This window comes from Mustela lutreola, chromosome 2 (genome assembly GCF_030435805.1).
Source record: "Mustela lutreola isolate mMusLut2 chromosome 2, mMusLut2.pri, whole genome shotgun sequence".
In the NCBI taxonomy this organism is placed as follows: Eukaryota; Metazoa; Chordata; class Mammalia; order Carnivora; family Mustelidae; genus Mustela; species Mustela lutreola.
The window spans coordinates 12,584,739-12,635,239 of record NC_081291.1 but is presented as its reverse complement, the minus strand read 5'-3'; the positions used below and the strand labels follow the sequence as shown (position 1 = coordinate 12,635,239).

Sequence of the window (50,501 nt, the reverse complement as noted above, 5' to 3'; positions counted from 1 at the left end):
CTCGGGGCCCCACTCTTCAATGCGCCTTCAGAGAAAAGTGCTCAATCACTCCCATCTCCCTAGCCTCTGGCTGCTCTCTGAGCTCACCAAGCCTGTGACCAAGCATCTCTGTCTCTGGCACACAGCCCCACCTGGAGTCTCCAAACCCAGCAGAACCCTGTGCTCTTCCGGGGCGGACGGGGGGGGGGGGTGTCTTCCTGGATTGTGAGGGGTCCCTGCTCAAAGACCAGTGGTCTGACTGTGCCATGGATCACAGTTTAAGGTAACCCCAAGTTGAGAGCTCACTCCTCAGCTCTGTCTCTGCAGCAAGCTTCCCCCCTCTAATACCTGTGAGCTCTGTGACACAGACACCCCTGATCCTTCTGTGACCCCACAGTACCTGAGACCACGCTGTCCCTGCATGGGCTCTACACTGGCTTAGCGTCCGAGCAATGTTTCTCAGTGGAGAAGACTTTTAAAAGTTCTGATTTTGTGCTCCGATGCTCCGCCACTTGCCGGGAGCTGGCCCCTCCCCCCTCCTGGTCTATCTTCCCATCGCTTTGGATTTACTTCTCTGCAGGTCCTACCTTTCAGAAAGTGTTCAATTTCTTCTTTCTAGAAATGCTGCTCTTCTTCTCTTTGATCTCCTGTTGGATTTGTAGGTGTTCCGAATGGTTTGATAAACTATCGAGCTGACCTTCTGCTACCTGATGTCATCTCAGTCTGCTACTCTTCCGCCATCTTGACTACTCCCCCTGCTTGTGCCACTTTTGTATATACATCCAGAAGTGGCATGCCTGAGGCATAGGTTGTTCTATTTCTAATTTTTAATTTATGGATGGAAAACCATTCATACTGTTTTCCATAGCTGTTGCACGACTGTGCTATCCCACCAACAATGCAGAGAGTTCCACTTTCTCTACCTCCAGCACAACTGAGTGCCATTTAGACATTCCCAGTGTTGGGCCATCAATATCTCTATTTAGGGCCAAGATATTTCCCAATCCCTGAAGGAGATCTACAACCCATTAAAAGTCTATCCCCCATTCCATCCTCCACCCGGTCCCTGTGAACCGCTAATCTGCTTTCTGTCTTGATGCATTTACCTATCCTGCATATTTCAAATAAATGAACTCATACAATATGTGGTCTTTGCGGCTGGCTTCTTTCACTCAGCATATTGTCTCAGCATGTTGTAATGTGTGTCAGTACTTCATGTTTTTGTATGCCACAAAGATACTCCATCATATGGATATACCACTTTTTGTTTATACATTTTGTCGATCCACTTTTTGTTGATCCATTCTGTATTGTTAAAAAGGTGTTGCATTTTTGCATCACATCTGTTGGTGGCAGAGAGAGAGGAAGAGAGAGGGACATAAAGACAGAGAAGTAACCCTGGATGGAGCAGATGCTTGGAAGGAGAGTTGTCCTCACAGGGAGCTGGGGCAGATGTGAGTCTGTTGCCTCTTGGAGAAGGGTATGAGAGAACCCACAGCTGCCAGCCTTATTTGCTCCACGAAGCAGGCGTTTGGGGATAGGAGAGTGGGTAGGGCTTGAGGAGATGGAAGGAGATTCAGTGAATTGCACTGGTACCTGACCAGAGATAGAGTGCTCAGCAGGGATGGGAGAATGTGATCTGGTGATGCTGGTCAGTGCCACATCCTTGTGGGCGACTCACACAAGTAGGACCACACAACAACAATAGTACCTAAGAGCTGAATGTGCACACCTCACCTTAGTGTCGGTGCAGCCCTGTGGAATGAGGAATATTATTCCACATTCCCAGGGAGCCAGTAAGGGGTAATGCTGACAATTAAACAGAGCCTACATCCTTTCCATGCCACCTGGGAGAGGTGCCCTCCAGCTGAAGATAGCAACTGGGGAGTAGTTTGCACTTACAGATTAGGACGGATTTTGAATCACAGAGTTGGAGAGAAGGAGTGGCTAGCATGCTCCAAGGCAGGAAAGCCAGGTGGTTGTGCATGTAGACAATAATAGTAATAGCAGTAGTTGTAATTATTATTATCAGTATTATTTTTTCATTGCATTCTTACTATGCTCCAGGGCCCTCCCTATGTACTTGAGGCTCATGATCTTCCATGAACCCCATGCAACTCCCAGGTACTCTGACAGTCATTATAAGCATCAGGTGGCAGAGGGACTGCTCATGTTCTGCAGGGTGACAGCTCCTTGCCCCTGCCCCCTGAGATCCTCTTGGGCCAGGCTCAGCTTGGACCAGAGCTCCTGCCCACCAAGGCTGCCTTCACTCTATCCCCACCCAGGTTGGCTGCCACTCTGGGTCTAAACCACAGCTCCATTTCCGAATTCATCCTCGAGGGCTTCTCCACCTTCCCACCTTATCTCCTACCCATCTTCTTCCTACTATTTCTGCTCGTGTACCTGTTCACACTGCTGGGGAACTTGCTCATCATGACCACTGTCTAGAGTGAGTGCAGCCTGCACATGCCCATGTACCTCTTCCTATGTGCACTGTCCATCTCTGAGATCCTCTACACCTTGACCATCACCCTGCACCTGCTTGCCGACCTGCTCTCCTTCCTTTGCACCATCGCCTTTGCATCCTGTGCCAACCAGATGTTCTACCTCTTCACATGTGGCTTCACCCACTCCTTCCTGCTCATAGTCATGGGCTATGACTGCTAAGTGACCATGTGCCACCTCTTGTGCTGCAACGTGCTCATGAGCCCCCGTGGCTACACCTACCTGGTGGCCTAGTCTGGGCTGGTGGATTGGTCCAAGGGATGGTAGTAACCACAGAAATCTTCCATCTCACCTTTTGTGGACCCAACAAAATCCAGCATTTTGGATGTACCAACAGTGACCCTGTGTGGGGGCTGATGTGCATCACTGTATTATTGGGCTGCTTTCTCCTCATCCTCCTCTCCTACACCTTAATCGTAGCTGCCATCTTGAAGATCCCCTCTGCTGAGGGCAGGCACAAAGCCTTTTCCACCTGTGCTTCCCACCTTATTGTGGTCATTGTGCACTATGGCTTTGCCTCTATCATCTACCTCAAGCCCAAGGGTCTTCACTCCCAGGAAAGTAAGACCCTGATGGCCATCACCTACACGGTCCTCACGCCCTTCCTCAGTCCCATCATCTTCAGTCTCTGGAACAAGGAGCTGAAGACTGCCATGAGGAAGACCTTCCTCAGCAAACTCTATTCCTCCAGCATCTAAGTGGCCAGTGTGAAGGTGGTGGTAGAGGAAGGTAGAAGGATGACCATATCCCCATCTGTACAATGGGGTTAACAGTGACTGCCTCATATGATTGGTAAAGTTGTGTGACAACACCCATGACATAGCAGGTGCTCAATAAATGTGATCCTTTCTTCTTTCTCCGTTGTTTTGTGTCTTGGGTATTAGTTTTATTTGTAATCAAACAGTTTTCTTAAGATATAATACACACACCATAGAATTCACCCATTTAAAGTACACAGTTTAGTTGGTCTTTAGCATATTCAGAGTTATGTGGTCATCACCACCATCAATCTGAAACACTTTTGTCACCCCAAAAGGAAAGCCCTACATATTCAGTTTCCAATTCTCAGCAAGTTACTATAACCCCTAGCTCTAGGAAACCACTTATTGAGAAAATATTGTTTAAAAATTTTTTAATTGAAGTATAGTTGCCATACAATGCTACCTTAGTTTCTTTTTTTTTTTTTTGATGCAGTGTTCCATTATTGATTGTTTGCATATAACACTCAATGCTCATTGCAAAACGTGCCTTCCTTACTACCCACCACTTAGCTAACCCACTGCCCTATCGCTGTCTTCTCAGAAACCCTTAATTTCCTGGTGTCCATAGTGTCCCATGGTTCATCTCCCCCTCTGATTTCTACCCCTTCATTCTTCCCTTCTTTCTGCTAATGTCCTCCATGCTATTCCTTATTTTCCACATATAAGTGAAATCATAGAATAATTGTCTTTTTCTGAATTATGCTAAGTTACATTAGTTCCAATTGTACAACATAGTGATCTGACACCACACAATGCTGTTAGAATACCATTGCCTACATTCCCTATGCTGTACCTTTCATCCCCATGACTTACTCATTCCACTTTGCCTGTTCTGAACATTCATATAAATGGAATTACATTAGGTGGTCTTTTTTTTTTTTTTTCAGCGTAACAGTATTCATTGTTTTTGCACCACCCCCAGTGCTCCATGCAATACGTGCCCTCCCTAATACCCACCACCTGGTTCCCCCAAGCTCCCACCCCCGCCTTCAAAACCCTCAGATTGTTTTTCAGAGTCCATAGTCTCTCATGGTTCACCTCCCATTCCAATTTCCCTCAACTCCCTTCTCCTCTCCATCTCCCCTTGTCCTCATTGCTATTTGCTATGCTCCACAAATAAGTGAAACCATATGATAATTGACTCTCTCTGCTTGATGTATCTCACTCAGCATAATCTCTTCCAGTCCCATCCATGTTGCTACAAAAGTTGGGTATTCATCCTTTCTGATGGAGGCATAATACTCCATAGTGTATATGGACCACATCTTCCTTATTCATTTGTCCGTTGAAGGGCATCTTGGTTCTTTCCACAGTTTGGTGATTGTGGCCATTGCTGCTATAAACTTTGGGGTACAGATGACCCTTCTTTTCACTCCATCTGTATCTTTGGGGTAAATACCCAGTAATGCAATGGCAGGGTCATTGGGAAGCTCTATTTTTAATTTCTTGAGGAATTGCCACACTGTTTTCCAAAGTGGCTGCACCTACTTGCATTCCCACCAACAGTGGAAGACGGCATCCCTTTCTCCACATCCTCTCCAACACATGTTGTTTCCTGTCTTGCTAATTTTGGCCTTTCTAACTGGTGTAATGTCAATGTCAATGTGGTTTTAATTTGAATCTCCCTGATGGCTAGTGATGATGAACATTTTTTCATGTGTCTGATAGCCATTTGTATGTCTTCATTGGAGAAGTGTCTGTTCATATCTTCTGCCCATTTTTTAATATGATTGTCTGTTTTGTGTGTGTTGAGTTTGAGGAGTTCTTTATAGATCCTGGATATCAACCTTTTGTCTGCACTGTCATTTGCAAATATCTTCTCCCATTCTGTGGGTTGCCTCTTTGTTTTCTTTTCTTTTTTTTTTTTTTTTTGTGGTTTTAAAATTTTTTATTTTTTATAAACATATATTTTTATCCCCAGGGGTACAGGTCTGTGAATCACCAGGTTTACACACTTCACAGCACTCACCAAATCACATACCCTCCCCAATGTCCATAATCCCACCCCCTTCTCCCAAACCCCCTCCCCCCGGCAACCCTCAGTTTGTTTTGTGAGATTAAGAGTCACTTATGGTTTGTCTCCCTCCCAATCCCATCTTGTTTCATTTATTCTTCTTCTACCCACTTAAGCCTCCATGTTGTATCACCACTTCCTCATATCAGGGAGATCATATGATAGTTGTCTTTCTCTGCTTGACTTATTTCGCTAAGCATGATACGCTCTAGTTCCATCCATGTTGTTGCAAATGGCAAGATTTCATTTCTTTTGATGGCTGCATAGTATTCCATTGTGTATATATACCACATCTTCTTGATCCATTCATCTGTTGATGGACATCTAGGTTCTTTCCATAGTTTGGCTATTGTGGACATTGCTGCTATAAACATTCGGGTGCATGTGCCCCTTTGGATCACTACATTTGTATCTTTAGGGTAAATACCCAATAGTGCAATTGCTGGGTCATAGGGCAGTTCTATTTTCAACATTTTGAGGAACCTCCATGCTGTTTTCCAGAGTGGCTGCACCAGCTTGCATTCCCACCAACAGTGTAGGAGGGTTCCCCTTTCTCCGCATCCTCGCCAGCATCTGTCATTTCCTGACTTGTTGATTTTAGCCATTCTGACTGGTGTGAGGTGATATCTCATTGTGGTTTTGATTTGTATTTCCCTGATGCCGAGTGATATGGAGCACTTTTTCATGTGTCTGTTCGCCATCTGGATGTCTTCTTTGCAGAAATGTCTGTTCATGTCCTCTGCCCATTTCTTGATTGGATTATTTGTTCTTTGGGTGTTGAGTTTGCTAAGTTCTTTATAGATTCTGGACACTAGTCCTTTATCTGATATGTCGTTTGCAAATATCTTCTCCCATTCTGTCAGTTGTCTTTTGATTTTGTTAACTGTTTCCTTTGCTGTGCAAAAGCTTTTGATCTTGATGAAATCCCAGTAGTTCATTTTTGCCCTTGCTTCCCTTGCCTTTGGCGTTGTTCCTAGGAAGATGTTGCTGCGGCAGAGGTCGAAGAGGTTGCTGCCCGTGTTCTCCTCAAGGATTTTGATGGATTCCTTTCGTACATTGAGGTCCTTCATCCATTTTGAGTCTATTTTTGTGTGTGGTGTAAGGGAATGGTCCAATTTCATTTTTCTGCATGTGGCTGTCCAATTTTCCCAGCACCATTTATTGAAAAGGCTGTCTTTTTTCCATTGGATATTCTTTCCTGCTTTGTCGAAGATTAGTTGACCATAGAGTTGAGGGTCTATTTCTGGGCTCTCTATTCTGTTCCATTGATCTATGTGTCTGTTTTTGTGCCAGTACCATGCTGTCTTGATGATGACAGCTTTGTAATAGAGCTTGAAGTCCGGAATTGTGATGCCACCAACGTTGGCTTTCTTTTTCAATATCCCTTTGGCTATTCGAGGTCTTTTCTGGTTCCATATAAATTTTAGAATTATTTGTTCCATTTCTTTGAAAAAGATGGATGGTACTTTGATAGGAATTGCATTAAATGTGTAGATTGCTTTAGGTAGCATAGACATTTTCACAATATTTATTCTTCCAATCCAGGAGCATGGAACATTTTTCCATTTCTTGGTGTCTTCCTCAATTTCTTTCATGAGTACTTTATAGTTTTCTGAGTATAGATTCTGTGTCTCTTTGGTTAGGTTTATTCCTAGGTATCTTATGGTTTTGGATGCAATTGTAAATGGGATTGACTCCTTAATATCTCTTTCTTCTGTCTTGCTGTTGGTGTAGAGAAATGCAACTGATTTCTGTGCATTGATTTTATATCCTGACACTTTACTGAATTCCTGTATAAGTTTTAGCAGTTTTGGAGTGGAGTCTTTTGGGTTTTCCACATATAGTATCATATCATCTGCGAAGAGTGATAATTTGACTTCTTCTTTGCCGATTTGGATGCCTTTAATTTCCTTTTGTTGTCTGATTGCTGAGGATAGGACCTCTAGTACTATGTTGAATAGCAGTGGTGATAATGGACATCCCTGCCGTGTTCCTGACCTTAGCAGAAAAGCTTTCAGTTTTTCTCCATTGAGAATGATATTTGCGGTGGGTTTTTCATAGATGGCTTTGATGATATTGAGGTATGTGCCCTCTATCCCTACACTTTGAAGAGTTTTGATCAGGAAGGGATGTTGTACTTTGTCAAATGCTTTTTCAGCATCTATTGAGAGTATCATATGGTTCTTGTTCTTTCTTTTATTGATGTGTTGTATCACATTGACTGATTTGCGGATGTTGAACCAACCTTGCAGCCCTGGAATAAATCCCACTTGGTCGTGGTGAATAATCCTTTTAATGTACTGTTGAATCCTATTGGCTAGTATTTTGTTGAGTATTTTCGCATCTGTGTTCATCAAGGATATTGGTCTATAGCTCTCTTTTTTGGTGGGATCCTTGTCTGGTTTTGGGATCAAGGTGATGCTGGCCTCATAAAATGAGTTTGGAAGTTTTCCTTCCATTTCTATTTTTTGGAACAGTTTCAGGAGAATAGGAATTAGTTCTTCTTTAAATGTTTGGTAGAATTCCCCCGGGAAGCCGTCTGGCCCTGGGCTTTTGTTTGTTTGGAGATTTTTAATGACTGTTTCAATCTCCTTACTGGTTATGGGTCTGTTCAGGCTTTCATGAGGTGCAATCAAAAATGGAGGCTCTAACTGCTAGGATAAATGAGGCAGAAGAAAGAATTAGTGATATAGAAGACCAAATGACAGAGAATAAAGAAGCTGAGCAAAAGAGGGACAAACAGCTACTGGACCACGAGGGGAGAATTCGAGAGATAAGTGACACCATAAGACGAAACAACATTAGAATAATTGGGATTCCAGAAGAAGAAGAAAGTGAGAGGGGAGCAGAAGGTATACTGGAGAGAATTATTGGGGAGAATTTCCCCAATATGGCAAAGGGAACGAGCATCAAAATTCAGGAGGTTCAGAGAATGCCCCTCAAAATCAATAAGAATAGGCCCACACCCCGTCACCTAATAGTAAAATTAACAAGTCTCAATGACAAAGAGAAAATCCTGAAAGCAGCCCGGGAAAAGAAGTCTGTAACATACAATGGTAAAAATATTAGATTGGCAGCTGACTTATCCACAGAGACCTGGCAGGCCAGAAAGAGCTGGCATGATATTTTCAGAGCACTAAACGAGAAAAACATGCAGCCAAGAATACTATATCCAGCTAGGCTATCATTGAGAATAGAAGGAGAGATTAAAAGCTTCCAGGACAAACAACAACTGAAAGAATTTGCAAATACCAAACCAGCTCTACAGGAAATATTGAAAGGGGTCCTCTAAGCAAAGAGAGAGCCTACAAGTGATAGATCAGAAAGGAACAGAGACCATATACAGTAACAGTCACCTTACAGGCAATACAATGGCACTAAATTCATATCTCTCAATAATTACCCTGAATGTGAATGGGCTAAATGCCCCTGTCAAAAGACACAGGGTATCAGAATGGATAAAAAAACAAAACCCATCTATATGTTGCCTCCAAGAAACACATTTTAAGCCTGAAGACACCTCCAGATTTAAAGTGAGGGGGTGGAAAAGAATTTACCATGCTAATGGACATCAGAAGAAAGCAGGAGTGGCAATCCTTATATCAGATCAATTAGATTTTAAGCCAAAGACTATAATAAGAGATGAGGAAGGACACTATATCATACTCAAAGGGTCTGTCCAACAAGAAGATTTAACAATTTTAAATATCTATGCCCCCAATGTGGGAGCAGCCAACTATATAAACCAATTAATAACAAAATCAAAGAAACACATCAACAATAATACAATAATAGTAGGGGACTTTAACACTCCCCTCACTGAAATGGACAGGTCATCCAAGCAAAAAATCAGCAAGGAAATAAAGGCCTTAAACGACACACTGGACCAGATGGACATCACAGATATATTCAGAATATTTCATCCCAAAGCAACAGAATACACATTCTTCTCTAGTGCACATGGAACATTCTCCAGAATAGATCACATCCTTGGTCCTAAATCAGGACTCAACCGGTATCAAAAGATTGGGATCATTCCCTGCATATTTTCAGACCACAATGCTCTAAAGCTAGAACTCAACCACAAAAGGAAGTTTGGAAAGAACCCAAATACATGGAGACTAAACAGTATCCTTCTAAAGAATGAATGGGTCAACCAGGAAATTAAAGAAGAATTGAAAAAAATCATGGAAACAAATGATAATGAAAATACAATGGTTCAAAATCTGTGGGACACAACAAAAGCAGTCCTGAGAGGAAAATATATAGCGGTACAAGCCTTTCTCAAGAAACAAGAAAGGTCTCAGGTACACAACCTAACCCTACACCTAAAGGAGCTGGAGAAAGAACAAGAAAGAAACCCTAAGCCCAGCAGGAGAAGAGAAATCATAAAGATCAGAGCAGAAATCAATGAAATAGAAACCAAAAAAACAATAGAACAAATCAACGAAACTAGGAGCTGGTTCTTTGAAAGAATTAATAAAATTGATAAACCCCTGGCCCGACTTATCAAAAAGAAAAGAGAAAGGACCCAAATAAATAAAATCATGAATGAAAGAGGAGAGATCACAACTAACACCAAAGAAATACAAACTATTATAAGAACATACTATGAGCAACTCTACGGCAATAAATTTGACAATCTGGAAGAAATGGATGCATTCCTAGAAACATATAAACTACCACAACTGAGCCAGGAAGAAATAGAAAGCCTCTTTGTTTTCTTAACTGTTTCCTTTGCTGTGCAGAAGCTTTTGATTTTGAGGAAGTCCCAAAAGTTTATTTTCGCTTTTGTTTCCTTTGCCTTTGGAGACATATCTTGAAAGAAGTTGCTGTGGCTGATATCAAAGAGGTTACTGCCTATATTCTCCTCTAGGGTTCTGATGGATTCCTGTCTCACGTTGAGTTCTTTTATCCATTTTGAGTTTATCTTTGTGCACAGTGTAAGAGAATGGTCGAGTTTCATTCTTCTACATATAGCTGTCCAGTTTTCCCAGCTAGGTGGTTTTTTTGACTGAGTTTTTTCATTTAGTAAAATGTGTTCAAGGTTCCTTCATGTTGTAGATGTATGGGACCTTCTTTCCTTTTTGTTGCCAAATACTATTCTATTGTATGGATATATGGTATTTCCTTTCTTTCTTTTCTTTAATATAAACTTTAGTTAGTTAGCATACAGTGAAATATTTGTTTCTGGAGTAGAATTCAGTGGTTCTTCTCTTCCATACAATACCCAGTGCTCATCACAAGGCCCTCCTTAATATTCCTCACCCACCTCCCTCCATCAGCCCTCAGTTTGTTCTCCATCACTATGAGTCTCTTATGCCTTGTTTCCCTCTCTCCTTCCCTCCCTCACCCCTGATCCCATATTTTCATGTTTTTTTTAATCTAAAATTCCCTATATGAGTGAATCATATGGTATTTGTCTTTTTCTGACTTATTTTGCTTAGTGTAATACCCTCTAGCTCCATCCATGTTGTTGCAAATGGCAAGATTCCATATTTCTGATTACTGAGTAATATTCCTGTGTGTAAATACACACCACATCCTCCTTATCAATTTATTACTCAATAGACATTGGGGCTCTCTGCATAGTTTGGCTATTGTTTATAATGGGGTATTCTGTATTTCATTCTGTCTCTTTACCACTTGTTGAACTTCTCAGTATTTCTACTTTTTGCTATTTTGAGTAATACCACTAGGAACATTTGTATACCCTTTTTTCTTGATTATATGGTTTCATACTGCTGGATGTATACTAAGGAGTGGATTTTTTTGATCCAATGGTAACCCTATGTTTAATATTTTAAACAAAGTACCAGACTGTTTCCCAAAGTGGCTGCACACATCTATATTTCCCCCAGCAATGTAGTAGGAGTCAAATTTCTCCACATCTTTGCCAGCATTTGTTATTACCTGTCCTGTTAGTTATAGTTATCTTAGTGGTAAGAAGTGGTATCTCATGTTGGTTTTGATTTGCATTTCTCTGATAAGTAATGATGTTGTGCATCTCATCACATGCTTTTGGCCATTTCTATGTGTTCTTGGAGAAATGCTGCTGAGATATGTCACCTATCTTTAAAATTGGCTTGTTTGTCCTTTTGTTAAATTATAATAATTCATTATAGTTTCTAGTTATAAGCTCCTTATCAGATATGTGAGTTTCAAGTATTGTCTCACATTCTATAAGTTGTCTGCTCACTCTCTTGTTGTTAATCTTCACAGCACAAAACATTTTAATTCTGATGACATCCAAATTATGTATTTGTTTCCTTCATTGCTTATGGTTTTGGTGTCATGTGTAAGAAATGATTGGTTAATCCAAGATTATGGAGATGCACAGCTATGTTGTCCTCTAAGAACATTATAGTTTTAGCTCTTACATTCAGGCCTTTGATCCATTTTGAATTAATTTTGTATATACCATGATGTAGGGCCTGAATTTAGGACTTGACTGGTTCAGTGTGGTTGCATTCTCCTTGAAAATGACCCTGTGTGAACTAGCCATAGATGCCCCAAGCCTGTGATTATATAATATTGCACAGAAAAGGGAGTCACCCTTTTGGGCATATACATTATTCATGCTCAATTAGCAAACAGGAATATTATTTCTGGCTCTTGGGTTATTGGTACGGCAATAGTAAAAACTAGTAATAGTCACCATATGAGTATACACTACACGTTGGGTATCATACTACATTCAACACTTAACATAGGGTCTTTTTATTCCTAAAAACCTGTAAAGAGGGGGTAAAAAGGCAATTTGTTCCAACAAAAAAGAGCTTGTTATTTATAATTTCCCAATGCCTTTGAAATCGTAAGTAGAGACTTATTTCTAAGTGGAGCATTTGGTATGAAAATGGATGGAAGGGAGGGGGAGAGAGATTTCCATAAGTTAGTAGTGGAACAGAGAGAGGTATCCAGGCAAGAAAAGGAAAGAAGTGGTGGCTGCACCTGATAGAGCTGCAGGCTCTGCTGTGTGGGGAAGGGGACAGTGTGAGAGAGGTGAAAATCTTATTGCTCGTAATGATGGTGTCTTTATGGAAAGAGAGTTGATAGCTCAGACCCTGGTGAAGAAGGAGATGCAGACAGCACAGGTGTTAGAAATCATTTTAGGAGGAGTTTCCATGTGACATCAGTTGTAAGGCTTCTTCCTTATTCGCCTATGAAACCTTTAGTAATGTGTCATTATCACATCACCTCGTTGAGCTGAATCCATCTGGTGAATGCCTGTCTCCTGGATCTCACTTGAAAGTGGACATAAAAAGATGGAAAAACATTCCATGCTCATGGACTCAAAGAATATATATCACTAAAATGCCTATGTTGCCAGAGTAATCTATACTTCCAATGCCATCCCAGTCCAAATACTATTGGCAGTTTGCAAAGTGCTGAAACAAACAATCCTAAAACTTGTATGGAACCAGAAAATACCCTGAATCTCCAAGGAAATATTGAAAAAGAAAAACAAAGCTGAGGACATCAGGTTGCCTGATTTCAAGCTACATTACAAAGCTGTCATCACCCGACAGCATGGTGCTGGCAAAAAAAAAAAAAAAAAAAAAAAAAAAAAAAGACGCATAGACCAACGGAATAGAATAGAGAGTTCAGATATGGACACTCAACTCTATGGTCAAATTATCTTTGGCAAAGCAGGAAAAATACCCAATGGAAAAAAGGCAGTCTCTTCAATAAATGGTGCTGGGAAAATTGGACAGCTATATACAGAAGTATGAAACTCTACTATTCTCTTACATCATACACAAAGATAAACTCAAAATGGATGGACGACCTCAATGTGAGACAAGAATCCATCAAAATCCTAGAGGATAATATACAAAGTAACTCTTTGACATTGATCACAGCAGCTTCTTTCAAGACACATCTCCAAAAGCAAGAGAAACAAAATAAAAAATGAACTCTTGGGACTTTATCAAGATAAAAAGCTTCTGCACAGCAAAGGAAATAGTCAACAAAACAAAGAGGCAGCCCACAGAATGGGAGAAGATATTTGCAATGACACTACAGATAAAGGGTTGGTATCCAAGATCTATAAAGAACTCCTCAAACTCAACATCCAAAAAATAGATAATCAAGTCAAAAAATGGGCAGAAGACATGAGCAGATGTATCTCCAGTGAAGACGTACAAATGGCTAACAGACACATGAAAAAGTGTTCATCATCATTAGCCATCAGGGAAACTCAAATCAAACCACACTGAGATGGGCACCTTGGTGGCTCAGTGGGTTAAGCCTCTGCCTTCGGCTCAGGTCATGATCTCAGGGTCCTGAGATCGAGCCCCGCATCAGCCTCTCTGCTCAGTCGGGAGCCTGCTTCCCCCATTCTCTCTCTGCCTGTCTCTCTGCCTGCTTATGATCTCTCTCTATATATATATATCAAAGAAATAAATAAAATCTTAAAAACACACACATGCACCCTGAGATATCGCCTTCCACCAGGTAGAACAGCAAAAATCAACAAGGCAAGAAACAACAAATGTTGGAGAAGTTATGGAGAAAGGGGAACCCTCTTGCACTGTGGGTGGGAATGCAAGGTGGTACAGCCACTCTGGAAAACAATGTGGAGGTTCCTCAAAAAATTAAAAACAGAGCTACCCTAGGACCTAGCAATTGCACTACTGGGTATTTACCCCAAATGTACAGATGTACTGAAAAGAAGGGCCACATGTACACCAATGTTCATAACACCAATGTCCACAATAGCCAAAATGTGGGAAGAACCAAGATAGCCTTCAACAGACAATGGATAAAGAAGATGTGGTTCATATATACAATGAAATATTACTCAGTCATCAAAATGATGAGTACCCAACATTTGCATCAACATAAATGGGACTGGAGGAGATAATGCTGAGTGAAATAAGTCAAGCAGAGAAAGTAAATTATCATACAGTTTCACTGACTTGTGGAACATAAGGAATAGCATGGAGGACATTAGGAGAAGGAAGGGAAAAATGGAGGGGCGGGGGAATCAGAGGGGTAGACGAACCATGAGAGACTGTAGACTCTGAGAAACAAACTGAGGGTTTTAGAAGGGAGTGGGCTCCAGGGATGCATTGGCCCAGTGATGGTTTTAAGGAGGGTATGTATTGTATGGAGCACTGGGTATTATACATAAACAATGAATCTTGGAACATTACATCAAAAACTAATGACATACTGTTTGATGACTAACATAATATAATAAAAAATAATTTAAAAAATTAAACATAGAGCTACCATTGGATTCAAAAGTCTACTCCTTAGTATACACACAGTGGTATGAAACCATATATTCAAGAAAAGAGGGTACACAAGCTTTCCTAGTGGCATTATTCAAAATAGCCAAGAGTAGGAATACTGAGAAGTTCAACAAGTGATAAAGAGACAGATGAAATACAGAAACCCCATGATAAACAATAGCCGGACTACGCAGAGTGCCCCAATGTCTATTGAGTAATGAATTGATAAGGAGGATGTGGTGTGTATATAAACACAGGAATATTACTCAGTCATCAGAAATATGAAATCTTGCCATTTGCAACAACATGGATGGAGCTAGAGGGTATTACACTAAACGAAATAAGTCAGAGAAAGACAAATACCATACAATTTCACTCATATAGGGAATTTTAGATTTTTAAAAAAATACATGAAATTATGGGAAGAGGAGAATAAGGAGAGAGGGAAACAAGCCATAAGAGACTCTTAATGAAAGAGAACAAACTGAGGGTTGATGGAGGGAGGTGGGTGAGGGATGGGCTAGGTGGATGAGGAATATTAAGGAGGGCCCTTGTGATGAGCACTGGGTGCAAGAGAAGAACCATGGAATTCTACTCCAGAAATGAATAATTCACTGTATGTTAACTAAAATTTAAATTAAAAAGAAAAGAAAAGAAATACTGTATGTCCATACAATAGAATAGTATTTGGCAATAAAAAAGAATGGTCTCATACATCTACAACATGAAGGAACCTTGAACACATTGTACTAAGTGAGAGAACTCAGTCAAAAAGACGACCTAATGTAATTCCATTTATATGAATTTTCAGAACAGGCAAAGTGGAGTGAGCAAGTCTCGGAGATGAAAGGTACAGTGTTGGAATGTATAATATGGTATTCTAATAGCATTGTGTGGTGTCAAATCACTATGTTGTACAATTGACACTAAGGTAACATTGTTTGGCAACTATATTTCTTTTTTTTTTTTTTTTTTTTTTTTTTTTTTAAAGATTTTATTTATTTATTTGACAGAGAGAAATCACAAGTAGGTGGAGAGGCAGGCAGAGAGAGAGAGAGAGAGAGAGGGAAGCAGGCTCCCTGCTGAGCAGAGAGCCCGATGCGGGACTTGATCCCAGGACCCTGAGATCATGACCTGAGGCGAAGGCAGCGGCTTAACCCACTGAGCCACCCAGGCGCCCGGCAACTATATTTCAACTTAAGAACTTAAACCATATTTTCAGAAAAAAATGGTTGCTTGTGGCTGAGGGTTATGGGAGTTGGAGGAGAAATGGGGACTAAATGGGTAGGGGTTTCCTTTTGGGGTGACAAAAATATTTCAAATTGATGGTGGTGATCACCCCATAACTATGAATATACTAAAGACAAACTGAATTGTACACTTTAATTGGGTAAATTATATGGCGTGTGGATTATATCTTAAAGAAACTGATTACAAATGAAACTAATATCCAAAACACAAAACAACGGAGGAAGAAGAAGAAAGGATCATATTTATTGAGCACCTGCTATGTCATGGGTGTTGTTATACATCTTTACCAATCATACTAGGTAGTCACTGTTAACCCCATTGTAAAGATGGGGATATGTTCATCCTTCTACCTTCTTCCCAAACCACCTTCACACTGTCCATTTAGTTGCTGGAGGAATAGAATTTGCTGAGAAAGGTCTTCCTCATGGCAGTCTTCAGCTCCTTGTTCCTGAGACTGAAGATGATGGGACTGAGGAAGGGAGTGAGGACTGTGTAGGTGATGGCCATCAGGGCGCTGCTTTCCTGGGAGTGCAGTTTCTTGGGCTTAAGGTAGATGATAGAGGCAAAGCCATAGTGCACAATGACCACAATAAGGTGGGAAGCACAGGTGGAGAAGGCTTTGTGCCTTCCCTCAGCAGAAGGGATCTTCAAGATGGCGGCCACAATTAAGGTGTAGGAGAGAAGAATGAAGAGAAAACAGCCCAACAAGACAATCATGCACAATAACCCCACACCCAGGGCCACTAATGGTACATTAGTTCCACAGGCCAGCTTCAAGACAGGGGGCACGTGACATACAAAATGTTGGATTTTGTTGGGTCCACAGAAGGTGAGATGGAAGATTGCTGTGGTCACCACCAGCCCTAGGACTGAACCACCAGCCCCAGACCAGGCCACCAGGCAGGCACAGACACAGGGGCTCATGAGCACATTGTAGCGCAACGGGTGGCAGATGGCCACATACCGGTCATAGCCCATGACAGTGAGTAAGAAGGAGTGGGTGAAACCACATGTGAAGAAGAAGAACATCTGGCTGGCACAGGCTACAAAGGCGATGGTGTGGTGTGAGGAGAGCAGGTCGGCCAGCAGGCGCGGGGTGACGGCCAAGGTGTAGAAGATCTCAGAGATGGACAGTGCACACAGGAAGAGGTACATGGGTGTGTGCAGGCTGCGCTCACTCCAGACAGTGGCCATGATGAGAAGGTTCCCCAGCAGTGTGAACAGGTACATGAGCAGGAACAGCAGGAAGAAGACAGGCAGGAGATGAGGTGGGAAGGTAGAGAAGCCCACGAGGATAAATTCAGAAACGAAGCTGTGGTTTAGACCTTGAGTGGCAGCCATCCATGGGTGGGGAGAGAAGGAAGGCGGCCTTGGTAGGCAGGAACTCTGGGTCCAAGCTGAACCTGTCCCAGGAGAAATTTCCCGGGGCAGAGAGTCCTCACCCTGCAGACCATGGCCAGTCCCTCTGTCACTTGATGCTTATGATGACTGTCAGAACACCTGCGAGCTGCATGGGGTTTACAGAAGATCATGAGCCTCAAATGCATAGGGAGGGCCCTGGAGCATAGTAAGAATGCAGTGAAAAAATAATACTGATAATAATAATTACAACTACTGCTATTACTATTATTGTCTACATGCACAATCACCTGGCTTTCCTGCCTTGGAGCATGCTAGCCACTCCTTCTCTCCAACTCTATGATTCAAAATCCGTCCTGAACTGTAAGTGCAAACTACTCCCCAATTGCTATCTTCAGCTGAAGGGCACCTCTCCCAGGTGGCATGGAAAGGATGTAGGCTCTGTTTAATTGTCAGCATTACCCCTTACTGGCTCTCTGGGAACGTGGAATAATATTCCTTATTCCACAGGGCTGCAGTGACACTAAGGTGAGGTGTGCTCGTTCAGCTCTTAGGTACTATTGTTGTGTGGTCCTACTTGTGTGAGTCGCCCACAAGGATGTGGCACTGACCAGAATCACCAGATCACATTCTCCCACCCGTGCTGGGCACTCTATCTCTGGTCGGTACCAGTGCAATTCACTGAATCTTCTTCCTTCTCCTCAAGCTCTACCCACTCTCCTATCCCCAAACGCCTGCTTCATGGAGCAACCAAGGCTGGCAGCTGTGGGTTCTCTCATATCCTTCTCCAAGAGGCAACAGACTCACATCTGCCCCAGCTCCCTGTGAGGACAGCTCTCCTTCCAAGCATCTGCTCCATCCTGGGTTACTTCTCTGTCTTTCTGTCTCTCTGTCTTCCTCTCTATGCTACCAACAGATATGATGCAAAAATACAACACCTTTTTGACCACGCAGGATGGATCAACCGATGAATGGATAAACAAAAAGTGGTATATCCGTATGATGGAGTATCTTTGAGGCATACAAAAGCATGAAGTACTGACACACATTACAACATGCTGGGACAATATGCTGAGTGAAAGAAGCCAGCTTCAAAGACCACATATTGTATGAGTTCATTTATTTGAAGTATGTAGAATAGGCAAATGCATTAAGACAGAAAGCAGATTAGCAGCTGCCAGGGAACGGGGGGAGGATGGAATGGGGAGTGAACTTTTAAGGGGTTGTAGATCTCCTTCAGGGATGGGGAAATGCCTTGGACCTAAATAGAGGTGTTGATGGCAAAACACGGGGAATGTTTAAATGGCACTCAGTTGTGCCATTTAAATTGGGAGGTGGGGAAATTGGAAATCTGCATTGTTGGTGGGATAGCACAGTCGTGCAACAGCTATGGAAAACAGTATGAATGGTTTTCCATCCATAAGAAATATGGATAATATCCATCTATTAGAAATAGAACTACCTATGCCACAGGCATCCCACATCCGGATGGATATGCAAGAGTGGCATAAGCAGGGTCTGGAAGACATATTTACACACTAATGGTCAGAGCAGCACTAGCCACGAGGGCCCTGAGGTGGAAACAGCCCCAAAGTTCATTGGTGGATGGATAGATAAACAAGGTGTGATATATCCGTACAATGGAATATCATTCAGCCTTGAAAAGGAAGAAATCCTGTCTCATGTTATAACACCAATTAAGTTTTATGCTATGTGGAATCAGCCAGTCCCCAGAAAGGAGAAATCCTGTATGATCCCACCTATCTGAGGTCCCTAGAGCAGTCAAATTCATAGAAACAAAGTAGAATGGAGGTTGCCCAGGGCTACAGAGAGTGGGAAATGGAGAGTTTTGTTTAATGGGTGTACAGTTTCTGATTTGCAGGGTGAACTGAGTTCTGCAGATCAATCACAATAACGTGGATATATTTAACACCACTGAACTGCATACTTAACAATGGTTGAGATCACAAATTTTCTGTTGTGTGTTTTTTACACAACAAAGTAGGAACACATGCTGCATCATAAATGAACCTTGAACACATTCTGCTATGTGAAATAAAGCCAGACATGAAAGGTTGTCTGAAGAAAAGGTCATCTGATTCCGTTAACATGAAATACCTAAGATAGGCGAATTCATAGACACAGCAAGCAAATTAGGGTTTGCAGAGAGTCTGGAGCCTGGGCAGGGGTTAATAGGGAATTGCCTACTAATGAAGGCAGTGGTTCATTTTGGTTGATGAAAATATTTGACAACTATAAAGGGGTGGTGATTGCACAACATCGTGAATGTGCCAAATGCCAAATTTGAATTGAATACAATTCAAACGGTTAATTCTATATTATATGAATTTTGCCCCATTTTTTCCTTTAGAAACAAAACAGGCCTTCCTCAGTGCTCCTTTACTTCTGGGTTGTCTCTCTCTTGATTCACAGCCCAGCCTGTCCCCAGAGAGGCAGAGAGTGAGTGTCTAGGGCCAGAGGGCAGATGAGGGAGGAAAAACCCACCACCTGCCCTTAAGCCTACCTGTGCCTTTCAGGGCAGCCACTGAGCCTCTGCCCAGGTGTGTGTGAGAACAGAAGGAGAAGCACCTCACAACAGCTCCTCTCAGGGATGGGTGCCCTCCTGTCTCACAGACTGGGATCTGGGATCCCCTGTGTCTCACAAACACCTCCATGTGGGCGGGCCCCACACTCCACATACCAGCATTCCCCTTGCCACCCATCCCCACAGGCGCAACTGCCTTAAGCTCTCACACCAGATAGGCACCCAGCAGGCCCACAGGCACCTGAGCCCTGCTGTCAGCCCTGCGCACTCACACAGATGCAGAGACCCCGCTGCGCGGATGGACCCACACAACAGCAGAGTCGTGGACACAGGCACACCTGCAGGTGCACACAGACCTACACTCTCACAGTAGGACACAGCACAAGCAGGAAGATGGTGACTAACGCTGGTGTCCCTGACACACAACCTTCCCGCTGAGATCTGCAGAGACAGCCAGGAAGTGCACAGGACACTCATGGACTTGAGCGCACACAGCCCAGCCTGGATGCGCGATTCCGGATTAGAGGTCTCCGACCAGACACTGTTTGCTTCAGACTTCGTTGGGCCGGGTTCGGGGTCCCAAGATCCACCCCAATATTCTTATTACCCACAGTCTTTCTCTGCATCCCGCGCTTGCATCACCTCCTCCTCAGAGACACCCAGGGGCAACACTCGCCTCCGTTGTTGGCAGCTGGGAGCGGTCTGTGGGCGTCGCCGAGGAAGCCCTGGGTCCCCTCACTGGCACTCAACACCAAGAGCTCAGAAGTCGGGTGGGCAGGAGGCTTTATCTAGCTGTACTCCAGTGACATTCCTAGGCTTCCCAGGGGGAGGCGGGCTGCTGACTCAGCTTGTGGGCGGGGCCAAACTCAGGCCCCAGCGTTGAGTGGGGGAGGGACTCAGGAGACTTCCAGAGGCTTCCCTGAGACCCACTGTACATGCAGCCTCCAAACCTTCCCTGAGGCCTCCCAGCTGGGCTGTGCAGAGGATGGTTAAGTCGAGATGGAGGTGACGAAACAGAAGAAATACAACAGGAGGCTGGCGTCCCTCCACCTCTCTCTGAGCATAGTCCCTTGTTCTCATGCATGCTGGGCTAGGCACACTCCATTCCCAATGCTTGGGCTCCTTCCACACCCCACAAACAGGACCCCGGGCTATCTCAGAGAGAAAAGTGCAGGTTCTCAGAGCTTTAGTGAGGAAACCAGGGTCCCAGTGTTCTGGGGCTGGTCCAGAATAGAGCTGCTGTCTGGCCTCTGCAGAAGCAAAGCTGTTGGGCCAGTGGTGGGATCTCTGTGACATAGCCCTGCCCTGGGCCCAACTGCCCAAGCTGAGGTCTGAGAGAGGGAGGAGGCGGTGACAAGCCATCGCAGTTACCCACAGCCAGATCTGACTTGCGCTTGAAGAACAGTGCAGCTCAGTATCCACTCACCTCCCACTCCCCGTGCCAAGGCCCCCTGCATGGTGTGAGCACATCTGACCTAGAACACAGAACCTACCCTTGAATTAGTTTCCTGGGGCTCAGGGACAAATTGCCACAAACTGGGGTGCTGCACTTCAGAAATGTGCTCTCTCACAGTTCTGGGGGTCAGGGGTCAGCAGGGTAGTTCCTTCTGCAGGCTCTGAGGGAGGATCAGCCCTATGCCTCTCCCCTGGCTTCTGGTGGCTGCCAGCAGACTTGACTGCATCATTTCAATCTCTACCTGCCCTCATATGAACTTGTCCTTGTGTCTGTATGTCTTCTCCTCTCCTTATAAGGACACTAGTCATTAGACACCAGCATTTAGGAGCCCAGCACGCAGCATGTTTTCACCTTAAGATCCTTCTCTAATTACATGTGTAAAGACCCTATTTCAAACAAGGTCACATTCTGAAGTTCCAAGTGGGCTTGCACTTCTGAGCGACACTATCTTGATCCACTACAGCATCCGTCCTGATTCAGTTCTCTGCTTCAGGTCTGGCCTCTGCACCTGCTTCCTGCACAGCATCAGAGGGATCCTGCTGAACAAACCACATTCCGTCTTCCCCTCTGCTTGGAACCAGCCATGGCTCCCTAGTCCCAGATGCTTCACTGCAGCCGACAGTCTGGTCCTTGTTGGCCTCTTCAGTTTCCTCTCTCAGCTCCCTCTCCATCTTCCAACACAGACCCCCACTTTGTATCTAGGCTGAAATGAGATGGGAACATTTTCAATTTCTTGAGTGTACCAGACTCTCTCATCCCCAGACCCCATTGCATCCCTCATGCCCCACTCCCTTCTGCTTGAATCTACGGGTCTCAGATCACGTGCCACCCTGTCCAGGAATCCTATCCGATGTCCTTCACCTCTGACTTAGCCAGGGTCCTGTCTGACTCCTAGCTTGCCCTGAAGTCCCCCATCACATGGTGCTGTCATCACTGGTTATGGGGTCTGTGTCTCTCACTGGACTTCAACAGACCTCCCGAGGGCAGAGATGGCATCTCATTGGGAGCATCCTGTGTTCCCAGCACCCAGAATGGTAAATATTAAATGGAATGATAGATACACAATAAAAATGCATTAAAGAAAACAGTGAACGAAGCACATGCACAGTGCTGTGAGACCCTACAGCGCCTGTGGGAAGGGAGGAAGGCGGCATCTGAGCTGAACTCTGAAGGATGAACAGTCCCTGGCACACGGAGTCAGGGAGGGAATGGCCAGCAAGGGAACCAACTGAAGAAAAGGCATGGAGAAATGCCCAGAATGGGGTCTGGGGAGTCTGGGAAGTCAGACGAGGTCAAAATGTGAAGGGACTTTAGGCCCCTTGGATCCACCCTTGTTGGGTCCAGCAGAGAGTGGGTTGGAAGGAGGTGTCAGCCTGGATTAAGGGTCCCATCAACACTCTCCTCTAACTCTAGCGCCCTGGCACAACAGAGGACCCAGAATGTGTGGACAATGTGAGGCATTTCCTGGCACTGCACGGGAAAGAATATCACAGAATCAGATGTTCAACCAAGAAGTGAATTCAGGAATAAGGAGAAAGATTTTTGTTGTTGCTTCTGGATGCCCAGAGAGGTCAGGATATATAAGGCTAAGGTGACAGAAGAGGGTGAAGGGGAAGCCAGTTGATGGAGTGGAGCCAAGGGTTTCAGTTCAGCGGCTTCTTCCATCCCTGCCTGGAGGGGGCGCTGTGACCCTGGACACGTGACTTGGCCTCTCTGGGCCTCATTTTCTCTTTTATGAAATGAGTTTGAATGAAAAAGGAGAAGAGACACAATGTGTAGAAAAAGCCTGGCACAAGGTAGTTGCTTGGACCATGTGAACTCTTCACACCTCAACCCCCATTTCAGTCTTTTTTTTTTTTTTTAAGTTTTATTTATGTATTTGACAGACAGAGATCACAAGTAGGCAGAGAGACAAGATTGAGAAAGGGGGGAAGCCAGCCCCCTGCTGAACAGAAAGCCCAATCCAGAGCTCCATGCCAGGACCCTGAGACCATGACCTGAGCCGAATGCAGAGTCTTTACCCACTGAGCCACCCAGGCACCCCTCAACCTTTTTCTTGAGTGTGGGTCCCATACTTCCATTTTTCTCACAGTTACTTCTTGTGCACCTACTGTGTGCCAAGCAGTGTGTGGCCCCTGGAGATAAAATAACCAATAACCAAAGTCCCTTGAATCAGACAGATGTGCAGATACTCTCAATACCTAATACGTGTGACGGACATCTTCAGGTTGTTAGTTCAGAATTGAACAGAATTATAGGACACCAACATGGTGTCTGGGTAGTTGGAGAATTGGTCATTGGTGTGGAAAGAACTCACACATTTGGTGTCTTGAGTGTTAGAAGTAGAAAACATTCACTTCCTCTCTTCCTCTGTCCAATCAACAGCACTGTCCGTTCTACCTCTGAAATCAGCTTCAGCTTGCCACTCCACCCCATCCAGGATGCCCTCATGCACCTCTCCCCATCTCTTCCTGCATCTGCCCACCCTGCCTGTCCTCAGCAGCCTGCTTTCCTCACACCAGCCAGAGGGGGTCTCTACAAACAGGAATCTAACCATGCTACTTGTGCTTAAAATGTACCTATTGGTATCTCAGTTTTCAGTATCTATTCTAGCTGAACATAGGTATTCCCTATGAGTCAGCATTTACACACCTAATATAGACCCAACACAACATATAGGTATTCATCCACCAAAAGATAGGTACTACATCTTATAAGAATACCCTCATAGGGAAACCCAAATAGAAACATCCATGAAAATGTTCACAAATTGAAATACAGCTCATTCCTCTATGTATTTAGAAAACATGAAAAGGTCCCCATTACCCTCAGAACAAACTCCTCACGTGGACACCATTGTCTTATGTGCTCATGCCCTTCCCACCTGCATGCCTTCAATTCCAGAACCGCACCAATGACTTCTAACTCTCCCTGGTGCACTGAACATACCATTGTCCCAAATGCAGTATGCCTCTGTCACCGTGAGCCTTCATACCTGCTGTCCCCTCTATCTGGAAACCCCTCTTCCAACTGCCTGGTTCACCTGAATCATACCTACTCACCCTGCACGTCTCCCTGTAGACATCACCAATTTCAAAGTCTCTAAATTGCAGTCTGGGTCTGAGACCCACACTTAGCTTCTGCAGCTCCCTCGGCTGTCTCTAACGTACCTCTGACTGTCTGTGCTGTCATTTTTGGTTATGACAACTTCCCTCTGTGTACCATGAAAAAGACCTCAGAGTCTTAGCCCAAGGTCATTGCTGGATTCAAGCACCTAAAATGTTTCCATATAAAATAGACCTTCAGTAACACTTCTTAACTATATAAAGGAATAAATGAGGTCAAAGTGCTGTGACATATAGCACTCTTCTCTGTTCATGATCATGGGCAATGACTGCTATGTGACTATCTGCCACCCTTGCGGTACAATGTGCTCATGAGTCCTCAGAGTTGTGCTGTCTTGCGTCCTGGTGCTGGGCTGGTGTTTCGGTCATGGAGTTGATGGCGATCCTGATCATTTTTCACCTCACCTTCTTTGGGCTGAACGTGTTCTACCATTGGGTCTACTACGTGCTTTCCCTCCTAAAGATGGCCTATGGGAAGGAGACATCCTCTGTCACCTGGGGACACCTTGGTCCTGACATGTGACACTGCTCTTATGGGCTGTTTATTCCTCACCATCCTCTCCTACATCTTCTCCTGCATCCTCTCTGCATAGCGGCCTCCATACTGAGGATCCCCTCTGCTGAGGGCAAGCACAAGTCCTCCATCTCATGTGTGTCCCATCTCACTGTCATCATCTTGAACTATGATTCTGTCTCCATTATCTACCTCAAGTCCAAGCATCTCCACTCTATGGACAGTAACCCTCTGATGGCCACCACCTACACAACCTTCACCCTTTTTTTAGCCTGATCATTTTCAGCCTCAGGAATAAGGAGCTCAGGAATAGCATAACGGGAAGCTTCCAGAGAACATTCAGTCCCCTAAGCTCCTAGTTTGATGTCCAGTTTGGTGGTAAGGAAATATGACAGAATGGCAGGGAATAGTAATGTCAACCTCCATAGGACTGTTGTAGGGTTTCAAGGATACGAAAATACACACGTTCATAGGTAATGGATACATGTTCAATATTTGTTTTTCTCCAGTTTGTTTACCTCCCTTGCATGGGATCTAGTGATCATGATCTCCTGTTCTTGACCCTGTGTGATGAAGTTCATCCCATGTCCTCCAACAGAGAAAATGTTATGTACCTAAGGGCTGGGAGGGCAGCATCATGTAGGTGTGTCTGGATTCTGATACACTGGGTTCTCTTGCATAGACAAGCAACAGAAAGCCCAAATTGTTGACCCATATATATATACAGTTCTATTAGTCAGCATATAATACATCATGTTTTTATTGTGTTATGTTAATCACCATAAAATACATCATTAGCATTTGAGGCAGTGTTCCAAGATTCATTGTTTATGTACAATACCCAGTGCTCCATGGAATACATGCCCTCTTTAATACCCACCACCAGGCATCATTAGTTTTTGTTGCAATATTCAATGATTCATTACTTGCATATAACACCCTGTGCTCATCAGAATACCTGCCCTCCCTAATACTCATCACTCAGTTACCACATTCTTGCACCTCCTTCCCTTCTGTAACCCTCAGTTTTTTTTCCAGAGTCCAGAGGCTCTCATGGTTTGTCTCCCTCTCTGATTTCTTCCCATTCAGTTTTCCCTTACTTCCCCTGTGTCCTCCGTGCTAGTCTTTATGTTCCACATAGGAGTGATAACCATAGGATAATTATCTTTCTCTGCTTGACTTATTTCACTCAGCATAATCTTCTCCTGTTCCACCCATGTTAAGAGAAATGGTAGGTATTCATCCTTTCTGATGGCTGAGTAATATTCCATTGTACATAGGAACCATATATCCTTTATCCATGCCCTTGTTGAAGGACATCTTGGCTCTAACACAGTATGCCTACCGGGCATATTGCTGCTATGAACGCTGGGATGCATGTGCCCCTTCTCTTCACTACATATGTATCTGTATGGTAAATACCTAGTAGTGCAATTGCTGCATGTAGGATAGCTCTATTATGAACATCTTGAGAATCCTCCACACTGTTTTCCAGAGTGGCTGTATCAGCTTGCATTACCACCTACAGTGCAAGAGGGTTCCCCTTTCTCCACATCCTCTCCAACATTTGTTGCTTCCTGCCTTGTTAATTTTTGCCATTCTAACTGGTGGAAGCTGGTATCTCATTGTGGTTTTGATTTGTATTTCGCTGATGGCTAGTGATATTGAACATTTTTTCATTTGTCTATTAGGCACTTGTATGTCTTCCCTCCGTTTCTGGACAGGATTCTTTGTTTTTTGGGGTGTTGAGTATGAGAAGTTCTTTGGAGATCTTGGATACCAGCCCTTTATCTCTAAAGTCATTTGCAAATATCTTCTCCCAAGCTGTGGATTGCCTCTTTGTTTTGTTGACTGTTTCCTTTGCTGTGCAGAGGTGGGTTTGTTTTTTTTTTTAATGTTGAAGTCCTGAATTTTTACAATAGCTGTGCTTCAGCTAAATTTTCATATTTCATATTTGCTTTTGTTTCCCCTTGCCTTTAGAAATATGTCTTTGAAAGAGGTCTCTATGGTTGATGTCCAAGAGGTTACTTTCTATGTTCTCCTCTAGGTTTTGATGGATTCCTGTCTCACATTTCTATCTTTCATCCATTTTGAGTTCATCTTTGTGTATGGTATAAGAAAATGGTCCAGTTTCATTTTTCTGCATTGGCTATCCAGTTTTCCTAGCACCATTCATTGAAGAGACTGTCTTTTTTTTTCCACTGGGTAGTCTTTCCTGCTTTGTTGAAGATTAGTTGACCATAGAGGTCAGGGTCCATTTTGAGGTTCTCTTTTCTGTTCCATTGATCTATGTGTTGCTGTCTTGATGATCACGGCTTTGTAATATAGTTTGAAGTCAGACATTGTGATGCCTCAGGTTTGGTTTTCTTCTTCAACAATCCCCTATTGATTCCAGAGTCTTTTCTGGTTCCATACAAATGTGAGGATTGTTCCAGCTCTGTGAAAAATAATGATGGTAGTTTGTTTGACAGGGATGACATTGCAAGTGTAGATTGTCCTTGCAGCATAGACATTTTCACATGAGCATGGAATGTTTTCCATCTTTTTGTGTCTTCTTTGATTTCTTTCATGAGTGTTCTGTAGTTTCTAGAGTATAGATCCGTTAAACTCTTTGCTTAGGTTTATTCCTAAGGATCTTACAGTTTCTGGTGCTATTGTAAATAGAATCAATTCTTTAATTTCTCTTTCTTCAGTCACATCGCTAGTGTATGGAAATGCTAGTGTATAGTTGAATTGCTATAAATTCTAGAAATTTGGGTTTTCCACATAAAGTATCATGTCATCTGTGAAGAGAGACAGTTTGACTTCTTTGTGAATTTGAATACCTTTTGTTTCTTTTTGTTTTCCGATTGCTGTTGCTAGGACTTCAGGTACTATGTTGAACAACAGTGGCAAGAGTGGGCAACCTTGTCATGTTCATGATCTTAAGGGGGAAGATTCTCAGCTTTTCCCCACTGAGAATGATATTTGCTGTGGGCTTTTCATAGATGACATTTAGGAAATTGAGGAATGTTCCTTCTATCAATACACTCGGACAAGTTGTAATCAGGAAAGGATGCTTTTTTTTTGTCAAATGTTTTTTCTGCCTCTGTTGAGAAGCCCATATGGTTCTTGTCTCTTCCCTTGTTAATGTGTTCCATCCCACTGATTGATTTGCGAATGTTGAACCACACCTTGTATCTCAGGGATAAATCCCAACTGGTCATAATGGATAATCCTTTTAATGTTCTGTTGAATCCTATTAGGAGGATCTTGTTGAGAATTTAGGCATCCATATTCAACAGGGATATTGATCTGAAATTCTCCTTTTTGGTGGGCTCTTTGCCTGGTTTTGGGATCAAGGCTTCATAGACTGAGGTTAGATGTTTTCCTTCTGTTCCTATTTTTTGAAACATCTTCAGAAGAATAGGCATTATTGCTTCTTTGAATGTTTAGTAGAATTTCTCAGGAAATCTGTCAGGCCCTGGACTCTTGTTTTTTGGGAAGGTTTTTTTCTTTTTTAATCACTATTTCCATCTTGTTACTGTTTTATTGGTTTATTGGTTTACTGGTTATTGGTTTATTCGGGTTGTCAGTTTGTTCAGAAAGTTTAGCTGAAGCTCAGCTATTGTGAAAATACAAGTAGAACAGGTGTCTCATGATGATTTGGTGAAGTGGACCAAACCATGTGCTTTCTCAGGATGTATTTGTAATTGATGTATTCAGCAAAAACTCATGAGTACTTATAACATTTTAGACACAGAGATTAAGAGCAGGATACAAATATCTGTCCCCAGGATGCCTTCCTGGGACTTTGTAGTTTATGGCAGAAGGGGAGCTGATAGAACTGGTGTACAGAGCAAGATGGAATCACTCAGGTCAAGAAATAACTTATGTCAAGCACTGACATAAGCAGCCAAGGGCGTTGCTGCTCAGACCTGATATCACTGAAACCAGCACAAGCTGATGGCTTCCAGAACTGGTAACCAGCTGAACTCAAGGAGGTCTTCAAAGGCCCCAGACTGATTAAACTCCCCCTTTTTTAAGGATTTTATTTATTTACAACAGAGAGATAATGAGCAAAGCAAAGGGAGAGAAGGAAAGGGAGAAGCAAGCTCCCCACTGAGCAGGGAGCCCAATATGGGGCTCGAACCCAGGCCCCTGGGATCTTGACCCAAGCCAAAGGCAGACACTCAACCAACTGAGCCACCCAGGCACCCCTGATTAAACTCCTTTTAAAAAGGAGCATTTTTGCATCAAACTGTCAAACTTTCCAAACGCTGCCCCTTTCACATCTGACCACATATAAAAAAGACAATTCCTGCAAAAGGTCTTCCCAACTGATCACCAAACTCAACAGAGATCCTCCACTGCTTGAACATAATAAGCAGCAGTTCAGAGAGCTGATCCTTTCAGACCAAGGTCTCCTCCCAACTGCATGCTCACGGACTGACTTTGTATTTGGTTTGTTAACCTCTTACCCTTTGCTCTGTCTTGCTTGTTGTATGACTTTGTCTTGTGCTTGCTTTGTGTGACATCTATGAAGCCAAGATAAAAATGTAGTAAAATGTCAAGTAAATTTGGAATATTGAGTTTGCTTTATAATTAGGTTAACCTGCCTTTAAGACTGAATAAAGCTGAAATTATGGAAAGACACAACATGTGTATGTACCTTCATAGAATGCTCACAATGGTAAGTTTGAACAAACAACCAGGTGACCTGATCCTCACTGGGGAAGGGTCCAAATCCAGGAAAATGATTTCTTCACAACCCACACTGACTCTGATACAATATCCATTTAATGTTTGCTTTGCTGTTACATCTGGCCCAAGAACGGAAACTACAAATCCATTTCCTTAAAATTAGCATTTCTTTGTGTGAATCATACTAACTCATATTTTTATAAATGAGTCCCTTCCGATGTGAAGGTAAAAACCAGAAGGAACCTCATCTCCTTGCCCTGTGTTTAAATTTCAGGGGCCTGGAACACAGAAATCACTCAATAATGTTTGATGGATGAATGCATGGAGGATTTCCAAAGGCATGGGATAAGGTAGGTAGACAGTGAGCTGATTCTATTCACTGGACCCAGGCTGCTACTGGGCTCTCCTCAGTGATGAAATACCAGTACCGAGCACTTCCTGAATATTTGCTAAGTACCAGTCAGCTTATATATTAGGCAGGTGCTATTACTATTGGTGTCTCCGTTTTCAGACAGAGAATCAGAGAGATCCAGTCATTGCACCAAGGTCCCACAACCAGGAAGTGGCTCACCAGGATTTCCACCTGAGTCTGTCTGATGTGAGTCAGTGCCCTGAGGCACAGAGCCACCCAAGTTACATACCCAAGTTACTACATCCAAGTTACTACAAAGTCTCTCTTTGCCTATCAATCTGTGTTAAAGAACCTCAAGAGAGCTGAACAGTTCACACTGGTGGCTAGCTAGTCTTTGTTTAAAGAAGCAAACAAAAAGCCCCCAGAGAATTCAGTGGAGGTGATGTCTTGGGGTAGCAGGATATTAGGAGAATTGTCTGAATCCACCATCTCCAGCCCTGCCCCCATGCTCTCAGAGCCCATCTGCCAGGGCCCCTGGGCTTGCTTCCTGGAGGACACAGAGAGCTGAACTGAGTTAGGCTCATCAGGAGTCAGTCAAAGGCATGAAAGAGCAAAATGGGACCCCTTCTGTGTACAGCCTGCCAATCCCAGCTGGCATACGAATCCTTAGAATCCAAGACCATGGTCATTACTGAACAAGTCACAGGATTTTAAGTGACAGCTGGCACACAATTAAAAGTTGGCACACAATTCCCCATCTCCACTTCTTTCGTGGAATTTAAAGAGTCCCTAAGGATTGGCCACAGACCTGCAGGCAGTTGAGTTTCAATACACACCTCAAGGCTTGGTAAGTCTGGCTCACTCCAGAGGAATGGTCCCCAAAGAGTTTTCCCACCTTAATTTCAAGCTCAGACATAATGTTTCTCTAGCACCAAGAAACATAGGTGGGAAATGGAGGTGACCATTTTTTGGCTCATGCACCAGTTTCCTGGGGCTCAAAGAGGTCAAGTTCTACAACATGCACCATGGCCGAACCATTGCCCACAAACCACGTGGTGTCAAGTGGCCATTGTGAACACTGCATGCTGCTGGACACAGACAGGGACAAAGGTCTCCAGAGCTCTGAGAGCAGCTGAGGCTTCTACTTCCACAGTAATAGTCACTACATTGCAATATAGTATTACTTGATCAACATCTTCCATCCTTCCCCACTAGAATAGCAACCTGAGAGCGTAGGACCAGTCTGAACTAGCTTAATATTGTGTGCCCATAGCTGGGTACCTAATAGGTGGTCAATAAAACTGGCTGAGAAAACAAACTCATCTCTCATTACAACACTCCAGGAAGTATGTGAGTGGTAAAATCCTCCTGAAATACAAATGGTTCATCCCTAATTTATCTGAAATTGACTTTTCAGGAGTGACTATGCGACTGATATCACAGGAACCCATCTACCCTCTTGTGTGTATCATAGCCAGTATTTCCTGTAGATGAGTTCCATCCCATGGCAGTAGGGTTATGGAGTAGGGTTCTTTTGTTTTCATCCCTGTTTGGCTTTAAACCATCTTGAGCCACTCACTCTTCCTCTCCTGTCCAAGCTGTCACTTTGGCTTTCTTCCATTCCTGAAATGGACAGCCATCTTCCAACCTCGCAACCCCCAAACATTCTCTTCTCTCTGCCTGATGCACCCTTTCCTCACACTCTACCCATATAGGAGAAAGTCTCAGCTGAAATGCCTCCTTCTCCATAAAACCCTGCAATCTTCCCTGCTTTCACAGCCCACCACCTTCCCTTCCTCACTCATCTCATATCCTTGTCTAAATTCAGTTATCTATCATCCACCATCTCCTCTCTACTGTCATGTGCACAGGGACAGGCATGTCAGTCCTGGTCACTGTGGACTCCCCAGAGAAGGGCTCAGGTGTTGCATACACAACTACTGGATACATGCTAGCTAGGGTTAGATGTCCTCTGAGCCAGAGATAAGAGTTATCTGGCCCACAGTGTTTAGGAACTGAGGCCAGTCACGCTTATCAAACCAACCAGCTAGCGTGGCCTGTTCCAACTTTACCCAGCTATCAAAGAGCAGATCAAACATGACGCTTCCTCCCTCCATGTACCAACAAACTGCCACCTAGCAAAATGAGCAGGGACTTCTTAAGCAAGACGATGACCAAGAATTTGAAGAGTTTTTCAATTGACTTAAGTGTCCAGTCTGTAGTTGAATATAGTGCCATACACATTCATGGTGTTCTAGATTGTGCTAGAGATGGAAAGTGACTGGACCTAAGTGCTAACACTTAAGGCTACCAGGCAAGAGGGGGAGAGATAGGCAAATGCTGAAATCATTCATATCCTTGGAGATAAATATCATGAAGGTGCTGTAGACTCTCGGGACGCTACAGCCCCGGTGACTTCCCTGAAATTCACAGAGGTAAAAGGATCTGAAAAGGAAATCTACTGACAGTTAATAAGTCCTGCCATGTCCATGAGCCTGGGATCAGATGGAAGATTCATAGGAAACTGCCCCCACATTCCTGGGGCCAGGAGTGCCATGTTGTGTAGAGAAGTAGGCATAGGACATTAGTCTTGGAGATGGGCTGAGTCTGAACCATCTCTCTGTCTGTAGCTGTGAATACAGATTCCGGCACCCAGTGGGGGTTGATGAATGCCTAGGGTAGGAAACCTCTAGGACAATATTTCTTGTTCACCACTGCATCAGACTCAGTGCAGAGACCCAGAAATGCGCAAATCCTGCCTGGCAGAAAAGCTGAGCAAAGCTACAAGGCTGTGCTTCAAAAGAACATTGGTTTTGGTAATTTTATTTCCAGTGACCAAAGACTGCTTGGCACACAGTAGGTGCACAAGAAATACCTGTGAGAAAAATGAAAGTACGGTGCCCACAGTTCAAGAAAAATGTTGAAATTGGTGCTGAGGTGGGTGGAGGTCACCTCGGCCGCACACCTACTGTGTGCCAGGCTCTATATACAAAAGTGTCGCTTCTCCTTATCATTCACTCCCATTTCATAAAAGAGAAAGTGAGTCCCAGAGAGGCCAAGCCACTTGTCCAGGGTCACAGTGCCCCCCTCAAGGCAGGATTGCAAGACCCAGCTGAGCAAATATTCCATCTCCGGGCTTCCTCCTGACCCCCTTCTGTGACCTTAGCCTTATATCTTGACCTCTCTGCATATCCAGAAGCAACAACAAAGATCTTTCTCCTTAGACCCGAATTCATTTCTTGGTTGAACATACATTTCCTTCATGTCCTTTCTGGACTTGAGTCTTGCCAGGAATTTCCCAGATGGCCCTCACATTCTGGGTCTTCTGCTGTGCCGGTGGGCTAGAACTTAGAGTATAGTGTTGATGGAACCCTCAGTCCAGGCTGACACCTCCTTCTACCACTCTCCCCTGGACCCTACAAGGGTGGATCCAAGGTGCCTAAAGGCCCTTTATATTTTGACCCTGAATGATTTCCCAGACTCCCCCAGCCCCACTCTGGGCATTTCTCCATGCCTTTTCTTAAGTTGGTTCCTTTGCTGGCCATTCCCTCCCTGACTCCACATGCCAGGGTCTGTTCATCCTTCAGAGTTCAGACAGCAGCTCTCTTATGGACCAGTCCCAGACACTGGGACCCTGGTGTCCTCACTAAATTTCTGAGAACCTGCACTTTTCTCTCTGAGATAGCCCGGGGTGCCTGTTTGTGGGGGTGTGGAGCATTAGGAATGGAGTGTGCCTAGCCCAGCATGCATGAGAACAAGGGACTATGCTCAGTCCCGAGGGACTGCTGCTCCCTGGCCCCCAGAACTGTGAGAGAGCACATTTCTGGAGTTTGGAGCACCCCAGTTTGTGGCCATTTGTCCCTGAGCCCCAGGAAACTAATACAAGGACAGGTGCTGTCTTCTAGGTCAGATGTGTTCACACCATGCAGGGGGCCCGGATATGAGAACATGGGGAGTGGGAGGTGAGTGGACACTGAGCTGCACTGTGGCCCAACTGCAAGGCAAGTCGGGTGCTGGTAACTGTGATGGTGTGGCACTGCCTCTCCCCTCCATCAGACCTCAGCCTGGAGCAGCCTGGGCCCAGAGCAAGGACATGCCTTAGAGATCCCATCTCTGGCCCAACACCTCTGTCTCTGCAGAGGCCAGACAGCAGCTCTCTTCTGGACCCGTCCCAGGGCCTGGGACCCAGGGTTTCTCCACCAAAGCTCTGAGAACCTGTGCTATCCTCTCTGGGATAGCTCCGGGGTGCCTGTTTGTGGGGTGTGGATGGAGCCTGAGCATTGGGAATGGAGTGTGCCTAGTCCATAATGCATGAGAACAAAGTTGTATTCTCAGAGGGGATGGGAGGGATGCCAGCCTCCTGCTGTATTTCTTCCTCTGTCTTGTCACCTCCATCTCCAGACCTAACCTTCCTCTGCACAGCCCAGCTGGGAGGCCTTAGGGAAGGTTTGGAGGCTGCACGTACAGCTCTAGGTGAATCTCAGGAAAGATTCTGGAAGTCTCTGGAGTCCTGTTGCTTCTCTCCACCCCCTCCCTCTGGGGCTATGATGGTGGCCCCGCCCACAAGCTGAGTCAGCAGCCCGCCTCCCCCTGGGAAGCCTTGGGAATGTCACTGGAGTACAGCTAGATAAAGTGCAGGTGCAGCCTCCCGCCCTGCCCACCCCACTTCTGAGCTCTCGGTGTTGAGTGCCAGTGAGGGGACCCAGGGCTACCTCGGCGACGCCCCCAGACCGCTCCTCCACGCCAACAACAGAGGCGAGTGTGTGCCCCTGGGTGTCTTTGAGGAGGAGGTGATGCAAGCTCGGGATGCAGGGAAAGACTGTGGGTAATAAGAATGTTGGGGTGGATCTTGGGACCCCGAACCCGGCCCAATGAAGTCTGGAGCAAATAGTACCTGGGCGGAGACCTCTAATCCAGAATCTTGCATCCAGGCTGGGCTGTGTGCGCGCGGGAGTCCATGAGAGTCCTGTGCACTTCCTGGCTGTCTCTGCAGATCTTAGCAGAAAGGTTGTGTGTCAGGGACACCAGCGTTAGTCACCATCTTCCTGCTTGTGCTGTGTCCTACTGTGAGAGTGTAGGTCTGTGTGCACCTGCAGGTGTGCCTGTGTCCACGACTCTGCTGTTGTGTGGGTCTATCCGTGCAGCCGGATCTCCGCATCTGTATGGTGCTGCAGGCTGATAGCAGGGCTCAGGTGCCTGTGGGCCTGCTGTGTGCCTATCTGGTGTGAGTGCTTAAGGCAGCTGCACCTGTGGGGATGGGTGGCAAGGGGAATGCAGGTATGTGGAGGTGTGGGGCCCGCCCACATGGAGGTGTTTGTGAGACACAGGGGGCACCCAGATCCCAGTCTGTGAGACAGGAGGCCACCCACCCCTGAGAAGAGCTGTTCTGAGGTGCTTCTCCTTCTGTTCTCACATACTCCTGGGCAGAGGCTCAGTGGCTGCCCTGGATGGCACAGGTAGGCTTAAGGGCAGGTGGTGGGTTCTTCCTCCCTCATCTGCCCTCTGGCCCTAGACACTCACTCTCTGTCTTTCTGGGTACAGGCTGGGCTGTGAATCAAGGGCGAGAGAACTCAGAATTAAAGGAGGGCTGAAAAAGGCCTGTTTTGCTTTCTTTAAAAAATGGGGCAAAATTCACATAATATAGAATTAACCATTTTGAGTTGAACAGATTATTGGCATTTGGCACATTCATGATATTGTGCAATCACCACCCCTTTGTAGTTGTCTAATATTTTCATCACTCCAAAAGGAAACACTGTCTTCATTAGTAATCACTTACCCATTCCCCAGGCCCTTCAGCAAGGGCTCTAGCCCCTAATTTGCTTGTTGTATCTATGAATTTGTATGTCTCAGATATTTCATATTAAAGGAATCAGACGACTTTTTCTTCAGAAAGTCTTTCATGCCTGGCTTTTTTTCCACATAGCATAATGTTTTCAAGGTTCATTTATGATGTCGCAAGTGTTCATACTTTGTTGTGTAAAAAGCACACAACAGAAAATTTATTATCTTAACCATTGTTAAGTGTGCAGTTCAGTGGTGTTACGTATATTCACGTTTCTATGTAATCGATCTGCAGAGCCCTTTTCATCCTGCAAAACAGAAACTCTACACCCATTAAACAAAGCTTTCCATTTCCCACTCTCTGTAGCCCTTGGCAACCTCCATTCTACTTTGTTTCTATGAATTTGACTGCTTTAGGTACCTCGGATAGGTGCAATCATACAGGATTTCTCCTTTCTGGGGACTGGCTGATTCCACAAAGCATAAAGCTTCATTGGTGTTATAACAGAAGACAGGATTTCCTTCCTTTAAGGTAGAATGATATTCCATTGTATGGATGTATCACACCTTGTTTATCCATCCATCCACCAATGAACAATGGGGCTGCTTCCACCTTAGATTTATTATAGCTAGTGTTGCTCTGACCAGGAGTATGCAAATATGTCTTCCAGACCCTGCTTTTGCCACTTTTGCATATCCATCCAGAAGTGGGATGCCTGAAGCATAGGTAGTTCTATTTTTAATTTTTAATTTATGAATGGAAAGCCATTCATACTGTTTTCCATAGCTCTTGAACGACTGTGCTATCCCAACCAACAGTGCAGATTTCCAATTTCCCCACCTCCTTCCCAATTTAAATGGCACAACTGAGTGCCATTTAAACACTCCCAGTGTTGGGCCACCAACACCTCTATTTAGGTCCAAGGCATTTCCCCACCCCTGAAGGAAATCTACAACCCATTAAAAGTTCACTCCCCATTCCATCCTCCCCCCGTTCCCTGGCAACCGCTAACCTGCTTTCTGTCTTAATGCATTTGCCTATTCTACATACTTCAAATAAATGAACTCATACAATATGTGGTCTTTGAAGCTGGCTTCTTTCACTCAGCATATTATCTCAGCATGTTGTAATGTGTGTCAGCACTTCATGCTTTTGTATGCCTCAAAGATACTCCATCATACGGATATACCACTTTTTGTTTATCCATTCATCGGTTGATCCATCCTGTGTTGTTAAAAATGTGTTGCATTTTTGCATCACGTGTGTTGGTGTCAGAGAGAGGAAGACAGAGAGACAGAAAGACAGAGAAGTAACCCTGGATGGAGCAGATGCTTGGAAGGAGAGCTGTCCTCACAGGGAGTTGGGGCAGATGTGAGTCTGTTGCCTCTTGGAGAAGGGTAATGGAGATCCCACAGCTGCCAGCCTTAGTTGCTCCATGAAGCAGGCGTTTGGAGATAGGAGAGTGGGTAGGGCTTGAGGAGATGGAAGGAGATTCAGTGAATTGCACTGGTACCTGACCAGAGATAGAGTGCCCAGCAGGGGTCAGAGAATGTGATGGTATGCTGGTCAGTGCCGCATCCTTGTGGGGGACTCCCACAAGTAGGACCACACAACAACAACAGTACCTAAGAGCTGAATGTGCACACCTCACCTTAGTGTCACTACAGCCCTGTGGAATAAGGAGTATTATTCCATGTTCCCAGTGAGCCAGTAAGGGGCAATGCTGACAATTAAACAGAGCCTACATCCTCTCCATGCCACACAGGAGAGGTGCCCTCCAGCTGAAGATAGCAATTAGGGAGTAGTTTGCACTTACAGTTCAGGATGGATTTTGAATCACAGAGTTGGAGATAAGCATGAAATGGCCAGCCTGCTCCAAGGCAGGAAAGCCAGGAGGTTTTGCATGGAGCAATAATAGTAATAATAGTAGTTGTAGTTATTATTAGTAGTATTATTTTTACTGCATTCTTACTATGCTCCAGGGCCCACCCTATGCACTTGAGGCTCATGATGTTCCATGAACCCCATGCAACTCCCAGGTGCAGTGACAGTCATTATGAGCATTGGGTGGCGGAGAGAATGGCCATGGTCTGCAGGGTGAGGGTCCCCTCTTCCCCTGGGAAGTCCTCTGGCTTGGGCTCAGCTTGGACCCAGAGCTCCTGCCCACCAGGCCACCTTCACTCTCTCTCCACCCAGGGATGGCTGCCACTCGGGGTCTAAATCACAGCTCCGTGTCTGAATTCATCCTCGTGGGCTTCTCCACCTTCCCACCTCATCTCCTGCCCATCTTCTTTCTGCTGTTCCTGCTCATGTACCTGTTCACACTGCTGGGGAACCTGCTCATCATGGCCACTGTCTGGAGTGAACGCAGCCTGCACACACCTATGTACCTCTTTCTGTGTGCACTGTCCATCTCTGAGATCCTCTACACCTTGGCCATCACCCCGCGCCTGCTGGCCGACCTGCTCTCCACCCATCGCACCATCGCCTTTGCAGCCTGTGCCAGCCAGATGTTCTTCTCCTTCACATTCGGCTTCACCCACTCCTTCCTGCTCACCGTCATGGGCTATGACCGCTACGTGGCCATCTGCCACCCATTGCGGTACAACGTGCTTATGAGCCCTCGTGGTTGCGCCTGCCTGGTGGCCTGGTCCTGGGCTGGTGGTTCAGTCATAGGGCTGGTGGTTGCCACTGCCGTTTTCCACCTCACCTTCTGTGGACCCAATGAGATCCACCATTTTTTATGTCATGTGCCCCCTCTCTTGAAGTTAGCCTGTGGAACAGATGTACCAATAGTGGCCCTAGGTGTGGGGCTGGTGTGCATCACCAACTTGTTGGGCTGTTTTCTCCTCATCCTCCTCTCCTACACCTTAATTGTGGCCGCCATCTTGAAGATCCCCTCTGCTGAGGGCAGGCACAAAGCCTTCTCCACCTGTGCTTCCCACCTTATTGTGGTCATTGTTCACTATGGCTTTGCCTCAATTATCTACCTCAAGCCCAAAGGTCTTCACTCCCAGGAAAGCAGTACCCTTATGGCCATCACCTATACAGTCCTCACACCCTTCCTCAGTCCCATCATCTTCAGTCTCAGGAACAAGGAGCTGAAGACTGCCATGAAGAAGACCTTCCTCAGCAAACTTTATCCCTCCAACATTTAAGTGGCCAGTGAAGGTGGTTTTAGAAAAAGGTAGAAGGATGACCGTAGCCTCATCTGTAAAATGGGTTAAAAGTGACTACTGAGTATGATTGGTAAAGGTGTGTGACAACACTCATAACATGGCAGGTGCTCAATAAATGTGAACTTTTCTTCTTCTTCCTCCATTGGTTTGTGTTCAGACATTAGTTTTATTTGTAATCAAACAGCTTTCTTTTTTTTATATATAAACATATATTTTTATCGCCAGGGGTACAGGTCTGTGAATCACCAGGTTTACACACTACAGCACTCACCCAAGCACATACCCTCCCCAACGTCCATAATCCCACCCCCTTCTCCCAAACCCCCTCCCCCCAGCAACCCTCAGTTTGTTTTGTGAGATTAAGAGTCACTTATGGTTTGTCTCCCTCCCAATCCCATCTTGTTTCATTGATTCTTCTCCTACCCACTTAAGCCCCCATGTTGCATCACCACTTCCTCATATCAGGGAGATCATATGATACATCCAGATGGCCAACAGACACATGAAAAAGTGCTCCATATCACTTGGCATCAGGGTAATCAAACAGCTTTCTTGAGATATAATCCACATGCCATAAAATTCACCCATTTAAAATACACAATTCAGTTGGTCTTTAGTATATTCAAAGTTAAGTGATCATCACCACTATCAATTTGAAACATTTTTGTCACCCAAAAAGATAACCCCTACCCATTTATTCCCCATTTCTTCCCCAGCTCCCATAACTCCCAGACCTGGGAAACCACTTTTTTTTTTTTTTCAGAAAATTTTGTTTAAAATTCTTTTATATTATTTTATGTTAGTCACCATACAGTACATTATTAGTTTTTGATGTAGTGTTCCATGGTTCATTGTTTGCATATCACACCCAGTTCTCCATGAAATACGTTCCCTCTTCAATACACATCACGGGCTAACCCACCCCCACCCCCATCTAAAACCCTCAATTTGTTTTCTGGAGCCCATAGTCTGTCATGGTTTATCTCCCCCTCTGATTTCGGACCCCTTCATTTTTCCCTTCCTTCTCATAATGTCCTCCATGCTGTTCCTTTTACTCCACAAATAAGTGAAACCATATGACTTTCTCATTAACTTTCTCTTCTTGAGTTATTTCACCTAGCATAATCTTCTCCAATTCCATCCATGCTGATGCAAATGTTGGGTATTCACCCTTTCTTATGGCTGAGTGATATTCCATTGTATAGATGGACCACATCTTCTTTATCCATTCATCTGTTGAAGGACATCCTGGCTCCTTCCATGGTGTGGCTATTGTGGATATGCTGCTACAACAATGGGGTTCATGTGGCCCTTCTTTTCACTACATCTGTATCTTTGGGGTAAATACCCAGTAGTGCAATTGCAGGGTCAGGAGGTAGCTCTATTTTTAACTTCTTAAGGAATCTCCACATTGTTTTCCAAAGTGGCTGCACCAACTTGCATTCCCACCAACAGTGAAAGAAGGTTCCCCTTTCTCCATATCCTCTCCAACATTTGTTGTTTCTTGCCTTGTCAATTTTTTGACATTCTAACGGTGTAAGGTGGTATCTTAATGTGGTTTCGATTTGAATCTCCCTGATGGCTATTGATGATTAACATTTTTTCATGCATCTGGTAGCCACTTGTATGTCTTCTTTGGAGAAGTGTCTGTTCATGTCTTCTGCCCCTTTTTTGACGTGATTATGTTTTTTGAGTGTTGAGTTTGAGGAGTTTTTTATAGATCTTTTTAGAAGGAGTTTCCATGTGACATCAATTATAAGGCTTCCTCCTTATCTGCTTAAGAAACCTCTAGTAATGTATCATTGTCATGACCTTGCGGAATGCCTCTCTACTGGATCTCACTTGAAAGTGGGCATAGGAGGAAAGTCTCTATTCCTTGGGAGTCTATTCCTCTTCACACTGTCTTACCCTGAAGTGCAGTGAAGAAGACAAATGCAAAAGGGGGCATCATCCATGCTACAAGTGGAATTCCCTCAAACAACCAGCTCTTTGGGGCAGGCAATCAAACCAACCATGAGAGAAGAGATGTAGGTGGTATTTCCAATACGCAGTTACCACTACTTCTGACATCAACCACTCTAACTCAGGAATCTTCATAAAGCAGCAAAGCAATATCTAGCTCCTTGGTTCCCCTGTCCTGGAATGAATCTCTCCTCAAAATTCTGTTTTTTATCTGTATTTTTAAAGTTGTATTCTCCTTTCATGCATAGTACCCAGTTCTCCCCATTACTCAATTTTTTAAAAATTTGAATTCAATTAGCCAAGGTATAGTACATCATTGGTTTTTAATGTAATGTTCAATGCCTAATTACCCAACTTTTACTGGTGAATTGTCTATATGGGTTGGTAATTTGACAAATGTTAGCAGCATATGATCTCCTTGACAGCTCACCCTCTTTATATTGATTCCCTTTAGGTTTTTCCATTACCATTGGCTGGGAAACCCTTAAGGATGACTTCAGACATGGAGTTGTGGTGTAGGCCCCACATGTGACCATCTCTGCTGGGGAAGGAGGTAAGAAGGTCCAGTGGACATGACTCAGGTTATCCACTGGGCCCCTGCCTGGAAGGACTTCCTGGACATGTCCCTTACACCTTCCAACTGTAGCCCCTCCTTTTGCAACATGGTGTTCATGGTATTGGTCTGTGTTTCAAAGAGCTATTTGGGGTTTATATAAGATCATGCACCTCAAATGCTCAGCATGGGTCCTGGTGCATAGTAAGGATTCAAAATAATATTAATAATTGTTATGACTACTATTCTAAAATACCAGTGGAAGGAGCTCAGGGTCTATATTCAGCCACACCCGGGTTGAATCCTACTTCAGAGCTCGTCAGGACCTCCAGCCATTTTTCTAAGTAGGAAGGGTAAATTCAAGAAGAAACAAGTCTAATCTTTCCTTAAAAAATTTATACTGGGATCTCTAATAAAAAATTTGAATTGGAACAATCTGGTGCTGGTTGGCATTCTATCTTTGAAAGAATAATGCACATCTCACATCACTATGCCCAGTATGCTTGCATCAACTCTGAGCTGTGTGCAAGCCTTAGTAAGAATTACATGGTGCTTTTTCCTTTTATACAAAACTCTACCATGTTAATTGCATGAAAATCTGTTTAAGAAATTTGAGCTTTAAACCACTGCTCAAAAACCCCAAGCCTACATTGGGTTGGTTCCTTACCTCTTCCTATAATAAGTCTCTAAATATCTATTCATATTATAATGTAATATTATATGTTATGTAGTATTAAATTTCATTAAATTATTATTATATTACATGTATAATCACATTAATATATAATCATATACATTATAAAAACATATACTGTGTTATGTTATGTTAATAATTATTGCATTTGATAATAATTAAATTAGATTATATATTATTTGTAACAACCATATGTTATATAAAATGCATAATTAATAAATAATTATCAATAATAATATGCAATAATATACATTACATGCAATAATATATGCATAATATATTAATATATAGTACAATATATTAACAAGTTATATATTTATCAATATAATTATTTTATGAAATTATATAAATTATATTTATATATTGCTATATAATATATATCATATAATATAAAACATACACTATATATTATCATATTAATATATATACCATATTATTATAGTATATTATGTCATATATACTATCATACATAGTATCATAGTATATAATATATACTATATATTATTTTTTTAATAATTTTTTATTTTTTAAATTTTTCAGTGTACCAGAATTCATTGTTTATGCACCACACCCAGTGCTCCATGCAACACATGCCCTCCACAATACCCACCACCAGGCTCACCCAACTTCCCACCCCCTGCCCCGTCAAAACCCTCAGATTGTTTTTCATAGTCCATAGTCTCTCATCTCCCCCTCCAATTTCCCTCAACTCCCTTCTCCTCTTCATCTCCTCATGTTCTCCATGTTATTTGTTATGCTCCACAAATAAGTGAAACCATATGATAATTGACTCTCTCTGCTTGACTTATTTCACTCAGCATAATCTCTTCCAGTCCTGTCCATGTTGCTACAAAAGTTGGGTATTCATCCTTTCTGATAGAGGCATAATACTCCATAGTGTATATGGACCACATCTTCCTTATCCATTCATCCATTGAAGGGCATCTTGGTTCTTTCCACAGTTTGGTGACTGTGGCCATTGCTGCTATAAACATTGGGGTACAGATGGCCCTCCTTTTCACTACATCTGTATCTTTGGGGTAAATACCCAGTAGTGCAATGGCAGGGTCATAGGGAAGTTCTATTTTTTATTTCTTGAGGAATCTCCACACTGTTCTCCAAAGAGGCTGCACCAACTTGCATTCCCACCAACAGTGTAAGAGGGTTCCCCTTTCTCCACATCCCCTCCAACACATGTTGTTTCCTGTCTTGCTAATTTTGGCCTTTCTAACTGGTGTAATGTCAATGTCAATGTGGTTTTAATTTGAATCTCCCTGAGGGCTAGTGATAATGAACATTTTTTCATGTGTCTGATAGCCATTTGTATGTCTTGATTGGAGAAGTGTCTGTTCATATCTTCTGCCCATTTTTTGATATGATTGTGTTTTGTGTGTATTGAGTTTGAGGAGTTTTTGATAGATCCTGGATATCAGCCTTTTGTCTGTACTGTCATTTGCAAATATCTTCTCCCATTCCGTGGGTTGCTTCTTTGTTTTCTTAACTGTTTCCTTTGCTGTGCAGAAGCATTTGATCTTGATGAAGTCCCAAGAGTTTATTTTCGCTTTTGTTTCCATTGCCTTTGGAGACGTATCTTGAAAGAAGTTGCTGTGGCTGATATTGAACTGCCTATGTTCTCCTCTAGAATTCTGATGGATTCCTGTCTCATGTTGAGGTTTTTTATCCATTTTGAGTTTATCTTTGTGTATGGTGTAAGAGAATGGTTGAGTTTCATTCTTCTACATATAGCTGTCCAATTTTCCCAGAACCATTTATGGAAGAGACTGTCTTTTTTCCCCTGGATATTTTTTTCTGCTTTGTTGAAGATAATTTGACCATAGAGTTCAGGGTCCATATCTGGACTCTCTACTCTGTTCCACTGGTCTATGTGTCTGATTTTATGCCAGTACGATGCTGTCTTGGTGATCACAGATTTGTAGTAAAGCTTGAAATCAGGCAACTTGATGTCCCCAGTTTTGTTTTGTTACATATACTATCATATAGAGTATCATAGTATATAATATATGCTATATATAATTTAATATATATTGTTTTATATAATGGAACAATACAATTATAGCATAGTACAAAATATATTCTAATTGCACTAGATCATTATTTACTAAGTTGAGTTTTTCAGGCAATTAACAAATATTAAGTATCTACTATGAGTCAAGCATAGTAAGGCTACAATGGTAAGCAAGACAGAGACCCTGACCCCAAGAAGCTTACAATCTAATGGGGAGATTCACGAGGGGAATAAAGTACCCATGTGTACTGCACAGCAATCATGTTATTCAAAAAACAATTCATATAGACTACAGTGAAGTGCAGATAGTAAAGTCTCTGAACCATGTGAAGCCTGCAAAATATTCTAAGAGTGTCAAAAACTGTGGTTTTACTTTTTTTTCCCTACTGGCAAACAGTGTGACTTTCTGCACATTCTATGGATGTGAAGGACTCGAGTCATAAGTACAGACAGATGCTGGGTTCTAGGTCCTGGCCTGGGTACTCTACAGCTGCAAGGTGGTATGTGTCCTCACGACACTCCCCAAGGGCCTTGCTGCCAATGACCAAATCCTGCAGCTGGGCTATCAGGACTCCTTCACCTTTGCTGATGGACTTCCAAGGATACTTTGCCCTTCTCATGAGTGATCGCAATGCCCTAAGTCTTCTCCATAGAGAATGGCCTACGAATCTGGCTTGAAACTAATTTGTTCATGAAACATTTGTTTCATGAAACAAATCACATAGAATGACAGGATGCCATTCCATGAGTCAGGTTTCTAAGGCTGCTGTAACAAAGCACATAAACCTAGTGACTTAAAACCACACATATCTATCCTCCTCTATGCTGGAGGCCAGAAGCCAAAATCAGGGTCACCAGCTGTGAGTCAAGGTGTGAGCAGGGCTGCATCCTTCAGGGGATCCAGGGGAGGTTCTGTCTCCTGCTTTCCCAGCTGCCAGAGGCAGCAGGCATTCCTTGGCTCAAGGTTCCTGGCTCAGCTACTCCAATCCCTCCTTCCAGTGTCACATCACCGACTTCTCTCTGTGTCTGACCCCTCCTGCCCCCTTCTAGAAGGACACTTGCAGTTATAGCAAGCCCACCTGGATGATCCAGGGCAATCCCTCTGCCTCAGAGGATTAACTGCATCTCATCACATGCAGTCCCTTTTGCTGGGGAAGGGAACACAGTCACAGGCTCTGGAAAAGGACCTCTTAGGGGTGGTGGGTTGGCATTAGTCGTTAACATCAGTAATTGTAAAATAATGAAATGGAACCCCAGGGTCTCATGTCAGTGTCAATGTGACAAGTGTCACAAAGTGTCTCTGTAACTCCTCTAGAGTCAGTGTTTCTCTCTGGCTGTGTGAAGAGGTGTGTGTTTAGGGCTGCACCTGCCCTCCCACCCCAAAGGGTGTCTGTTCCTTCTAATGACAGTCTTCCTCTCCCAGTCAGGACCACACTTCCCTCTGCAGGCATCTGAGAGAGGTGCATTCCTGATCACCAAGGGCACACATATGCAGATTGTAATGAATTCCTGCTTCACCACTCCAGGGCACTGTGTCTGGGACAAATCATCTCTCAGATTTGCATTTACTGCTTTACAAAAATGTGAATAGGAATAGATTTGAGTCATATCTAAATGTTTAAAAATAATTATTTATTTTGAGATGTAGAAGAGTGAATGTACAGGAAACCCTTCCCACAACATTTGGCAAACTGCAAGTGCTCATATGTGATAGCCATTTTTACATTTATTATTATAAAACACCTTCCATCTGCAGCCTAAATATCTGGCCACAGCTTTGAGCATGAACTTACACCAAAAAAAGATCCTCTTCTTGGATGTTTAGATATATGGTATTCCCAAACCCCAGCATGGAACTCAGACAGATGTAAAATTTCATGTGACTCCTTCATTCATGGGTGACGTCCTGCAACATTTCTAATCTGTAAAGAAAGTACGCATACCCTGATCTCTCTTTGTGCCATCCTGAGATACTGCCGTGCCCTCCAACACATCTCCCAGATAGACTCAAGTAAAACACAGGAATGAGAAATTGATGTTTCACTGAAAGTCAGGTGAGAAAGAAGGGAAAGGATTTCTATAAGATGTCAGATAGCAACACACTTTTAACTTTTTTTTTTTTAATAAATTTTTTTATTTTTTATAAACATATATTTTTATCCCCAGGGGTACACACTTTTAACATTTTGTGTGTTTTCATACACTGAGCCCTCTACTCCTCCACTCTGACCCCCTCTCTAGTCCCTCGCTTTCTCCCTCCTACTCTTTTTTTTTCTTTTCAGCGTAACATTATTCATTGTTTTTTGCACCACACCCAGTGCTCCATGCAATCCGTGCCCTCTCTAGTACCCACCACCTGGTTCCCCCAACCTCCCACCCACCGCCCCTTCAAAACCCTCAGATTGTTTTTCAGAGTCCATAGTCCCTCCTACTCTTCACTTCATATTCTGACATCCTTCACACAATTCAGATCAGTATAGAAAAATTCCCCTTGGATCGATCACCTACAGACCGAAGGGACTGGACAGAGTCAAATACCTTCATGGAAACAAATAGTTTATTTACTTTTTTGTATATTTTTATATTAAACGGTGACTATAAAGCACTGGACACAATGCCCTACCCCCCAAAAACTGCAATGTTGGTGGCATTCATTATTATGCTAATTTCTGTTTATACTTATGTTGGAGGAAACAAGTCTTTCCTGGTTTCTCCATTCAAGAAGAACCATTGGCTTCAGTGCCCCAAAACATCCATATGATGCTTGGCTCTGGCTCATAGGCAGAAAACACATTCTTAGACATAAGCAATGGTATGAACTTCATCTCACAGAGGAAAGAACAAGAGATAATGATCGCTAGTTATTATGCAAAAGGGGGCAAACAAATTGAAGAAAAACAAATATGTAGCATGCTCCAATACCTATGCATGTGTCCAACCATACCTTTCAGTATTTTCATATATTAAATCTCTACAAAAGTCCTGCGGAGAGATTCATCATTATCCCCAGCCCAGCTATCCTATTTTCTCACCAACAAAATGGCTATCAAGAGCTTAGGGGACTGAATTTTCTCTGAAAACTTCTCCTTATGGCATTCTTGAGCTCCTTATTCCTGAGGCTGAAAATGATTGGGCTGAGAAAGGGAGTGAAGACTGTATAGGTGGTGGCCATCAGAGTGTTACTGTCCATAGAATGGGGGCCCTTGGGCTTGAGGTAGATAATGGATGCAAAACTGTAGTGCACAATGACCACAGTGAGGTGGGACACACATGTGGAGAAGGTCTTGTGCCTGCCTTCAGCTGAGGGGATCCTCAATATGGCAGCTACAATGAAGACATACGAGAGCATGATGAGGAATAAACATCCCATCAGAGCTGTGACACACACCAGGATCACACCCAAGGTGACAGAAGAATTCTCATTCCCACAGGCCAACTTCAAGAGAGAAAACACGTGGCAGAGAAAATGGTGAATGATGTTAGACCCACAGAAGGTAAGGTGAAAAACTATCAGGGTCACCATCATCCCCATGACTGAGCCACCAGCCCAGGTCCAAGACACCAGACGGGCACAGGTGCGGGTGCTCATGAGCACGTTGTAGCGCAGGGGGTGGCAGATGGCCACGTAGCGGTCATAGCCCATGATCATAAGCAGGAAGGAGTGGGTGAAGCCAAATGTGAAGGAAAAGAACATCTGACTGGCACAGGCCATGAAGGTGATGGAACGGTGGCTGGAGAGCATGTCAACCAGCATGCGAGGCGTGACGGCAACAGTGAACAGAATCTCGGAGGTTGACAGAGCACACAGAAAGAGGTACATGGGTGTATGTAGGCTGCGCTCACTCCAGACAGTGGCCATGATGAGCAGGTTCCCCAGCAGCGTGAACAGGTACATCAGCAGGTACAGCAGGAAGAAGATAGGTAGGAGATGCTGTGGAAAGTTGGAGAAGCCCACGAGGATGAATTCAGACACCATGCTATAGTTCTGACCAGCCCCAGATGCTGCATCTGCTCAAATCATAGAGGGAATGAAGACAATCAGAAGATCATGAATCTATATAACAATATATCCTAGAAAATATACAAAATGGAGGAACACAGATGCAGTGTCTTAGGATTGGGAAAATGACAAGGATACTCACTGTTTCTGTTGTTCTTTAGCATGGAACTGAAAGCCGTGAGTGGTGCTCTGAGAAAAGAAAAAGAAAGAAGGTATGTAAGGATTGGAAAGGAAGAGACTGGCTTGTTCACCCAGAAAAAGCTGAAGAATGAAGTAAGAACATATCACAGTGTGAGAGAGCACTGAGCTGTAGAAGACAAGATCTGCTTCCAAAAAAAAAAAAACAAAAACCAGTATTTCTCATAGACTTATACCAGTAGTCATCATTCAAAGTATGAATTTGAATTAAAAAGTAAGATACCATTCCCAGGAGTGACACAAAGTATAAAGAAACAGCTCTCTAGCATTTTAGTCTGGCGATTTCTTTACATTCAAGAAAAGTTGAGCTTTTAATGGGCTTTTGTTTGGGGCATTATCACTCCCCTTGTTCACCAGTTTAGAAAGAAACACAGATTTTTCTGACAATATTCAATTATGGATACATACTAAAGAAAAATCAACCTGTTCAATGTCAATGTAAGTAACAATTATTTAGGAAAGTAACTACTTTTATAAAATTAACATTTAGTGACAAGAGCGGTTTCTTTCCCCTCCTCCTCTTCCTCCTCCTCCTCCTCTTCCTCCTCTTCCTCCTCCTTCTTCTTCTTTTTCTTCTTCTTCTTCTTCTTCTTCTTCTTCTTCTTCTTCTTCTTCTTCTTCTTCTTCTTCTTTCTCCTCCTCCTCTTCCTCCTCCTTCTTCTTACATTTTAGCAAATTTGTCCCATGCTGGCTGGGTGGGAGACAAGATGATGCTTGTATCTACTTCTTCATTCAGGCTGTGGCAATATGTGGTTGGAGTTGAAGCATATGGTGAAAATTCATCATCAGCTTCACTGGAAAACTGAGAACCTGATGGTCCCCCCAAAATGGTCTCTGGGACCCTAGGGTCCTCATGCCACACTTTGGAAGCCTCTGTTGTAAAATATCTAGGAATCAATCAAACATATGAATGCCTCCAAATTCAGAAATTTTTTAACAATAATAAAATGTAGAAGGTGATGGGGTGCCTGGGTGGCTCAGTGGGTTAAGCCTCTGCCTTTGGCTCCGGTCATGATCTCGGGAACCTGGGATCGAGCCCCACATCCGGCTCTCTGCTCAGCAGGGAGCTTGCTTCCCCTTCTCTCTCTGGCTGCCTCTCTGCCTACTTGTGATCTCTCTCTCTCTGTCAAATAAATAAATTTTTAAAAATGTAGAAGGTGATTTGCATACAGAAAAACCTACACTCTCAGATGAGGTCAGTGAGTATGGAAATGATAACACTTCTTCCTCAAATCAGAGCACCAGAGCAACTACCCTTTCAGTGAGTCAGCTGTATATCTCATAGCAGTTTCCTCAAATCCCTTCTGAAAACTAAGGTCAGTGCAAAACCATACTAATCTTCTAAAAGTGGAGTCAATAGGAAAGGAATGCTCTGGCAGGTGTGAAGACTCATCATAGACATACACATTATAGTCATTTTTAAGTGTGAACCTGGAACAGACACAGACACTGATCAAATTGATTGGATACCTCAGAAAATACCCCCACATGAGTCACAGCTTAACATGTGCTAAAGGTGGGAGCACAAGTCAAAGGGAAAAGCTGGATTGTTTAGGAGTTTGTGGTGGGAAAACTGGTCCTTTGATGAAGCAAACTCAATCTGAATTTCTGCCCAAGACCATATGCAAAGGTGGATTCCAGGATTCAAGACATAAATATGAAATATGACCATGGGAAGTTAATAGGAGAAGGTATAGGAGAAGAATTTTGTTGATCTAGGGTTGGAGAAGGACTTCTTTTTTTTAATTTATTTTTTATTTTCAGCATAACAGTATTCACTATTTTTGCACCACACCCAGTGCTCCATGCAATCCGTGCCCTCTATAATACCCACCACCTGGTACATTGTCTCTCATGGTTCACCTGCCCTTCCAATTTCCCACAACTCCCTTTGGAGAAGGACTTCTTAAACAAACTTCAGAAACACAAATATTAGGTGTTTTTGAAAAAATGAAAACATCAACAGGAAGAGTATTTGTTCAACAAATGATGTTGTAGATCCAGCTAAGAGTAGATGGAAAGGTGAGGAAAGATCACTGTCATTGTCCACTACTGAGCAGGGAATATCATGTAGAATAAACAAAAAACCAGTTCCATCTACAAGGAGTAGAAATCTCAATGCAGAAATGAGCAAAGGTGTGAAGAGAGAGCTCACATTGGGTATAGCACAAGCAAATGAAAACATGCTAAAAAGAAAGAGAGAGAGAGAGAGGAGAGAAAGAGAAATGCAGTGGAAATTCAGTGTCTACGTATTTAAGGTCCCAAATTAGAAAGTACCCAGTGCTGATCAGGTATGGGGAGAAAGCAACATTAGTGCACTG

At 43.6% G+C, this 50,501-nt stretch overlaps 3 protein-coding genes and 2 pseudogenes across 3 annotated transcripts; 3 read left to right on the top strand and 2 right to left on the bottom strand.

The window, feature by feature from the left end:
• The window catches only part of LOC131823133 (olfactory receptor 10H2-like), a 6,940-nt pseudogene extending 3,758 nt beyond the window's left edge, over positions 1-3,182 (top strand).
• Positions 3,183-16,130: 12,948 nt separating this feature from the next.
• On the bottom strand, positions 16,131-17,090 carry LOC131825753 (olfactory receptor 10H2-like). Its single transcript, XM_059165160.1, has one exon. It carries the CDS (start codon positions 17,088-17,090, stop codon positions 16,131-16,133), a length of 960 nt encoding a protein of 319 aa, XP_059021143.1.
• A 3,562-nt stretch (positions 17,091-20,652) lies between these two features.
• Positions 20,653-25,107, top strand: LOC131823131 (olfactory receptor 10H3-like; annotated as a pseudogene).
• A 12,659-nt stretch (positions 25,108-37,766) lies between these two features.
• LOC131825752 (olfactory receptor 10H2-like) lies at positions 37,767-38,726 on the top strand. Its single transcript, XM_059165159.1, has one exon. It carries the CDS (start codon positions 37,767-37,769, stop codon positions 38,724-38,726), a length of 960 nt encoding a protein of 319 aa, XP_059021142.1.
• An 8,302-nt stretch (positions 38,727-47,028) lies between these two features.
• Positions 47,029-47,967, bottom strand: LOC131825751 (olfactory receptor 10H3-like). Its single transcript, XM_059165158.1, has one exon. The coding sequence runs from the start codon at positions 47,956-47,958 to the stop codon at positions 47,029-47,031; it is 930 nt and encodes a 309-aa protein (XP_059021141.1). The 5' UTR covers positions 47,959-47,967.
• Between the last annotated feature and the right edge of the window lie 2,534 nt (positions 47,968-50,501).

Excerpts from the sequence above, each read along its gene's own strand:
- LOC131825753 (XM_059165160.1), bottom strand. The coding sequence starts at position 17,090 with ATGGCTGCCACTCAAGGTCTAAACCACAGCTTCGTTTCTGAATTTATC.
- LOC131825752 (XM_059165159.1), top strand. The coding sequence starts at position 37,767 with ATGGCTGCCACTCGGGGTCTAAATCACAGCTCCGTGTCTGAATTCATC.
- LOC131825751 (XM_059165158.1), bottom strand. The coding sequence starts at position 47,958 with ATGGTGTCTGAATTCATCCTCGTGGGCTTCTCCAACTTTCCACAGCAT.